This window comes from Mya arenaria, chromosome 10 (genome assembly GCF_026914265.1).
Source record: "Mya arenaria isolate MELC-2E11 chromosome 10, ASM2691426v1".
Classification (NCBI taxonomy): domain Eukaryota; kingdom Metazoa; phylum Mollusca; class Bivalvia; order Myida; family Myidae; genus Mya; species Mya arenaria.
The window spans coordinates 48024834-48086696 of record NC_069131.1 but is presented as its reverse complement, the minus strand read 5'-3'; the positions used below and the strand labels follow the sequence as shown (position 1 = coordinate 48086696).

General features: G+C 33.9%; 2 protein-coding genes across 4 annotated transcripts; one reads left to right on the top strand and one right to left on the bottom strand.

The window, feature by feature from the left end:
- Positions 1–4564: 4564 nt before the first annotated feature.
- Positions 4565–7444, bottom strand: LOC128206397 (chemerin-like receptor 2). Of its 3 annotated transcripts, none has more exons than XM_052908805.1 (2): positions 7290–7444; positions 4565–6286 (listed from the first exon to the last, which is right to left on the bottom strand). In XM_052908805.1, exon 2 carries the CDS (start codon positions 6254–6256, stop codon positions 5015–5017), a length of 1242 nt encoding a protein of 413 aa, XP_052764765.1. In that variant the 5' UTR covers positions 6257–6286; positions 7290–7444; the 3' UTR covers positions 4565–5014. The 3 variants fall into 3 exon arrangements, with proteins under 3 accessions (XP_052764765.1, XP_052764767.1, XP_052764766.1); XM_052908807.1 differs by having other exon boundaries at positions 4565–6280; XM_052908806.1 differs by having other exon boundaries at positions 7212–7303.
- A 25364-nt stretch (positions 7445–32808) lies between these two features.
- LOC128206288 (uncharacterized) lies at positions 32809–42120 on the top strand. The gene is made up of 6 exons (XM_052908654.1): positions 32809–32926; positions 35478–36053; positions 37640–37676; positions 38410–38496; positions 39877–39912; positions 41229–42120. Exons 1-6 carry the CDS (start codon positions 32858–32860, stop codon positions 41888–41890), a joined length of 1467 nt encoding a protein of 488 aa, XP_052764614.1. The 5' UTR covers positions 32809–32857; the 3' UTR covers positions 41891–42120.
- The last annotated feature ends 19743 nt before the right edge of the window (positions 42121–61863 follow it).

Here is a 61863-nt window from a genome sequence, read left to right as displayed (position 1 = left end):
GACACTCACAACAGAAAAATCCTATTAATAGTAACAAATGTCGCCAGCCGATTTACCACCAAACATTTAGTTGAGAAAGTGCAGACTATTTTAATTGCAAGCTATGTTTCAAATAACCGAGGTAGATTTGACAAAGCAAGAAGCAATCATAACGCAATATCTATTTAAATAATTTAATCTGTTGAACTTAAATAAAGATAACATTAAAGTAGTATCCCTGTACCAAAAGATGAATGAACATCGAAATGTAAACAAAGAATTACTATCCACTCTAAGCGCATCATTCAATCACGTGACACAATGATGAAGCCAAGTGAATTTACAGTCGAAGAGAGATAATCCTGTAATGAGATAATGCAGTAAGTTAATCAGATTTCTCTGCCTTGACTTTGTAAAGAAGAAGCGGGAAATCCAAGCTTGATTGATTGTCGTGCACATTTGAAGTCTACAGAGATGTTTGTTTTACTTTGGTTTAGAAAACTTGATTGTTTTACTTGGAATCTGATGTTCTGATGGTTAGTATTGATTTGCATTTGTAGTCTTTTGTGTTTTTCTTGGGTTAGCAATGGATTGGAATGATCATTATTTCATTCAGCTGCATTTATTTAGTTTTGTCATGTATTTTTACGACATCAGCAGATTTTGTATTTAAACCGAGAATGGCAGTTCCGTGATATTCTTTTAGCCTCTTTCCATATACTAATATATGTGGGTTTGGTTACTGATGATAACATGCATGGATAACAGAAGTCACCATGGGAGTACGAGGGAGTAGGAGGGTTTGATTCCATAAGTCAGTAAGTTGCATGTCAATGATTTGTTTTTATGATGAACTGTGTTGTTGTTGTTGTAACCGCTTGTATTATATGTGTGTTTTATATGCTTAGCCATTTAATTTAATCTGCCACTGCACACGATTAAATCATACCTGGTATAAGACATAAGACTGTTTACGATGTTAACTTATAAACATGTTATTATTCATTATCTTATGGTTGTTTATATTTATATTTTCATGACGCTCCGATATTATATCTACTTTCGATAATGTTGAATATAGAGATATTGAAGAACACTGTGTTTGTTGTTTGAATTTTAACTGCTACATATGGTAACCTGGACATAAGACCCACCCTCGCTTAGGAATTACAAATGTATTCTCATCTTAAAACCTGAAATTACCTAGAAAGCAACAATGGTCTCATTGATCTCAATTATCACACAGTTTCCCTGCTTAAAACATCACGTGATAGCCCACGTGGGAATAACAAACGTGCTAAAGTGCTGACGAGTAACCTGATGATATAGAAATAGAAGAGAGTCGCTGACCATATAGACAATGAAGGAAAAAAAGTTTTGAAATTAAAGATTTTATGCTAACTTTATATGATGTATATATATCTACAATTGTTTAAATCAATTATTTAATTTTTCATCATTTTAATTAAGAAACCATTTCTCTTATTCTGTTTTAAAGTTGTTTTGTTAATAACAAGGCAAACATAGGCAAACTCTTTCTAATGAGTAAAGTTTGATTAGTATATATATACTCATATGTAACACCATATGATGGAGTTCTGCTCGGATTGGTTACGTTCTCCATCATCATTGTTTGCCTTCTTACACAGCGACATTAATTTTATTGTCAATAAAATATTAATTTTTCATTTACCATTATGCTTCAATAAACCTGGGGTTGTTTTACACGCGGACTCTTAGATTCACTGTGCGACATATCAGCACCTTATTAATACACACATGATCGTAAATCATAATGGTGAAAACCCGTATAAAACCCTGTTCATATAGCGCTATCAGCGCTTTGATTATATATTATCACCATGACTATGTGTTTAATGGCCATAGGCATTTGTATGCCGATCTTTGCCAATAAACTTTGAACTTGAATTTTATTTTATATCATTAATAGAAGGAATAAATTTGGGACCGGAAAAAAGTCGACATAACCGGAAAGTCGACTTATCCGATGACGACATAGCGAGGTTCGACTATATAACACAGATTGTGTTTGTTCTTTTTTATTCCGGAAGTACTAATATATTATTATCAGTAGGTCATTTATTTTAAGTGAATGTAGTGATACTGCTCCCTTGCCTAGCGTTTGGCATAAATAGGATATTTATTGGAAAATTGTGTACTCAGTAGTGCTTAAACCTAGGAAATTTGTATCCCGTGTTTCGGCGCTTCACATGGTACACGTTAAAGAACCAAGAGGAATATCGCAAAAGCGCTAGGGTATCGCAACCGGAACTCTTTTATCTCAATCTGTTTCTTCAAGTCTTCTAACGTCTGGATTATACTGCGAATTGCAGTCACTTCTATCTCGTGACCTTATGACATTTAAACACAATTTAAGTCATGATGGCGTCACGGCGGGGGTCAAGCTAAAATGCAGCCAATACAACGTAGCTCTGTATCCCTTGTTTGGGAATTGTTTGACCATTATCCTTCTGCCTTTAAACATGACCTATCTTAAATTTCAAGCTACTGCTGCTTGTCCTCTTAGTTTTTAATGTTGAATCATTACAGTCGTGGACTTATTTACACTGGCATTGTAGATTATAGTAAAACAATATAGCTCAACATATAAATATTTTTTAACTCCGTTTTAATAAAGTAACGAAACAAGAGTCAATGTAACTTTAAAAGGCAGATAAAAGACATTCGGATATCTGATAAACGACAATTAAAGCCCTTAACAGCCATGCATCAACATCCTTCTTGGCTTTTGATTTTGTAACACAGCTGGCAGTTAAGTGAAATTCCTGCTGGAATACTGCCAGTTTCGGATTTCAACCAACATAATGTTTTATTCGTACGAATTGAATATGATGGTTTAACAATCTGTATCCGGTTTTAAATTAATCGATTAAGGTACTGGTCATTAATTTGAGAATACCTACATGTGGAGATGTACTCCTTGGAATTGTTTATAATTGTTTGAGAATTGTTAATAATGGTAGGATGGATAAACACAAGTAAATGTTTAATTGTGTTCGGCCACAGTACCCCGCTTTATTATTTGTTGATCGTCAAATATTTTGTGTTTGATATTTTCGTTGATCTACGTACAATTAATGATAGAACAATTGAAAAAATCTCGATTGTGATGGGTCCAAACAAATATGTTATCTATTCCTATCTATGTCAAGTGGTATTTTAATGAAGTGCCTCGATTTATGTTATGCCTTTCGGTGGTTCATCTCGCTTTTAGTGAGATATAATTGATATTGATGCAATGCGTCTGCCAATGCAATATCACATCTTGCAAAAATATAGACACCATTCAGTTTTTTTTAGCTATTTAAGTAGAATGTCTGGAAATTACCTCGAGTAACAGCACATAACGATTGGTGTTGCTTTCTTTGCAATTGAGATTATTGATGTTTCAGAATTATTCATATACAATACAAGGACAAAATAGGACGTCGCCATTTATTTAATGTGGCACTGTTATTCAAAATCAATACATACATATGTATAACAAACTTTTGACTGATAAACCTTTAACTACTTACTAAATAATGCTATTGTGGAAAATATTAACTACTGATTACAAGATTGTAACGGTGAATTTAATAGCAGAAGGGCCAAAATATTAAATGATTGGTGAATGCTAACAGATTTACTGTGTTCTACTATAGTGTCATAAGGTAGAGATACCGTGTTTTATGCTCATTTCTTTCAAATTTAACTCAATATACTTTAAAAGAATCATTGTTTATGATATGAATTCATCCTCTTTAGAATACTTAAACAATATTATCAGTTGGGGTAAATCTTATTTGGGAGTTAGAGTGCATCTTTTAAGATGCACTATTACTCCCAAAAACGATTTACCATATTTAATACACTTTTTTTAATTTACCAAAACGGTGAAGAAATGTCAAAAACAATGGTTCGTATGAAGGAAACTGCGTTTACTTTGATGGAAAGGTGCAGAAAACACGGTATTTCTACTTATGAGACGTAAGTAGATCACAGTAAATCTTTTAGCATTCACCAATCATTTAAATATTTTTGCGTTTTCAGCTAGTAAATACACGGTTATAAACTTGTTATCAGTAATTAATATTTTCCATAAATTCATGATTTGGTAAGTAGTTGAAGGTTTAGCACTCAATATGTATCGCTGATATACATGCTTTTTTCTGTCGCCTATTTCAATTTATTGAATTCAAAATAGTTTATTTGTTTATTATACTAGCACACTATGTATCATGATACAGCACTTCCTGTAACACAATTCAGATAATAGAGATATTCCAATACTTATTCTATGGTAACGTTTACGTGTGTACTATTTTGAGCTTTACGTTATCGAGATATATGTAGAGTGGACGCGTTTCAAATGACGCATGCAGGTGTTTTATGTAGATGAAGGTATGCCTTTACTAACAAGTTTGGAAATACATTCTTAAACTGCTTTCAAATTCAGCCGCGACGTTTGTATGTGCGTGAACGTGATTGTACAAGAACACGTACATGTCGTGTTCCACACCATTATTTTGTCAGTCTAAACAACACGAAGAATAATCATGACTAACTTTAACAAAATATTTACTGGAACAAACTATTACATTTCCATATGAAATATAATGTTGCATACTAACATTTGAATATATAGTATAGAACTCTAGAACAAAGTGTAAAACAAGCTGTTATAATTACAAACAACACAACTCATCATAAATTTTACGAAGCAATATCACTAGCGGATTCAGCAACCCCCCCCCCCCCCCTTAATTATCCAAGTTTACTTTTTGTCAATATCGGAGAAAAATATTATATACGCATTGTTGATAGGATCCGTCCTTTTCATGGATATCAAAACATACATACAGCATTGTGTAAATTATTGATATTGATCAGTTCATACTTGTATTATTTATTAAACCTATATGCACAGTCTGTTGTGTTTTCACGACGTTTTGCACATATTCTATTTGGCCTCTTTCTGTATTCTTGCTTTGTTTTCCAATATAAAGTATTGTTATTCATCTCTCGAGGTACATTTGCAGATGAACCTTTTACAATCGTGAAGCGGTCTAACGAACTGTTGTCGAAGTTTTGGCGAACCCAAGAGCATGTACAAAACAAAATTGATTGCACTGTTAATGTAGAGTAGCAGGTTAAGCACCAATCTTACAGTGATAAGCGTTGGAATTATATCTGGGTCGGGTTTAGCTGGGAACCAGTACGAACCACCGATCTGAAATACGACGAGTGGCATAACAAGGACAATGAACGTTAATCCAAGAATTGCACTCACTTTTGCCCAATGTTCAGCTGCTCTCGGAGAGGCCATCATCCCGCCACGGGCACTTCTAGATCTAAAGTTCTCACTAGACTTCATTTTTATGAGAACTAGTATGTTTCCGATTACTAAGATGACAAACGGTAATCCGAATGCAACGACAAAATCTATCCAACTCCAAACTTTAGTTATGAAATATTTAAAACTTTTCTTTGGAAGGCATCTCAGGCTCGGAGAATGAAAATTGGATGTGTTCGTTGAATTTTGATATGTCATTACTTCTTCAGATTGCAGATCAAGACCAAATAACATGTATAGATTAATTAGAGCCAAAATTAACATAGTCAATATGAACAAAATCTTCACATGTTTTCGTGTTAACTTTTTTCTCCGACTTAATGTTGGAAACACTATATTGTACACACGGTCCATTGTCACAAGAACTAATAGCCATGGAGACAGTTGCATAAGAAAATAATTGAAGAACGTTCCTATCTTGCATAGTGAAACCGATAGAAATAAAATAATTGAACCAGTGCTTAGGTATACAATCGAGTTGATAAAGCACGGCCAAAGTAGAATTAAAGAGTCAGCAATGGCCAGGGCCTTAAGAAGAAAACGAGTTGTCAATGGTGGAAGATATGTACCATCGTCTGGTGTTGAGGACGACCGTCGGGAGGCAATTGAGTAATGTCTGCCACTGGATGTAGCTGTGGATTGAGTTCGAGGCGAAGTATGACGCGATGCAGATTGAGTAGAAGACGGATAATACGGTAGTGAACACGGGTGATCTGTTGACGAAGACTCGCGACGCGGTATCGATGACCTGGAAAGCATGAGAGAGGCTGGAGGTGTCCATGTAGGGTGAGGAGGCTTTCGGGCAAGCACAATGAACGTGAGTATATTCCCAATCAGCCCAAACAGTGTAATAGCAGGAATAGATATAGCCTCCAACCACCATACCAGCGAGTTCTCCATCAACGTTGTGGGTTGTTTATCAACCTGAAACTAAAATGAATTGAAACGAAGTGGATTAATTAAGCCTTTGAGATCATCCGCAAATGTCGCCCATGCTACTAAACAACGAAGCATGTACGTCCAAGTACTTAAATTAAGTACTATATGTTTTGCTTCCAAGACCGATTTGATTCCGTATCACACAGTAGTCTCCTAATGTGCATGCTAAACTTTACTGAAAGCAACAGTTCGCGAACGAAGAAGATTGACATTATTAGAAAATTATTATATTTGTAAACATTTTTTAAAAGTTTAAAAAAAAATAAGTAATAATTAATTATGAATTTTACCCAAGTCACTCGAAGTTTTATAACCCCATCAACTTACTAAAAATAGGTTCTCTTAATGTCCTGCATGTCATACAAACTCCAAATATAGGATTGGATAAAGATAATTCATACAAAATCCTAAGCGGAGATTGAAACCAAAAATTAAATGGGGAGACAATCTATACAAATTCCAAACCAAACGTAGAAAATTCATTCAAAGTTCAAACCTAGGTGGAAATTATACGTACAAATTCCAAACCTAGCGGCGCATATTCATAAAAATTCCAATTTTAGTGGAGATTATTCATACAAATTCCAACCCAAGGGGCGAGTAACTCTGTATTATTTTGTTATCATTTAAAGGGGTTAAATGGGTAGATATATAATAGATATAAAATATATTTTTTCTGGCTTTTATGGTATAATCTATAATTATACATCAATAATTTATTCCTTATATTAGTATACAAAATTTTATCGAAACAAAAAGATGACATAAGCTGATAACGAATGAAAAAACACTGCTTTAATGTAGATAATACGAAGTTTAAAGTTAAATATGTTTCAATTCTTAAACTATAAATAAAAAATACTGCTGTTAAGATGTTAATACACATGTTATAATTACTAAATTAAAATATACGCACATTAATTCTATTTTGTGTTATTAATCCTTTTGTCAATTGATTTGTTACACAAAATACTTCTAAATATTTCAAACTTACATTTTATAACAGTGACTAGTCTTCCAACAGGCTTCTCTGATAATGAGCGCTGGTTAATACAACGCACACTAGATGCGCAGACCTGTTCGGCGACCTGTTATTAAAATACAATTGCACTTGATACAACATCGAAAGAAAATATTTATTCGAATGGCGTCTTGTTTCTGTTAAACCTTGCAGTTTTCTCAACAGTGATTTGATAACTATGAATATATAATCTTCCCTAATATTTCTGTGGGAGTACATCCTCGTTTTCCTTCCGACCAATTGATAAGCTCGCGTGAATATGAGTCAGAAACACCAAACTGATTTGTAAAATAAATCCGGTTTTAAAAATGTTCTTATGCAACTCATTGTGTGCTATATCCATTTGGATATCACTTGACATTATACTCTTGTTTTGAACGCAAAAAAATCATTGTCCAATTACCGATGTATTGCCCTCACTTGAAAACCTGTTCTATCAGATTGAATTTTCATAATACGCAGAATTTAGCAAATGTTTTTGGCATACAATTGAATCACTTGCCGTACTATTAAAAAATAAAAATTCTCCTATTTGAACATTTTGGGCATTTTCTTATAAGGAATGCGACCGACATATCAGCTTGTACTCTCAGCCCCGATTCCCCATGACTTGTTTTCGATGCATTATGACGAATCAGAGACATAAGTATAGCTCCAATTTGATATGTTTTGTACAAATCCTGACCATTACCAGAGACAAAGCGGTCGTGTTGTAATACGGGTTTTTTCTAATACTTACAGATGTATAAGGACAGTTCTAATAATAACAGCGCTATTTGTATGTATTAGGAATATTCCTCACAATTGCTAAAACGTATGTTACATTTACATAGCTTTAAATTTATTAATTAAAAAAGAAAAGCTGCCGTACATGATCGTCATAAAATTAAGGTCATGATAAACTACGATGATCCACGATTTTTTTGGCTTGCCCGAATTCCGTTTCGATTGTAATATAAATGTACTATGATCACGAAGGTTTTGAAACCGTCTTATTGGAGGTACAGTTTTGAAGTGTTCAATTCATTTTGGCTCTTTCCTTATTCACCATATTCACCCAACACTTATAAAATAATATCCATCTAAATAATGTTTTGTTGTCAAATAATTCTTTGGATTTGTACGCAGTTCTTTTTATCTCTAAGTATTATTTTTGTTGCTCTAAGTAATTTATGTGTAGTTGCATAAGCTATTTGTATCTATTTATAGCTCTCTGTAGCTCTTAATAGTTTGTTGTAGCTGTAAGGTGATATTTGCACGTAGTACTTATTTGTTGTTGTTAATAGTTCAATGTAGCTCTAGTACTTATTTGTTGTGTGAATAGTTCAATGTAGCTCTAAGTACTTATTTGTTGTTGTTAACAGTTCAATTTAGCTCTTAGTACTTATTTGTTGTTGTTAATAGTTCAATGTAGCTCTGAGTACTTATTTGTTGTTGTAATAGTTCAATGTAGCTCTTAGTACTTATTTGTTGTTGTGAATAGTTCAATGTAGCTCTAAGTACTTATTTGTTGTTGTTTATAGTTCAATGTAGCTCTTAGTACTTATTTGTTGTTGTTAATAGTTCAATGTAGCTCTAGTACTTATTTGTTGTTTTAATAGTTCAATGTAGCTCTAAGTACTTATTTTGTTGTTTATAGTTCAATGTAGCTCTAGTACTTATTTGTTGTTGTGAATAGTTCAATGTAGCTCTAAGTACTTATTTGTTGTTGTTTATAGTTCAATGTAGCTCTTAGTACTTATTGTTGTTGTGAATAGTTCAATGTAGCTCTAAGTACTTATTTGTTGTTGTTTATAGTTCAATGTAGCTCTTAGTACTTATTTGTTGTTGTGAATAGTTCAATGTAGCTCTAGTACTTATTTGTTGTTGTGAATAGTTCAATGTAGCTTAAGTACTTATTTGTTGTTGTGAATAGTTCAATGTAGCTCTTAGTACTTATTTGTTGTTGTGAATAGTTCAATGTAGCTCTTAGTACTTATTTGTTGTTGTGAATAGTTCAATGTAGCTTAAGTACTTATTTGTTGTTGTTAATAGTTCAATGTAGCTCTTAGTACTTATTTGTTGTTGTTAATAGTTCAATGTAGCTCTTAGTACTTATTTGTTGTTGTTAATAGTTCAATGTAGCTCTTAGTACTTATTTGTTGTTGTTAATAGTTCAATGTAGCTCTTAGTACTTATTTGTTGTTGTTAATAGTTCAATGTAGCTCTTAGTACTTATTTGTTGTTGTTAATAGTTCAATGTAGCTCTAAGTACTTATTTGTTGTTGTTTATAGTTCAATGTAGCTCTAGTACTTATTTGTTGTTGTGAATAGTTCAATGTAGCTCTAAGTACTTATTTGTTGTTGTTTATAGTTCAATGTAGCTCTTAGTACTTATTTGTTTTTGTTTATAGTTCAATGTAGCTCTAGTACTTATTTGTTGTTGTTTATAGTTCAATGTAGCTCTTAGTACTTATTTGTTGTTGTGAATAGTTCAATGTAGCTCTTAGTACTTATTTGTTGTTGTGAATAGTTCAATGTAGCTCTTAGTACTTATTTGTTGTTGTGAACAGTTCAATGTAGCTCTTAGTACTTATTTGTTGTTGTGAATAGTTCAATGTAGCTCTTAGTACTTATTTGTTGTTGTTTATAGTTCAATGTAGCTCTTAGTACTTATTTGTTGTTGTTAATAGTTCAATGTAGCTCTTAGTACTTATTTGTTGTTTATAGTTCAATGTAGCTCTTAGTACTTATTTGTTGTTGTTTATAGTTCAATGTAGCTCTTAGTACTTATTTGTTGTTGTGAATAGTTCAATGTAGCTCTAAGTACTTATTTGTTGTTGTTAATAGTTCAATGTAGCTCTAAGTACTTATTTGTTGTTGTTTATAGTTCAATGTAGCTCTAGTACTTATTTGTTGTTGTGAATAGTTCAATGTAGCTCTAGTACTTATTTGTTGTTGTTTATAGTTCAATGTAGCTCTAGTACTTATTTGTTGTTGTGAATAGTTCAATGTACCTCTAACTACTTATTTGTTGTTGTGAATAGTTCAATGTAGCTCTAAGTACTCATTTGTTGTTGTTTATAGTTCAATGTAGCTCTAGTACTTATTTGTTGTTGTGAATAGTTCAATGTAGCTCTTAGTACTTATTTGTTGTTGTTTATAGTTCAATGTAGCTCTAGTACTTATTTGTTGTTGTGAATAGTTCAATGTAGCTCTAAGTACTTATTTGTTGTTGTTTATAGTTCAATGTAGCTCTAAGTACTTATTTGTTGTTGTTTATAGTTCAATGTAGCTCTTAGTACTTATTTGTTGTTGTGAATAGTTCAATGTAGCTCTTAGTACTTATTTGTTGTTGTTTATAGTTCAATGTAGCTCTTAGTACTTATTTGTTGTTGTTTATAGTTCAATGTAGCTCTTAGTGCTTATTTGTTGTTGTGAATAGTTCAATGTAGCTCTTAGTACTTATTTGTTGTTGTGAATAGTTCAATATAGCTCTAAGTACTTATTTGTTGTTGTTTATAGTTCAATGTAGCTCTAAGTACTTATTTGTTGTTGTTAATAGTTCAATGTAGCTCTAACTACTTTTTTGTTGTTGTGAATAGTTCAATGTAGCTCTAAGTACTCATTTGTTGTTGTTTATAGTTCAATGTAGCTCTAACTACTTATTTGTTGTTGTGAATAGTTCAATGTAGCTCTAAGTACTCATTTGTTGTTGTTTATAGTTCAATGTAGCTCTAGTACTTATTTGTTGTTGTGAATAGTTCAATGTAGCTCTTAGTACTTATTTGTTGTTGTTTATAGTTCAATGTAGCTCTAGTACTTATTTGTTGTTGTGAATAGTTCAATGTAGCTCTAAGTACTTATTTGTTGTTGTTTATAGTTCAATGTAGCTCTTAGTACTTATTTGTTGTTGTTAATAGTTCAATGTAGCTCTTAGTACTTATTTGTTGTTGTTAATAGTTCAATGTAGCTCTTAGTACTTATTTGTTGTTGTTTATAGTTCAATGTAGCTCTTAGTACTTATTTGTTGTTGTGAATAGTTCAATGTAGCTCTTAGTACTTATTTGTTGTTGTGAATAGTTCAATGTAGCTCTAAGTACTTATTTGTTGTTGTTAATAGTTCAATGTAGCTCTAAGTACTTATTTGTTGTTGTGAATAGTTCAATGTAGCTCTTAGTACTTATTTGTTGTTGTGAATAGTTCAATGTAGCTCTTAGTACTTATTTGTTGTTGTGAATAGTTCAATGTAGCTCTTAGTACTTATTTGTTGTTGTGAATAGTTCAATGTAGCTCTAAGTACTTATATATTGTTGTTAATAGTTCAATGTAGCTCTAAGTACTTATTTGTTGTTGTTAATAGTTCAATGTAGCTCTTAGTACTTATTTGTTGTTGTGAATAGTTCAATGTAGCTCTAAGTACTTATTTGTTGTTGTGAATAGTTCAATGTAGCTCTAAGTACTTATTTGTTGTTGTTAATAGTTCAATGTAGCTCTTAGTACTTATTTGTTGTTGTGAATAGTTCAATGTAGCTCTTAGTACTTATTTGTTGTTGTGAATAGTTCAATGTAGCTCTAAGTACTTATTTGTTGTTGTGAATAGTTCAATGTAGCTCTAAGTACTTATTTGTTGTTGTGAATAGTTCAATGTAGCTCCAGTACTTATTTGTTGTTGTGAATAGTTCAATGTAGCTCTTAGTACTTATATGTTGTTGTTAATAGTTCAATGTAGCTCTTAGTACTTATTTGTTGTTGTGAATAGTTCAATGTAGCTCTAAGTACTTATTTGTTGTTGTTTATAGTTCAATGTAGCTCTAGTACTTATTTGTTGTTGTGAATAGTACAATGTAGCTCTAAGTACTTATTTGTTGTTGTTAATAGTTCAATGTAGCTCTTAGTACTTATTTGTTGTTGTTAATAGTTCAATGTAGCTCTTAGTACTTATTTGCTGTTGTGAATAGTTCAATGTAGCTCTTAGTACTTATTTGTTGTTGTGAATAGTTCAATGTAGCTCTTAGTACTTATTTGTTGTTGTGAATAGTTCAATGTAGCTCTTAGTACTTATTTGTTGTTGTGAATAGTTCAATGTAGCTCTTAGTACTTATTTGTTGTTGTGAATAGTTCAATGTAGCTCTTAGTACTTATTTGTTGTTGTTTATAGTTCAATGTAGCTCTAAGTACTTATTTGTTGTTGTTTATAGTTCAATGTAGCTCTTAGTACTTATTTGTTGTTGTGAATAGTTCAATGTAGCTCTTAGTACTTATTTGTTGTTGTGAATAGTTCAATGTAGCTCTTAGTACTTATTTGTTGTTGTGAATAGTTCAATGTAGCTCTTAGTACTTATTTGTTGTTGTTTATAGTTCAATGTAGCTCTTAGTACTTATTTGTTGTTGTTAATAGTTCAATGTAGCTCTAAGTACTTATTTGTTGTTGTGAATAGTTCAATGTAGCTCTTAGTACTTATTTGTTGTTGTGAATAGTTCAATGTAGCTCTTAGTACTTATTTGTTGTTGTGAATAGTTCAATGTAGCTCTTAGTACTTATTTGTTGTTGTTTATAGTTCAATGTAGCTCTTAGTACTTATTTGTTGTTGTGAATAGTTCAATGTAGCTCTAAGTACTTATTTGTTGTTGTTAATAGTTCAATGTAGCTCTAAGTACTTATTTGTTGTTGTTAATAGTTCAATGTAGCTCTTAGTACTTATTTGTTGTTGTGAATAGTTCAATGTAGCTCTAAGTACTTATTTGTTGTTGTTTTATAGTTCAATGTAGCTCTAAGTACTTATTTGTTGTTGTTTATAGTTCAATGTAGCTCTTAGTACTTATTTGTTGTTGTGAATAGTTCAATGTAGCTCTTAGTACTTATTTGTTGTGAATAGTTCAATGTAGCTCTAAGTACTTATTTGTTGTTGTTAATAGTTCAATGTAGCTCTTAGTACTTATTTGTTGTTGTGAATAGTTCAATGTAGCTCTTAGTACTTATTTGTTGTTGTGAATAGTTCAATGTAGCTCTTAGTACTTATTTGTTGTTGTGAATAGTTCAATGTAGCTCTTAGTACTTATTTGTTGTTGTTAATAGTTCAATGTAGCTCTTAGTACTTATTTGTTGTTGTGAATAGTTCAATGTAGCTCTTAGTACTTATTTGTTGTTGTGAATAGTTCAATGTAGCTCTTAGTACTTATTTGTTGTTGTGAATAGTTCAATGTAGCTCTAGTACTTATTTGTTGTTGTTAACAGTTCAATGTAGCTCTTAGTACTTATTTGTTGTTGTTAATAGTTCAATGTAGCTCTTAGTACTTATTTGTTGTTGTGAATAGTTCAATGTAGCTCTAAGTACTTATTTGTTGTTGTGAATAGTTCAATGTAGCTCTTAGTACTTATTTGTTGTTGTGAATAGTTCAATGTAGCTCTTAGTACTTATTTGTTGTTGTTAATAGTTCAATGTAGCTCTAAGTACTTATTTGTTGTTGTTAATAGTTCAATGTAGCTCTTAGTACTTATTTGTTGTTGTTAATAGTTCAATGTAGCTCTTAGTACTTATTTGTTGTTGTTAATAGTTCAATGTAGCTCTAAGTACTTATTTGTTGTTGTTTATAGTTCAATGTAGCTCTTAGTACTTATTTGTTGTTGTGAATAGTTCAATGTAGCTCTAAGTACTTATTTGTTGTTGTTAATAGTTCAATGTAGCTCTAAGTACTTATTTGTTGTTGTGAATAGTTCAATGTAGCTCTAAGTACTTATTTGTTGTTGTTAATAGTTCAATGTAGCTCTAAGTACTTATTTGTTGTTGTTAATAGTTCAATGTAGCTCTTAGTACTTATTTGTTGTTGTTAATAGTTCAATGTAGCTCTTAGTACTTATTTGTTGTTGTTAATAGTTCAATGTAGCTCTTAGTACTTATTTGTTGTTGTGAATAGTTCAATGTAGCTCTAAGTACTTATTTGTTGTTGTTAATAGTTCAATGTAGCTCTTAGTACTTATTTGTTGTTGTTAATAGTTCAATGTAGCTCTAAGTACTTATTTGTTGTTGTGAATAGTTCAATGTAGCTCTAAGTACTTATTTGTTGTTGTTAATAGTTCAATGTAGCTCTAAGTACTTATTTGTTGTTGTTAATAGTTCAATGTAGCTCTAAGTCATTATATATTGTTGTTAATAGTTCAATGTAGCTCTAAGTACTTATCTGTTGTTGTGAATAGTTCAATGTAGCTCTAGTACTTATTTGTTGTTGTGAATAGTTCAATGTAGCTCTAGTACTTATTTGTTGTTGTGAATAGTTCAATGTACCTCTAACTGCTTATTTGTTGTTGTGAATAGTTCAATGTAGCTCTTAGTACTTATTTGTTGTTGTGAATAGTTCAATGTAGCTCTTAGTACTTATTTGTTGTTGTGAATAGTTCAATGTAGCTCTAAGTACTTATTTGTTGTTGTTAATAGTTCAATGTAGCTCTAAGTACTTATTTGTTGTTGTTAATAGTTCAATGTAGCTCTAAGTACTTATATATTGTTGTTAATAGTTCAATGTAGCTCTAAGTACTTATTTGTTGTTGTGAATAGTTCAATGTAGCTCTAGTACTTATTTGTTGTTGTGAATAGTTCAATGTAGCTCTAGTACTTATTTGTTGTTGTGAATAGTTCAATGTACCTCTAACTGCTTATTTGTTGTTGTGAATAGTTCAATGTAGCTCTAAGTACTTATTTGTTGTTGTGAATAGTTCAATGTAGATCTAGTACTTATTTTTGTTGTGAATAGTTCAATGTAGCTCTTAGTACTTATTTGTTGTTGTTAATAGTTCAATGTAGCTCTAAGTACTTATTTGTTGTTGTTAACAGTTCAATGTAGCTCTAAGTACTTATTTGTTGTTGTTAACAGTTCAATGAAGCTTTATGTACTTATACATTGTTGTTGTTTATAATTCAATGTTGCTCTAAGTACTTATTTGTTGTTGTTAATAATTCAATGTAACTCTAAGTATTTCTTTCTTTTTGTTAATAGTTCAATGTAGCTCTACTACTTATTTGTTGTTGTGAATAGTTCAATGTAGCTCTAAGTACTTATTTGTTGTTGTTAATAGTTCAATGTAGCTCTAAGTACTTATTTGTTGTTGTTAATAGTTCAATGTAGCTCTAAGTACTTATTTGTTGTTGTTAATAGTTCAATGTAGCTCTTAGTACTTATTTGTTGTTGTGAATAGTTCAATGTAGCTCTAAGTACTTATTTGTTGTTGTTAATAGTTCAATGTAGCTCTTAGTACTTATTTGTTGTTGTGAATAGTTCAATGTAGCTCTAAGTACTTATTTGTTGTTGTTAATAGTTCAATGTAGCTCTAAGTACTTATTTGTTGTTGTTAATAGTTCAATGTAGCTCTTAGTACTTATTTGTTGTTGTTAATAGTTCAATGTAGCTCTTAGTACTTATTTGTTGTTGTTAACAGTTCAATGAAGCTTTATGTACTTATACATTGTTGTTGTTTATAATTCAATGTTGCTCTAAGTACTTATTTGTTGTTGTTAATAATTCAATGTAACTCTAAGTATTTCTTTCTTTTTGTTAATAGTTCAATATAGCTCTAGTACTTACTTTTTGTTTTTAATAATTCAATGTAGCTCTAAGTATTTCTTTTGCTCTTTGTAGTTTTTTGTTGCTTATTTAAACTTTGGTAGCTTTAGCGGGTCTTAATGTTGAAACTGTATTGCGAGTGATCACCATTAAAGCGCATTTTAATCTATATATAGTCCATAATGTATGGTTATTATCAGAAGCTGACTTTCCATACCAATATTGAAAAGACAAAAGTTGAATTGTTAGTTAATATTTATATTTTTAGATTAACACATCTTGCATAAGCTAGACCACATCATTCTCAATCAATCAATCAATTGGATTCCAAGGGGTTGGGTGTGATATCCTCATATATGATTTACTTGTACCATGGTAAAAATAACAAAGTACGTACGTTAATTAATTACACGGTTAAGAGTCATTAGTGCCTTTATAAAATGCAGTCGATCGAAGCCAATTCATTAATTTCTAATTACACTTTTCCAGGAACGAAATGTTTAAGTATTGTTTCTTCTCCTCATCTCTTAGAAACAGTTAAAATGAAAGGGGTAGAAACAACGTAACTGAAAGTCTGTTTGTAACGTTGCCAGCTGCAAATATTTTACCATCATGTTATCAACATAATATTGAGATAGCAATGATAAAACATTCTTTGGCTGGAATATTCAACTTCAAATTAAAAGCGATTTTATATTAGTCTGATAATTGTATTTGTTTCATAAAACACTCTACACTAATTGCAGTTATAGACATTATTATACTTTTATCATTAATGTATTGTATTAATGAATGTCTACATATTGATAGTAAAGTTTTTCTCGTTTCTATTGAATTATCAATATGAATTAATGTTTGAAAGTGGCATTAAACCAATAAATTAATAGTGAAGTCTGCAAAATACAACGTCTTCTTCGACGATATAAACCTTCGTGTTTACGTGCTGTTGTAGGGCTTCGAAGTCGTTTGCGAACTCTCTCTATATTTGTTCTTGTAGCTTAGCTCGCGCTCGTATCAATCACTATCAGCTTGCAGCTGTACATTTCATTTCAAACTTGTATAAAACTACATATCGTACTTTGTTGATGAAGCCCACAAAATGAAGTACACACGCACACGTTCCCGAGCATGAAGCGGTTTGAAAACGTTCTGTATTTTTTAATACAAACAAAAACAGTGAACATTTGTGAAAATATAACCAGCAGCGGCATGAGGAAAACAATCATGGATATAAAGTGTTATCTTAAGAAAACCAGTTAGGGGTACAGGTAGAACATATCGCATACATTCTAAGATAGATGGAGGTATTTAAAATAAATTAAAGCATTGAAGATTCTTGTTTAGAAATAAAAAGAAAGAGCGCTCAAACAACACAAAAACGTAATGTATAAAAAGAGGAGAAATCTTAGCCGAAATACGTTAAGTTGACTTTTCAGAATGCATTAGGGTTCAGGTAGAAAAAAATATCCGGTCTGGATGTATTGTCGACATATTAAACCTGATGATATTGGCATATCGAAGGACGTCTGCCCAACGGAGAATCTCAGTTTTGTTAATTGTGGGGCAACATCAACAGACAGAATTTAACCATGCTTAGATCTAACCTGTTTTTTTAACTTGCGCCAATGTAAAGCGATGACCCCCAATTCGACGGGTCCGACCCGAATATCATTCGTATCTTTTCAGTGACGCGAAAGATCGCACCTGCACCCCTTAATTAGGCAGTCAATCATTTACCACTAGAATAAGCGTTTGCATCAGCTAACACGGTGTTTCCCAAACAGTACATATATATATTCAACCGTGACATCATACTCAATTATCCACTATCCTGAGTTTAAACGATAGTGTATGAATTAAAACACTCGTGCAGTACGAATGTTAACAAAAATGTTCCATACAATATTTACTACAAAGGACGAACCAGCTTGCAGTTGCTTTCCTCTCAATAGGTTGTTTTGAAACTATTCTTCGAGGCTGAATCCCACCTTCCTTTGATACGCATCATTCAGACACTTTTGAGGGAGTACTCGGAAATAATTAAGGTCAAACGCGGTATGCTGAGGATACTGAATACTTACTTATTCGGTATGTAACGGATTCGAGGAAACTGAATTAGTATTCAATGCAATGAGAGAGTGGTTTCGAGGGATTCGAGGCTACTGAATTAGTTTTCGGTATGCAATGAGAGAGTGGTTTCGAGGGATTCAAGGATACTGAAATAGTATTCGGTATGCAATGAGAGAGTGGTTTCGAAGGATTCGAGGACACTGAATTAGTATTCGGTATGCAATGGGAGAGTGGTTCGAAATACTCGAGGACACTAAATTAGTTTTCGGTATGCAATGTGAGAGTGGTTTCGAGGGTTCAAGGATACTGAAATAGTATTCGGTATGCAATGGGAGAGTTGTTTCGAAAGATTTGAGGTTAATGAATACGTATTCGGTATGCAATGGGGGAGTGGGTTTGAGGGATTCGAGGATACTGAAATAGTATTCGGTATGCAATGGGAGAGAGGTTTCGAGGGATTCGAGGACACTGAAATAGTATTCGGTATGCAATGGGAGATTGGTTTTGAGGGATTCGAGGTAAATGAATGAGTATTTGGTGCGCTATCGGTGAGTGGTAACGAAGTTTTGAAGCAATTGAGCATTCGGTTGTATCCGTTATTGCAGAGTGAGCACAAAGGATTCGATGACATTCTAGTCACATTTGTAAGGAAAGTCGATATCAAATCAGACTTCGATGAATGAGTAGGGATGATCCAATGTATTTGTATATGGAGATTAAGACTGAACGACTTATCGTAAGACAAAAAAATGTCAAAATTGAAAGTTACGCTGTTTGAAATATTACTAGTTTAAATGTTAAGGAATTCATGAACGCAATCTAGACAATCTAGGACACGCCGTCATAAAAACAAAGCATAAAGAGACCCAGCCATAATACAAAGGACATATTTTTTTTGGTTGTGTCAGCTGGTATTATTGCGGTCGATTACAAAAGAGCATGAGGTATGGTAATGCGTTATTCAACATTTTGTATAATTCATTATTTGTCCTGTGTGTCAGCAGATATATGAATGGACAACAATGGTAATTCATTTCTCGTACTAAATGCTTGCTTTGTTGTTTATGTACAAGGTCTAAACATTTTGTTTTTATTCCCTTTGCTCAATCGGTTAACTGCTGTCTTGAAAGTAAATAACGGAGTCACATTCGTATCAGTCAGCCTTTAAGATATCAACACATTTTATACAACAAGTTGAGGATACACCATCCATCTTGCTTTCAACTACTGTGATTTTCGTCAGTTAATACATGAGTTCTAAAACCACAAAGTATTGTCTTTATCTGATCGGTTTGGCTCCATTAGCCTTTACATTTCAATCAACGGCTTTAACCTACAACCCGCAATCAAAGTTTGAAGAGAAAGAATTGGAGGCACCATACGGTCTATTAGCAAATATTTAAAGAGTGAACTGGAGATACAGATTTATAATTTACACATTTCCAGCACGTGTAATAGTGCCCAATGTAACTGAACTTCACCCATACCGTCTCCAGAGCTACACGCCGTTGACTATGTTTGGCTATATAGTATCCATGCAGTACATATAAAGTACATATAAACAGTACATATGAACAAACCGAAGCCTTTTAAAATAAGTTCCACTTCAAATCTACATTCACTAGGATGCAACGTTAATGCATCTTAGCTATAAACATCGAGATGGATTTCTATGTTTGATCTATATTTTTTAGCTATATAATTTTTGCATTGTGAATTACATTTTTGAATAGCACCATAATAACGCTACTAAACTGCTGGTAAATAAAGTGAGATAATATTACAAATGTTTAAAATGATTATATATCAATTTTATTATTCTGCATAATTTATTTAATTATTAATATCACCTTCGTCAGTTCTAAATACATCACATAAATAATCGCTTGTCGTAAAATATTGTGCCCAACAATCTCTGTTCTTGAAGAGCTCTGTCTGCAGCAAATCATAAACCGAGTTTATCTACCTGTTAATATTTTAAAAATAGAAACATACATAGTTAAAACAGCAGGTAGGTATCCAGATATCTAATTCCGAATAAATGTATCAAGGAGAATAGATACCTGATAAAGAAAGATGGACTGAGAACCATACAGAAAGGTAGGTCGTATCCGGGATTTATATGGAGACCATTATGTAGCTATAATGGAGGATAAATGTGGATACTTTTGGGAAACTGATAAGTTGTTATTAACACGATGTGAACAACGTGCAATGAATCAAATGCCTAAGGTATAGGTTGGTCGTAGACAGATTTTATTTCTGTGCGTACAGTGTCCATATAAGTCTGAATTCCGTGTGTTTTAGCGCAAAACATGAATATGAAACAAATGTCTACAAAATATGGATTAAATTTGCAAATGTATACTTCGTTGTAATTTTCAAGTGATAGTTCCTCAGACTTCAGATTTCAGACTTATACGGACAATGTATGCGCAGAAATAAAATCTGTATCGAGTTTTAGGCTTAAACTAAGCAAACCTCCGAAAAACAAAAAAAAAACACGCGAGTCAACTGTGTTACAATGCGGGTACTCTGCGCCTATTCTAAAGATCCTGCCTTAATATTCACCATCTGTAAAAGTCGAAATTATGGGTTGAAGCGGGCGAATTATTCGCCATCTTGTACGGCCGATGTACTATAGCGATCACGTGATACTCCCCTGTGTATAATATCGGTCGCCGTTATCTACTTTCTCCTCGACGTTATTTGAGTTGCCGTCATCGTAAACTGCCCCTCCCGTCGTTATTTGTTTCTTTTCCACCGGTGTTGTTAAGTATCCAAATGCCGTTTCTACCACTGCAATTGATGCTAGAAAAATGTTTTTCAATTTTTATTGGTTACTATTTTGGCAACATATTTTTCAGACAATCTGCGAAATGAATGAGCTGTGGCTTAAAGCATAACATTCGGACAATTCGCCATGCTAAAAGAAGGGTAACATGTAAAATTGATGCATGCAGCAAAATGTATAGGTTATAGTGCTTGTCATAAGATTGTGCACTAACTATTACTTTTTTAAATTCTCCGATTATCTTTAAGAGTTAGACTTACCAACATGATTTAAGGTTGCCTGACTGACTCTAAGATCCTTGGAGGTGTTTATCACAGTCAAACCGAGAGAAGGTGAACGGTTTTATATATTTTATAATAAAACCTTAACTATTGCCTTTAACAAGAAGATACCAGTCCTAGATCGACGAACATGGGTCCATGATACACTGGTAAATGTAACACATACCTCAGTATAATCATGAGCCCTAAAACCCAATATACCACATTTTGGGCCTATTTTTTTCTATTCCTGGCGGAAGGGTGCTTCCTCTTACGTTAATTCGTGCAGCCATCCCAGTTTATAGTCCGAAACATCTAAGGTTGGTAGACGTCTTTGAGTACAATTATTGATTTGCCATCAATGTGAATATATAATGCCCGCAAAATACTGAAGCCTTTTCTAATAAAAACAATCTAATGTATGTATTTTTTTCTCATTTGTCACTTTTCAAATTACCACTTGTATATAGAAATTCATCTAGAACGTAGTATAGGAATATCATTATAACGAATCTTCACCAAATTTACCGAGTTATTACTCCTTTGGTATCAAGGGGGAGGTCCGTTCTTGTTATAAAACATTTGCTCTAAAAACTTGGAGAAGTTATTCAGTGTATTGTTTATATCATTTAATTTGAGAAAAGGCAGGTATTAAGTAGTGGACAAACATTAATACTAGAATCTTTAATTAATTTATAAGGCATATATGCTTGATTTTATTCGGATATGAAATGAAATACCTGAGAACCGTAACGATCAATCTGAAAACAGCCGCCAAAATATGTTCCGAGTTGCGGATAGAATGTGCGTGTACGTAACAAAATACAGCAGCTAGTTTCGCCTCTTAAAAAAGCCAATCTTTTCCAATCGATTAGTAAAACCTTGGCAGTCCTCTACAAGTTTGCATTTCTGTAAAACCAAAGCAATCCTCATAAAACATCAATTAACCGTTAAATAATGAGAGAATGCGTTTTCCCCCCTAAAACTTTGGAACTATCCGATTTATAAGTATGTAGTGCGTAAATTAATTGACGCATTTAGTATTTTTAAACTCAATTAAATGGCTGTTTGAGTTATCAAGACGTCAAGACATATTTAATTTGCAAAATAATTTATTAAAAACATCTGACGAAGACAGAAACAGGTAATCGGCGGTTATATTTCAGCAGATTAAGTGCTGCTAAGTGGTTTTAAAACCCAGGTGATTCAATGGATATATTGATTATTTTTGTGTGAATATAAAGATACAACTCTTGTGCAATATGTTTGGTATTGTAGCGCTGTATCTCTTGTTAAGGGTTTGTTTTGCCATCATCCTTCTGCCTTTGAAGCTGCACTCTCTCAGATTTACCGTTTTGACAACTTTTCTTGTCTTTTTTCTTGAAATGAGCCCATTTTTGCGTTATTACATGGCAACCAGTGATATAAGACTGCTGACAAAAGATCAAATCGCAGATTTTCATATTTCCGTTCGAAAATTAATGTTTAATGGCTAAAAGCGTAACTTAAGGTTTTAGAAAAATGCATAAAAACGTCAATTTTTGAACTAAAATATGAAAATCACTAGTTTCCATGCATGTTCGCGTATTCCAGGACAAAAAATAAAACATGTTGTCAAAATTTTACAATCTTGCATTTATTTATAAATACAGGCATTATATTCTTAATGAAAACAACATATCCTTTACGTTCCGTTTTAAGTGTTTTTAAGATACCGTTGTTAAATGCAGACAGTAGACTTACGGAAAACTGATAAGCGAACTCATTAAAAGCTCATAACAGCCATGCAACAACATTTTACTTGACACAGAAAGAGTCTCTGGCTTTTGCAACACAGCTTGCGATTAAATGAAATGCGGAGTTCAGCCAATTTCTGACAGCATTTAATCAGCATAATGTGTTATTTGTAAGAACTGAATTTGAAATATTGCAATTCTGTATCCGGTTAAATCGATTAAGATATTAGTCATAAGAGAAAACCTAGGAATGATGATATTTTCCAGGAATTTGTAACCAAGTGTATGAGCCATATTATTATAAGTAGGATGGAGTAGCACAAGTTTATTTTTAAAGTATAATTTAATAAACGTAACAGAAACTCTAATCGAGTGCAATGTATATGTAAGTGTTTAATTTTGGCAAGCCGATGTTTCTCGCTATATATTTACAGATATTTAAGGTTGGAATCTTTCTTATATGTGACCAAGTCTGCGAAAATGGGTCCTAATGAGGAAAAATGACATTTTCAGGTTTTTACATTTTCTGAATGTGCTATGTTTCAGAAATAAAGTCCTGAAGTTTTAAGCTGATATCTTTAAAATTGATTGATTGAAGACAAATTTCGCGATACCACTATTTGTTATAAAATGGCGAAAACAATGAAGGAAATGGAAAGATAAGTAAATATAATTGCTCAGAAAACGTGTTTTTTTAATCTCGCTTTATCTCGGTAACGTGATTACCTCAACAGGACTCATTTTCGCTGACGACGTCACATATTGTGTTTAATGAATTCGTCGAAATCGGTCTACGTACAATTAATGAGAAGTATAATCTCTGCGTTTATATATTAACCGATAAAATAATAGAGTGCCAATAACTTTGTCCGGCGGTTTATCACACTTTATCAGTGAGATATAATTGATATCAATGCCATGCGTATGCCAATGTTACAGCACAACTTGCAAATATACAAGCACCATTCAGTTATTTGGGGAATCTCTTTGATCTATCTTTTTGATCTATAAGTGGTGACTATCTCAATAACAACACTTAACGAATTGTGTTTTTCTCTCAACAATTTTGGCAAGTTATGATTTGTGCCTCTCCTGGTAATTGCAATTTCGAACCATCAAAATACTTCGTATATAAATATAAGGAACATGTTTAGGACCTTCCCATTTATTTAAAATCGTGAATTCCATATGTTCACAGCTAAACTCGCGACTAAGCCACTCGTGAACGTTTAACTTTCGGTGGTCACTGAAACAAACATACCTTTATTGACGTCATGTGAAAAGTTTTGGAATAGGTTTCTATATTGTACCTTGGAAGTTCACGTCATCAAAATGGACCACCCAACATTATTATTGATTTTTTTTATTGAATATGTTTGGTGAAAAAAAATAGATATAAGAAACATCAAGATACAAAAAAATCGTATTTAAATACCGTAAATACAAACCTGTAGACACATGTGTTAATGGATATCTAATAACTTTTCCGCAAACTCATAGGCTACGGGTGTCTTATATATTGGTTTACAAACCTGAATACTAAATTCATCAAATCTCGAAAAAAGTTTCAGAGAAAAGATTTAATATATGGATAAATTTTAGAATTCAATGAGAATTCATTAAGTATAACTGTATGCATGAGGCTATGTAGGAACTTTACGTAACTGTATGAGTGAGGCTATGTAGGAACTTTACGTAACTGTATGAATGAGGCTATGTATGAACTTTACGTAACTGTATGAATGAGGCTATGTAGGAACTTTACGTAACTGTATGAATGAGGCTATGTATGAACTTTACGTAACTGTATGAATGAGGCTATGTAGGAACTTTACGTAACTGTATGAATGAGGCTATGTAGGAACTTTACGTAACTGTATGAATGAGGCTATGTAGGAACTTTACGTAACTGTATGAATGAGGCTATGTAGGAACTTTACGTAACTGTATGAATGAGGCTATGTATGAACTTTACGTAACTGTATGAATGAGGCTATGTATGAACTTTACGTAACTGTATGAATGAGGCTATGTAGGAACTTTACGTAACTGTATGAATGAGGCTATGTAGGAACTTTACGTAACTGTATGAATGAGGCTATGTAGGAACTTTTCGTAACTGTATGAATGAGGCTATGTAGAAACTTTACGTAACTGTATGAATGAGGCTATGTAGGAACTTTTCGTAACTGTATGAATGAGGCTATGTAGGAACTTTACGTAACTGTATGAATGAGGCTATGTAGGAACTTTACGTAACTGTATGAATGAGGCTATGTAGGAACTTTACGTAACTGTATGAATGAGGCTATGTAGGAACTTTACGTAACTGTATGAATGAGGCTATGAAGAAACTTTACGTAACTGTATGAATGAGGCTATGTAGGAACATTACGTAACTGTATGAATGAGGCTATGTATGAACTTTACGTAACTGTATGAATGAGGCTATGTAGGAACTTTACGTAACTGTATGAATGAGGCTATGTAGGAACTTTACGTAACCTTGTCTTATTACCTCCCTTACTTTAATTGAATATAATTTTGCTTTCATGAAAAAAAAACATGAAAAAAAACAGTGTAAGAATGATAATTTTGTTAATAAAGATATTTGATTCTATAATTTCTAAGGTTAAATTTAAAATTAATTGTATATAAAGCAATATAGTTCGTAACATTGTGTGTGCAATGTTAGAACTAGTCGTTCGGTAACATGTCTTTTATTTTTATCAATCTGAGGGCTAAAATGTCAAAACGGTTTAAAGATGTCATTTGGATATACAATCATTTAGATAGGTTTACATAACCGAAAGATTCTTGGACTGGGACTTTAAACATATACGTTGTTTGAGGTTAAATTTAGATAAAAAATGAATACAACTTTAATTTCTAAAATGATTTCACAAAGATATTTGATTTTTATAAGTTATTGAAAATACTTAAAATCTAATTAAGATGCTTCTCGAATACGGACCCTGTTGTACATCTCACATTCCTCTTCATGCAGTTCATTTAATTTATTCAGAGGGGTACATTCTTAAACGACTATCAACATCAGCGTCCATATGTGAGTGAACGTTATTGTACAGGAGCACATACATGTCGTGTTTCACATCATCGTATTGTCAATTTTAACAACACGAAACAACAAGAAGTCCAAATAATATAGACGGTTTTTTAACAACATTCGATAACTGGTACAGAAAAGCGTTTGTTCATACGGATATTTTTTATAGATACGCGTACGTGTGCAGGTTACCGTTGCATACCTTTGAAGTTGTTTGAGAAATTTAATTTTGTGTTTGTAGCTTCGCTGACACTCGCATGAGTCTATTTCCTGCAAACTTTGAACATGCCATTTTGAACTTGTACAAGGTTCACCTGGATGACGCAAAACATTGAAGTTATCTTTTTTATTTTGAATACAAAAACTACACTGTGATATTTTCTGAAAATATTACCAGCAGAGTTATGAATCAAAAAACGTTAAGTGTTATCTTCAGACACCAAAAAAGAGTACAGGTAAAACATATTGCACCAATCCTTAAAAATAGTGTCTGTTGGTATTACAAATGATTGAATACTTACTGAAGTGTCTACCTCTAAATAGTTTCAACAGTATATTTCGATTGTAAGTACAGACAAGACATGATAATGGAATGTATGAAACGAGGGTGAATATTCTGGGGCAAAATATTTTATGATATGTTTAATGGACTCTTCAAAATGCATTAGAACTACATGTGGAAATATTTAATCGGTAAATATAATGGAAGTGTCGACAGCTAAAATATGTTAAAATTCAGATAAAAGAACATATTAAACCTGCATAGTGATGTCAGCTAACTTAAAGTCGACACTGGCCTATCAATAGGCGTCAGCCCCAAAGTTTCAGTCTCACTTGTTAAATTAAGGGGCAAATTTTACACACAAAATCTAAACCCTACTTAGAACTAAGCTGGTTCTTTAACTTGCGTCAATGTATTGCAAAGTCACAGTGGATCCCCTTTTGAAGGTCCAATCCGGAGTACGTTTTGTATGTTTGTTGTATGGCGTTGGATTGAACCTGCGACCACTGGGTGGGCAGTTAATCGTCTAACCACTAGCCTAAAGGTCCACCACATATAGGACGGTGTCATACAGTACATATAGTTCATCCCTTCAAGCAATCAAATCAGATCGAAATACGTGTGTTCACCATCATGACTGAAACGATTCATATATTTGGCCTTGAAGTCATCCCGTATTATCTACTAACCTATGTTTAAACAATAGAGTTACCGAACTTACTCCTTCGGTCTTTGTCTATCTCTTGAAATGTAATCGTTTAAATGATACATAAACTATAACCTCAATTATCAAAGCACTGGAAGTACAGAGACTGGGGAAATGAAACAGTGGATGTCGAGACTGATATTGATGACGCAAAAATTGAAGTGGTGATTGCGAGATGATGTTCACATCAGTTAATATAACGTATATACCGAATATGACTTATAAGCTATAACTGTGGATGTTTGTTATGTGTAAGAACATGTGTGTTTTTTATTGAATATGTGTGTTTAAGTGTATTATACTGTTACAAAATATGTTGTAAAGACGATAGGTCTTTGAATTTTAAAAACAATTAGTGTTATTCACTTACATTCTGTCAAAATATGTTGCAAGTAGTAAGCTGTAAATGATACATGGTTTAAAAGCAGTAGTAAAAGATGAAAGAAGTTGTTACAACATATACCGAATTACAAAAATAATAATCTTAACATCATCCACTCGTTAAAAAATACTTACAATGACATCATTACAACATCTCCACCTGCATAGCACAAATTGCTAGTGCATAGCACACATTTCTTGCATTTTCCTCTTCATTACTTTAAGTCATTTAAATCAGTCTCGACAACAATTATTTTATTTCCCCAGTCTTTGAGCACATTAGGTGCTTCAATTTTGTTGCAAATATGTAAACAGGCAAGAAGACGACGCTGGGAACATCAACATTGATGGGCGATTTAATCCCTGTTAAACTGCTTATTAAGTGCCTTTATTTTGAAATCAAAGATCAAGAGGTATATTCCATTACAATTCAATGGCCAAGTCGAAAACAAGAAACTGCTGTCTTCATAGCATTTGCACACCTTCCTTCACTAAGTGTGACTGAGTTTTCATTACAGAAATCACTCAGAAACAATACATCATTTTCTTTTATCCTGTCCTCGGTACAACGTCATTCGACACCGTATACTCAACAATCTCCCCTTGTCCGGTCACTTTCAATAATCTTCGACGAGCACCCAAGTAAACCGCAAAATCAACTTGTTACTAGTATTCTGAAAGTGCAGGAGTATATAATCGCTCATGGTTTGAAGGTACAACAGGGCAGCAGGTATTCAGTCAGGGATAATAGACAACCAAAAGGAGCCATAACTTGCAACCAGTCCATACAAAGAAAACCACAAAGTCCTCTTCACAGCAATTTAATGAATTTAAGTTTTCCAACTCAATTATATTGCATATGCATTTATAAACACATATATTCAATTTTATATATGAGTTATACTAATGAAGCGGAGTTACACAAATCTTTCAAAGACGTAGGCGAAAGGACTTAGTTCTCAGCTATTTCATGTTTGATGTATAGGGCAGAAAGCATCCGAATTTTGATGTCTATTGTGTGACAAATATTACGTTATTTAAGTATACGTAAGACGGTTATATTTAAGCCTTTTGATAGATCTTTCAACATGAATGCGAACTGAAGCAATGCGTCTTGGTTCAACATCAATGACTGGATCGTAAGAGCGTACCTGTCCAGGGTTTTGAATTATTACTCTCTTCATTTTGTTGCAGACAATATCATGTTCCGGGTCCCACCGGAAAATACTGTCTTTCTTCAGCAACTGTCTTAACAAGTCATTTCTGAATACAGTAACTTCATGAAAACAAAAATAACACTTCATAACAATTGATTTCACTCGTTTCTTGAAATTCACATCCAAATTTCATGTAAACAAACATAGATTTATACTTTTAATAAATGAATAAATATCATTTGCAGTTATAAATAGTGGTCATACTTTTTCTAGAATGGATAAAACCACACAAATTGAACTAGTATTTTTTCAATAAATCAGGATTTATATAATTATAAGGCATATAACAAAGATGATCAACTTCAAGTACATATTGCTTTGTTATTTTATAAGTTTGTCAAAAATACTATTAAACGGAATGGATGCACTACAATTGTTACAACATATTTATCATGTTATCATTACGTGATAAAGGCATAATATTTTACTTAAAAATCAGATAAAATCCATACCAATTACAATGAATGTGAAATAACGAAATTACATTCAAATTCACTATCTATGCCATTATTCTTAAAATAAGTCATACATATATTTAAAGCACACAAATACTGATTTTCTTTAAATTGCATTGATGGAAGGTTGGGTAAATAACTGGCCACATTTTCTCGAAAACTCTCACGTTCTCACTCAACTAATAACTAATAACTCTCTAATTAGAAAGGAAATAAATTGTGGTTTGTTACATTTTTATTTTCTTAATAGTTTTAATAAATTGTGTGTTAAAGTCATGAAATATGCAAAAAAAACATAGATATAGTATTTACTTAAGGTAACTTCTAGCCCTTTAACAAATTTAATTGAACTCTTTTACCAAAACTCTTTATAAATGTTATGAGATAATAAATTCAAGAAAAAAGAATCAGGTGTAGGGCCAATTCCTGGTGGTCATCACAGTGGACCTCCAGCTTGTTGCCAGGTTGATTATAACTGTCCATGGAGGACCCTGCCCACTTCTGAAAATCGCCACATCATATACAGTTTTCTTCTTGAAAATCTCGCCGTGTAATTTTACACATTTGTCGCAAACAAGTGTTCACAATCTGGACAGAAATGCTGGGCTGTATTGTTTAGGTCATTTCCTCACATATGGTATATGTGAGTATTTGTTTTCAAATGGTCAAAGTTATTCCTTATGTCAGATCAGGACAATAACAAATGTTTACGAGTATGTAAGGTGCCTTATTTTCAAACATCTTTTGAATAAGGCAAACACATGGTACCTTCTATTAAAGATGCACTCTTATTACCAAATAAGATTTACCACAATTAATACAATTGTTTTGATATACCAAACAGGTTGAATAAATGTTGAAAACAATGGTTGTTATGAAGGATCCCGAGTTTAATTTGAAAGAAAGGTGCAAAAAACATGGTATTTCTACTTTGTGAGACTAAAGTAGATCACAGTAAATATTTTAGCACTCACCAATCATTTAATTCTTTTGCGTTTTCAGGTATTAAAAACACAATTAAAATCCTATTATCATCAAGTTTAATTGTCAATAAATGCATAATTTAGTCAGTAGTTAAACGTGTATCACTCCAAATTCATGGTTTGTTATACATGTGTATGTACTGATTTTGAATAAGAGTGTCACTGTAAACAAAATAAAATCCTACTTTAAGTCATCCGATTGTTTAATTGACAACCGTCGACTGGTTATTTTGATAAGTCGTTACAAAACGATTAGCCTTTCACGTTATGTCAACCCAACAGCCTACACAGGGTTTTACATCAACACTTGCAATAACAGGAAGTTAACAACTTCTGATAAAATCTAATCTAACTTATCAGATCAAGCACGACTCGGAAATATGATAATCACGTTAAACGTTAATTAACAACAACTTTGCTTCTTAAAGAAAATTTTTAATCTTAGACCATTGGATAACAGGACAAAACATATAAAGTTTCAACATGTAATAGTTTATCTTTTGAACAGGTGTATGTGTTTACGGTGTTTACGGTAAAATTTACGACGAAGATTTGGCTGAAAAACATTCGAATTTGTCTACAAAATTCATTTTAAAATTTTGTATCAAACTATTCAAAACTACCTCATAAACCATTCAATTCGGCTGTGTGGTGATTGCTTCTATTTTAAAGAAGGAATTTTCATTTTTGTTCCCAGGATGTTAATTTGTTTTCCAGTGTTCATAATTCTATTGATAAAAAATACTTATCTGTGAACATATATCAGTAAGAAACTACATACAATTGATAAATTGGTCTTTTCATATAAAAACACACATATATACACCAGGTATGTTCGGAAAGTTCCCGGACTGAACGCATTCCTTTTGAAAGGCTCATTGTATTATAATGAAACTAAGTACGGATTTACTACATCTATTATATCATATCACTCTAAAATTTCGATTCCATACATATATCAGTAAAAAAGTTACAATAAATTAAAAACATGTACCAACGATATGGTGGAGCAACCCGACGTTAAAATTTATAACGTCAACGTCAATTCAGTTTACTCTTTCTCGAAATAGCGGCCATGTGCTTGCATGCAACGTTCATGTCTCCTGACACATGATGTGTTAACAGTTTGAAACAATTGTTTATCAAATGAAGACATTATTGTCTGCACGTGACGACGTAGGGTCTCGAGATCGTCGAATCGGATTCCGCGTAGCTGGTCGTATGTTATCGGCAGATTTTTTCGAAAGTTATTGCAAACGCTCTCTTAGCCAAAATCTGCTCAACTCCTTTTTCTTTTTAAATCGAGACATGTAACAACGGATGAATAGTTTACTTTAGAATCACAATGTTTCTCAAAACGAAACAATAAATAAAAAAGGACATTCCAAACATTTAAAAACAATTGACCTTCGAATGTGAACCCTATGGGTCAAGACTGTTTCTTTCGAAACAAAAAAAGTATAACAGACTAGGGAAGTTTACTCAAATGAAAAAGTAAATTGAAATGAAGGCGAATGCGAATGTAAAGGTGAATGACGACAAGATTAAAAATAACGGAATGATTGATTGATGCTTCAGATACAAAGACACATGTTTAAAGACAGGTCAAAAGACTCTGTGACATCAGTATAAAACAAGCTGATTTGTCGGGTTGAAACATGCATTCTTACGCCTTACCAGATACACTTTCCCCATCAACGGCATTAACCTTAAAGCATACAAGTACAACAGAGCGTAATGGCCTGTATTCTATTAAATATTGACAAAAATTATTATTCTATTTAACAAAAGTGATGTATATAAAAAATGTACCGTTACGACCAACGCTCGCAACAATCGTAATATCTCGGCAATCTCCTGGAAACTTCGGATTCATAGGTGTTCCAATTGCGATTGCAATAGAGAAAGGAAAGCAGCAACACATATTGTTTACTAACTGCTTTAAAATACTAATCTCTAATTTTAAATGCTAAATCTTAAATACCTCGAATAAAGAATGATTTAAAAGTCCATAAGTTTACAATAATCTATATACATTAAATATGCCTGCTCCTGGTATTTTTCCTGCCCACATAATAAAGTTCACATGCAATTTTGAAAACACTCCATGGGCACTATTTAAATCCAACAAAACTCACTTTAATTTCAGCAAAAGAATGAGAATGAACTCCTCACAGTTTTAATCATTAAACCAAAGATATTGGAAATGCTTATGCGCTGATGGTACAGTCTTAAAAAATAATTTCACTAAAAGATCAATAATCAGAGAAATTTGTCCTTAAATATTAAGTTAGAATGTTCTAGAACATGCTTTAACAATGCTTAAGAAATTTCTCTCAAAATCAATACAAATATTGTTTATTTTAAAACTTCCATATATGGATTATATTATGGGAATAACTTTTAAGTTACTAAGCCAATGAGACTATATAATTTAATGATGTCCTGATTTATATTACATATGCTTGTAATCAATGTACATACACATATATGTTTTCACCTCCCTTTTCAGCTTTTGAAGCACATAAAGTTGTATTTGATATATCTTATAGTATTCCCAGTTTTATTGTGTTAGCGTGTCTATATTTCACATATTAATTAATAAATATACAAACCTATCCAAAATACTTCATAAACCCGGTCCGCATCGCTTTTCAGTTTAAATAATTGTCCAGTTTATATTGATATTAACTTAAAAATCACCATTTTTCGTACCAAACATAGTTGACACTGTCGTATTAACCATATCGTTTTACGCAGCATAACTTTATCGCGTCCGGTATGTTAAACTATTGCTCGTGATACCGCGCTTCGTACCAACTCACACCGATTATGTTTAAGCTATGGGGTTTGTGTATTTTGTTTTGTTCAATTGCATTTAAAATGGACGTTATTTCAGAGGTAAGGCTTCTTAAAATGGAGAATATTTTATTCATTAAAAATATATCAAATTGCGTTAAAACTGTATGTTTGTTTTTATACAAGATCAATTATATACTAACGCTATCTTTCTCTTCATAGAAATTACCCCAGTTGTCGGACATGTTACATATTTCATGAAAACGTTACGAAATAATAGTAAATGTGCAACGAATGGATATAATACAGAAGGTTTACCTTATCGTAATGAATACTTAACTTCATGCAGAGGCAAAATACACTTCATTCATATGAAACAAGTTTAAAATATTGACTTAAACCAAATATAGGTCACTGTAAATTGTACATAGCGTGAACGTGGTTTAAGCTGATGTAAACTAGCGTATAGGTATAACATTAATATGCGCTTACCCTAAAGAGACTGTCTATGCCTTCGTGCGCTGAGACGAATATTGCTATGCATGATTTCGCTGGTACGATATACGAATAAACCGATCAGCATAAAGAGTCAACAAAAGCTGAATATCGTTCGACATCATGAAAGTTGAAAAGGATGCATTACGCATTCATAGCAAATGTTGAATCATCGTATATGGAAATAGAGGAAGCAGAAAACCGCAACCTATATATATTATTCTATAATAAATATAAAAGTTTGGATAAACCTAGGTACAAAATAATTATGCAGAAAATAAATTTGTTGTACAAGTTAAAAATCTACCAACAACACAGTCAGCTTCAAACAAATCACTGTTCCAGAACATACTCTCAGAGATCAGCATTCCCCTGTACCCTGGAAATTGAACTGGTATCAATTCAATACATTTGTTTCAGTTAAATATGATTAATCCGCTGGTCGGTTTATCATGCGTCTATAGTAAATAACTGCAGTGAGCTTAATTCATACTTGGTTCATAATCACCTCAGAGACTCTCCGTTATGCGGTCACTGTAATGCCGAAGAAAATGCCAACACTATTTCTTTAACTACTAACTATTTACAATCGAAAGGCAGATACCCTTTTCAGAACAAGACAAGTTTAATATCTGAGCACTAACAAACTTGTTTTCGGATCTTTAAATCTCTGTAATGATGATAATGTTATAAAATTTACATATGTACATCATCATATAAAGTACAGTTTTTTCCCTACCACTCCACAGTAAGCACAACCAATCCCCCACTAACTTCTCTATTTCTCTCCCCAATTCGATTTCTTACACATATCCTAATTTCTAATTTCTCAAGTATTATTTATAATTGTATTACACCATATATAATTTTGAACATTTTTCTCATAATTATAGAATACATTATTCTTATTCGTATGTATATGGACACTACTTAGTTGCTTTAAATATTACATTACGTTTTAAAGCTGCATTCTAACAGATTTACCGTTTTTATAACTTTTTAATTTTTGTCTTTGAATGAGCAATATTTTTATATCCGTTCGAAAATTAATTTTTAATGGCTAAAAGCGTTACTAACGGTTAAAGAAAAATGCATAAAACATCAATTTTTAAACCTGATTATAAAAATCCGTGATCTTCTTTTTTGTCAGCAGTATTATATGACTAGTTTACATGCATTTTCGCATACATTGGCTTGTTCCAAGACAAAGAATAGAAAAGTAGTCAAAACGATAAATCTGTGACAGTGCAGCTTTGAAATGTATGTGACAATGAAATATTTTGCTGTTTCATGTGTCGCTTTGATGGTTGGAAGAATTCGTGGCCCAATCCCTTTGCATGTTCTTTTTATATGAACGTTAGCTTTGTTACATTGCACTGATTCTTTTTCCTTGCTGTTTTCTTTATCATATATTGTATAATGTAACGTCATGCAATAAACAATGCTTAGATCAATTATATTTTAACACCATTGTGTAATCGATGGGTGGGGAAATGACACTAACTGCATTGATTAAATGTTTTCTTGACTTTTTTCAGAAATATTAACCCTTATATCATTCTCAACTGTTGTTTTGGTGTCCCATTAATAAACTTTATATGTAGACCATTTCACACCCATTAAGTTGAATGCACTTAAAATGATAAAATTTCCTAAAGGCTATTTTGTTCCTACAACTAAACTCAGTGTTGCAAATTATGTTACTTCTACTTAATGAAGTAACACCGCACTTAGCTTGAATTGAAATATCTTGTTGCTGTAATGATTATTGAAATTGTGAATGAAAAATGTATTGACAGTTACAACTATCTTAATGTTATTATGTTATTATATAGAATGCTACCTCAAACTCCCCGTGTTTCGATACTAGTTTTGATGTGGATTTTCCCCGAAATTGATACACATTGTAGCACATCATGACACTTTAGCTAATGTTAATGTGTCATAACTTTGCTTTCGTAATTAAACAAATGCATTAAATATCTATCTGAAAATACTTTCATATCTTAAAGGTTTTAAGATATGTTAACCCTATTCAAACATAGAATTATTTGTGTTAGAAAAAGATGAAATAAAAATACGGTTTAGTATTACATGTATGATAAAATTACTAACGTATTACAAAAAATATTACATTTTTTTCGTTTTTGTACTTCAGGCTTTAAACAAATGCCGAACATTCGAGACTGACTTCCGGTGTTGCCCATGTCAAGTACATGACCACCGCTGTGATGATGAACTCCACGTATTTGACTGGGACGAACCCTGTCCGACTGATTACGTCATAGAGGAAGAGGGTGGATTTGAATGCGTCTGGTTTGATCGTGACTTTTACTATGACTATATCTTTTACGATAATGAAGAGGCTTCTATCACTGAGATCAATTGCAGGCGGAAGTGTACCAATGATGAATACTACGACAAAGATACAAGGTTATGTGCCAGATGTCACGAGTCTTGCCTGAATTGCAACTCCTCTGGCATTGACGGATGCATTTCATGCAAATATGAGATAAACGATACGTGTGTGACGAACTGCGCCGGTGTTGTCAAAGAATCTGATAATCTAAATTCCACTATCAAATGCGATCAAATAACTGCCAAAGGATCGACCACAAAACAGTTTGGCGTCTCTGTTGCTGTGATCTGGGTTATCATTATAACAATAGTTATTGCTGCAATGGTTGTGGCAGTCATCTGCATCCTTAGAAGGCGAAGGTCAAGTCTTCGAAGGGTAAGATACGTTAAATGATAAGGTATGTTGCAGGGTGAGATACGTTACAGGGTGAGGTAAGTTTGATTTAAAGGTGCGTTGCAGGGTGAGAAACGTTGCTGAGTGAGGTAAGTTGCAAGTAGATACCTTGTACGCTAAAATACGTTGCATAAGTTGCCGGGTAATACACGTTTCAAGCTGAGATACGTTGACGGGTAAAATACGTTACAGGATGGGTTACTTTCAGGGTAAAATAAATTGCAGGGCAAGATAAGTTGCATCTACATACGTTGCAGGGTAATTTACGTAGCAGGGTGAGATATGTTCCATGTAAAGATACATTGCGGGGTTATAAACCTTGCAGAAAGAGAGAAGTTGCCGAGTAATATGTGTCACAGAGTGCGATACGTTAATGAAAAATGTACGTTCCAGACACTTTGCAGGGTGGGATACGTTGCAGATAAAATATATTGAAGGGGAAGGACTCTGCAGGGTGGGGGATGAGATTCTTTGCAAGGTAAGATACTTACAGGGTGAGATATGTTGCAGGATAAGTTACAGGAAGATATGTTTTAGGGTGAGATAATTGCAGGGTAAGATAAGATGCAAAGGTCAGATACGTCGCAGGGTGAGGTAAGTTGTAAGGCGAAAAGGCTGTAAGGTGGTATACGGTACAGGGTTAGATACACTAGGTAAGAAACGCTGCAATGTGGTTCAAGTTGCAAAGTGTTTTACGTTACTGGGTTAGAAACATTGCAATGTGATATACGTGACAGGGTTAGATACATTAGGTGATAAAACGTGCAAGGTCGTTTACGTTGCAGGGAAAGCAACGTCGGGTGAGATTAATGCCAAGGTGATTACCGTCACTGATTGATAAACGTTACAGGGTAAGATACGTTGGAGGGCATGGTACAGTGTGTGTATACCACGTGATAAATTGCGTCATAAATGCTACGTCGGAAGGCAATATTTTGGTTCGAGTGAAGACTTTAAGCAAAGATAATTTCACTAATTGTTCACCATTTTAAATGAAACATAGTACTGTCTACGCCGCTAACGGGGCCCCGTATTCTGTCTTTTCCCAGAGCTTGATTTAGAGTTTAGTTTCTTAAAACACTTCGACAAACCTTTTCACGATAAAAATCGTCTGCCGGAGCACTGTCAAAACATTATTTTGGAACAGGTTTGTAGAAGTCTTTGATGCAGCTGATCACATAATCAAACTCGGGTAATAAAACGAAGGCGGGGCTCTTTGTTAAAAGTCTTCATTTTGAGCAAAAGGTTGCCTTCCGACGTAGCATATATGACGTAATATATACCACGTGGTATACACACACTGTGGTACTTCGAATTGAAGGCAAAGTTTAAACCTGAAATACCTATTCTAGAAAAGGGCACTCAACTTAAGTTAATGAAACAATTTGTATGGAAAACGATTGCGAAACATGTAGTTTCGCTAATTAAAATGTTCTGTCGGTTCTTCTAAATGATGTGGCGGTCAATAAATAATCGCTCCAAAATTAGTGAATTATAAATGAATAAATTCTAAGCATATAAAATAGATCAACAAAAAACGTTTTTTGGCAATAAACTTTTCTTTTCAGAAAACAATCAAACAACCACAGCCGGAGCAGGAATTAGGTAGGTGTTCTTAAAGTGGCAATGGTTGTTTGAATATTTGTAAAAATGACACTCCTATTCAAAATTAATACATACACATGTATAACAAACATCAAGTTTGACAGATAAACCTATAACTACTTACTAACTGATGCATTTATCGAAAATATTTATTACTGATGAAAAGTTTGTAACCGTGTATCTAATAACAAAAACACGCAAAAATATTAGATGATTGGTGAGTGTTAAAATATTTTCTGTGATGTACTATATTTACATAAGGTAGAAATACCAAGTTTTATGCACATATCTTTCAAATTAAACTCGGTCTCCTTGAAAAGAACAATTGTTTTCGACATTTATTCATCCTTTTTGGAATATTAAAACAGTAGTATTAATTGTAGTAAATCTTATTTTGGAGTTAGAATGCATCTTTAAATAAGAAAACATTTGCACATTATGTTGATAAAATGGAATATAATTAGTTGTATGTAGCCTTTGCTGTCCGAATAGTCCTTAGTTGGTTCACATGAATGCGCTTAAAGGTTCTTCCTTGTCAATACCGTACCACTGAGTGAGTTAATATTAGATGGGTAAAATAAAACCATATTTATCTAGTCAAAATTAAGTAATACATTGCCATATTTGAACATCTTGTAACGCTTTAACGTTTCTATCGATTACTAAAAGAAAAAAAGATAGCTGATAAGCCCTTCGGCATTCAATGAACTTCATGCCTTATTTCATTTTAAAGGATACACAGCTCTGTCCCAGGATGAACATACTACAGTGGGCACACGAGAGCCGTACAGACAGCTGGAAGTGGACTGCACACACACGAGTACGTATATTGAGTGTTAATCTTAACGGGGCTTGTTCACGTTTTATAGGTCCTCCACCACAATGCATGGCGTATGTAACGCGATCTACGTCAATATAAGTGTTGCGTCCTTTGAAAAAATTTTTTACTCTTGTTTACACTTTATTGAAGATTTTTTGACGCGAACTTCAGCCTATGTTTTAGAGCTAAAAGTATGATTCTTGTTACACTGTTTAACCATGATGAATAGTGGTGCCTAGTGTCACTTTCGTGACCCCGATGTCGTCTCGTCTTAAAAATGTGTGTTCTCTTGATTATGAGTTTTACCCTTCGGGCTAGTTTGAAGTTTTGGAGCTTACTTCTCCCACATATTTACAGGTATCCCTCTCATTTTAGTGTCTGGCGTATTTTTCCAAAGGCCATCCTCTCTTAGACTTATTTGCCATTGAATATATTATTTTACGATTTGGCTATATCTGGATTTTTCCAACGAACTGCTCCAACAGTTGATAAATATCCATCCATGTGGTTATAGTACGAGGTATTTTGTCCGTGAGAAACGGCCTAATCGTCACAAAGCTTAAGATGATGTATGAAGAATTTAATGCATTTTGCAGAGCTACCTGTCCACAAATTCCCCTGTTAAAAGCGCCAAATTATCTCTAATAAATGTCTTATCTATACAAAAGTTATTAGTTTTGCTTTTGTTTTTATCATTAAAATCAAAGGCGAATGAGTTTTACCTTTTGGGCTGGTTCGAAGTATTTGGAGCTACGTGTAATCTCTTTCATAGATTTACAAGAATCATTCGCATACTAGTGCCTCGCGTATGTTTTATGAACCAAGACCATTCTGCCGAAGAGTAATGTGTCTTTGAATATGTTTATTTTGGCTATTTGTCTATTTCTGGGATTGTGGACCAACAATAGCACTCTGATTCTTGGTTCAAATTATCACTGTGTTAGGAGATGATAATATACTAGTGCAATAAATTGTGAGAAATAGCATACTCGTCACAAATAACGTTCCCTTGAAGATGGTCTATTTTGGATTTTGAGGAGCAAGCTACTGTTTTTTTTAAGAAATATCACGCTACCACGATAATTGGTACAACTGATCACCAATATGTATAGTAGTTCCTGAGATATGGTTAATTTGTCAAACATAACTGACCTGAGAGTTGTATTCTGTATCTGACTTCTGGTCAATTAGAGTGACTTCAATATCTCTATTAAGATTTTAATTTTAAAAGTTGCCTGATTCATTCGATCACATATTATGTGAAAGCGGGATGCGGAGGTAGTTATCATTTCTGTGATATAGAATACTATAAGTTTTATTTAACATAAATCCTTCACCTCCAATTCAATATTTACTTTTATATTAGTTTGTCTTTTTCAGCTAAAGTGAATGAACGAGTGGAATACCTAACTCCAAGTAAGATTTAACAAGGACATATATTAACTAAAGCAAAGTGATACAAGTTATCGTTTTTATCACTGAATAACTTGTTGATGTATGTTTCCGCTTCGTAGCTTTACAGCTAAATAGGGATTACAATGTCTGCGGCGTAGTCCTCGTCGCCACCCTCGTCATTGTCCGCGGCATGGCATTTGCATTTTCACAATTGAGTGTTTGCATGTGTTTTCCAATGTTGACCAAACTTGGTAGCCATGATTTATTGGCATCTGATTTATTAACCAGATCTTACTATTGACACTAGGGTTATGGAACTTGAATCGTCAAATTTGCAACAAATTCACTTTGTCTAATGTCAAACTTGAACGTGTGTTATCCAATCTTTACTGTATTTGGTTACAATGTGTAAGGGCAACAGCCAGATCACATTATTCATTCTGCAGTTATGACCATTTAATTGTCAAAATTTGGCCAATTTCAATTTCACTGTCCTGTCGTAATCAACCATTTCCTTTTTTTACCCATAACGAAATGTGGTGGCAATTTATTTTTGGTAACAGCACAGATCGCTGTATTTGTTTTCAAGTTACGGACTTAGAAAACTTCACCGAATTCACTTTGTTTATTTTATAAGGCAACGCCAGGTAATTTGGACCATGATCCAAGTATATCTCTTTGCCAAGCATTGCACAATTTGCGCGAATAACCTCGCCAAACTGTAACAAACATATTTGAAATCTTTTACTTTCATTTATTAAAGCTTTTCTCGAAAAAAGCGAGGGAAAGATGCAATCGTTGATTTAAAAGTGCTATTTTGCGATGTGCCCTTCTGACAGGCGATTCATGGAATTCTAGTTCTAACTTTAATAATAACAAATGCAATAATGAATCATGCTGACCTTAACTAAATATATACTTCATATAATTATGATGGTTATCTGAATTAAGAAATCTACCAATACGCTAGCAGTAAGCCTTTATGTTAACTTGCTATACAAAGTGACCACACATAAGCTTGGTATCATTGAAATGTTATTTGATCATTAATCTGTAAAAGAAACAAACGAAGGTACAGTATAAATACATACAGTTATAAGAGTTTTTATATTAACTCCTTATATCAAGTGGAATCGAACATTAATTGACTAGTGTTTGTGTACTTTAACAATTGATACAAAAAAATACATTTTTTTCGATAAAGATTTTTTTTCTTCACAAATAGAACTTACTCAAGTAACCTTTTTGATACCAGAATAATATGGGGTCACTAAGAATCTAAAGTAGTTGTGTATCCGACCCCGATCCTAAATAAGAATGTTTCTTTTCCGTAACAGTATACAAGAGAAGTCCACCTGAAGACACGCATTTTGATGCTGACCATATCGAAAGAGAATATGATGAAATTGAAGACGATAACGATCATCAAAGTATAGCAACAGACTATTCTTCAGACCACTATGAACCTGTTGAGGACCCGAAAGAAATAGCTGAGAAAAATAGAACAGACCTTAAGAAAGGTTGTACCGACATGGCTAACATGATGCAAAAAGAATCTACGATTGTTGACAAAAAATCAAACTTTGTAAGTGATTTCAAAATTACAGAGGAATCACAAAGTAAAAATGCAGATTCAATTGAAAAGGATGAAACAGAACATTCAGTCAATATCCCCCAAAATGCGGAAGGACGTAACAATCGACCTGAAGCTGCAAAAGGAGAGGACAAACATGTACATACAATAACAGAGGCAAAATGTAACAAGGAAGGAACGATTGAAAACAAATGCAACTATTCGGCATTCGTTGAAATAGGTTTAATTGATGGAAACACAACAAATGCGACCGAAAAGGATGTCATAAAACCAAAGATAGACGATATTGATCGTCTCAATACTTCCAATAAAGAGGGCAACCGGCCTAAGCCAACTGCCAGAAGCAGAACTAAACCAGAAGTGCCGGCAAAACCTAAAAAGATTAGCAGAGACGACAAGATATGACATGAAGAAATTGACACCTAAAATTAAATTTTAATTTTCTTGTTTGGTTTGGAATCTAGTTTTCAAACAATAATTGTCTGCTATAATTAATGTCATTTGTTATTCAGAGTTCACATAGTGTGTATACCACAAGTTTTGGGGTAGCAAACGCACATGCAGCAAATATAAAATATAAATTAACTATAATAAACTTACTAACATGGGCATTTATTAAAACGGTTATATTTAGATGTGATATTCTTGTCGTATCTTTTACTTGAGACTTATAAAAGTAAGATAGTAATGAATGTTTTATTTAAACTGATATGTCATCACCAACCACATGTGCTGTCTCATATCGTGTTTATTTTTAAGTTTGTGTTTATTTTCTACTCATTCTTCTCCAATTGAATAGGGACATAGGGACATTATGAAACAATTGATACTTCCGGACAGCACAGTACCCTTAACTCAACCAGAATCCAATTTAAAGGCACATGGGTCAAAACTGATCAACCAGCAAACAGAGACAAAGAACGCTACAAAACGACCAAACATCGCAACCATAAAACTATCGTAATTGGCAAAATGTTGGGGTGACCTGACCGCCTTGGCACGATAAGTTGTTGGCGCCGCTTATTAAGGGTATCCGAAATGATACGGTCAGTAAGTGTGATCGGGTGTGTTTGGGTTACAGTATTGCCAAGGTTGGTTTAGGTGACTGGGTGTGTTGTGGTAACATTCTCGTCACGGTCAGTTAGGATGACAGGGTGTGATGGGGTTACAGTCTTGTTACGGTCAGTAAGGGTGAACGGGTGTGTTGGGGTAAAATTCTTGGCACGGTCAGTAAGGGTGACCGGGTGTGTTGGGGTTACACTATTGGCACGGTCAGTTAGGGTGACAGGGTGTGGGGGTAATATTCTTAGCACGGCCAATAAGGGTGACCGGCTGTGTTTGGGTAAAAGACTTCGCACGGTCAGTTAGGGTGACCGGTATCTTGGGAAAACAGTCTTATAACGGTCAGTTAAGGTGACAGGGTTTGTTGGGGACTCATTCATGGTGCGGTCAGTCAGGGAGATCTGATGTTTTGGTAAAAGTTTTGGCACGGTCAGTTAGGGTGACCGGGTGTCTTTGGGAAACAGTCTTATAACGGTCAGTTGGGGTGACAGGGTGTGTTGGGAACACTGTCTTGGTACGGTCAGTAAGGGAGATCGGATGTTTTTGGTAACAGTCTTGGCACGGTCAGTAAAGGTGACAGGGTGTATTGGGGAAACAGTCTTGGCACGGTCAGTTAGGGTGACAGGATGTGTTTGGGACACAGTCTTGGTATAGTCAGTAAGGGAGATTTGATGTTTTTGCTACATTCTTGGCATGGTCAGTTAAGGCGACAGGGTGAGTTGGTGTAACAGTCTTGGCACGGTCGGTTTGGGTGACCTGGTGAGTGGGGGTAACAGTATGTGCACGGTCAGTTAGGGTGACCGGGTGTGTGGGGGCTACAATCTTGGCACGGTCAGTGAGGACATCAGGTGTGTTTGGGTAACAGTCTTAGCACGGTCAGTCAGTGTGACTAAGTGTGCTGAGGTAACAGTCTTGGCACGGTCAGATAGGGTGACCTGGTGTGTTGGGGTAACAGTATAGGCACGGTCGGTTAGGGTGGCCTGGTGTGTGGGGGAAACAGTCTTGGCACGGTCGTTTAGGGTGACCGGGTGTGTGGGGGTAACAGTCTTGGCACGGTCAGTTAGGGTGAACTGGTGTGTGGGGGTAACAGTATTGGTACGGTCAGTTAGGGTGACCTGGTGTGTGGGGGAAACAGTCTTGGCACGGTCGTTTAGGGTGAACTGGTGTGTGGAGGTAACAGTCTTGGCACGGTCGAATAGGGTGACCGGGTGTGTGGGGGTAACAGTCTTTGCACGGTCGGTTAGGGTGACCGGGTGTGTGGGGGTTACAGTCTTTGCACGGTCAGTAAGGGTGACCTGGTGTGTTGGGGAAACTGACTTGGCACGGCCAGTAAGGGTGACAGGGTGTGTTGGGGAAACAGACTTGGCACGGCCAGTAAGGGTGACAGGGTGTGGTGCGGTTACATGCTTGGCACGGCCAGTAAAGGTGACCGGTTGTGTTGAGGTTACATTCTTGGCACGGTCGGTATTGGTGATCGTTTGTGTTGGGGAAACATTTTTTTTCAAATTACGTTTACTATTACACTATTTATCACCGGTGGTAATTTGTTTCCATTGGCTTTACCCGTGCGCGATTTGCGCGAAATTTGTGTTATTTATACACCTGTTGATATATTTGCGCAATGTCTAGAGATTAGGTTGATTTGGCCCCGTTGATATAATATCATATAAATGCAGAACTGTTTTCGAGTATTTCGAACTTTGCGAGGCTTTTTTAATTTTTATGCGACATATTATAGAAAAAAACTATATTTAAAACACGTTATATTTTATTTGTGGTCTACATTACTCGCTTAGACTGAACAAATTTCCATTGTGCTTACCTTTCAATATACAATTCGTAAACTCTACCGCAACCCACTCAGTGTATATACTGAAATGTTTTAAAGTTATGACATTTACAAATAATACTTGATTATATTTGTTTAAATCATTCAGTTAAACATTTTTTTTAAATGGTAAGGTTTTCCAACAGTCGTCCAATATTCAAACAAACTGACACAGGGCTCTTAAAGCTGCAATCCCACAGATTGAACGTTTTCACAACTTTTTTTTTAGTTTTTTGTCTTGGAACGAGGCAATTCATGCGAAAATGCTTGGAAACTAGTAATATAAGACTGCTGACAAAAAATCAGATCGTAGATTCCATATGAAAGTTCAAAAAATAATGTTTTATGCATTGTTCTTAAACTGTGAGTAAAGGTTTTAGCCATAAAACATTAATTTTCTAACGGAAATAAGAAGGGCAGCTTTAAATAAGCTTCTTTAACATTTCCTATGGATAAGGATTTACTTATCAATGCGAAACAATATCGTGTGACCAACAGTAATAAACTAGCACGTACACGCTGCGATAGGTTGCGATTAATGCAACACTTCTTCTATAAATGATGTTTTGATCAGACAGAGGTAATGTGGTAACCGCATTTCCAATGAAAGCTAATCAGGGGAGTGGCTATGTCTATTGCATTTTTAGTCAAAAGGTTGAATTACGCCCCTTTGACCTCAAGTTGTTTTAACCAATTTCTATTTTTAGCAAACAGGTTTTTTTGGTTAGACGCGGCCTGTGGGGATACATGTTTGCAATTGTTAATGGGGAAGTGTATACGGATAAATTTTAGTTATGAAAAAATAGAAAGAAGATTTGTTAATGATATCAGCTCTTATTCAACTTTACTTAAAATTTGTCGTCAATAACCGTTTTGATGCGTGTAACACTTCCAAAACGTCATATAAAACGAATAAGCCTAATGTTTAAAACATGAAAATAAAAAAAAATATTCTAGTGTTTTTGTATTGACTGGTCGCCGGTCATACGAGTTCGTTATTTTAGAAATTTACTTTCTGTGAAAACGATTTATATATACGCTGTGGTAGTAAATAAGCATGTGAGAATTTACGGGCATATTGTGAATAATAGTTTAAATTATGCATTTGATATCAACTATAAGTGCTTTAACACGACATTAATTGACTATTTTAAATTTAAAATGCTATAAAATGGAAGTACAAAGCTTAATTCACACGATTTTACTAACAGATATAAGTTGCAATAACGAAATTAACACAATTTAAATTTAACTGATATAAAATGAAAGTTCAAAGCGTAATTCACACGATTTAAAACAAACATTAATGAATAAAAGTAGGCCGAAAAGGATCAGGCCGAAATGATATCTCGGCCGAATCGACCCGACACCAATAATTTTATCGGTGATAATGCAAGGTATCAGTCTAAATAATTTACGCATGCCGGAGACGACCGAGTAACTACGATATAGAAAGTTGATTAAACCGTCATAGTTCGGCTATGTCCGTATTTGCCGGAGACGACCGAGTAACTACGATCTAGAAAGTTGATTAAACCGTCATAGTTCGGCTATGTCCGTATTTATTCGGAATGTTAACAATTGTTAGAATATTTAAACGTGTGTTTACTGTCATTATGATAACAAACATATATATTAACGCTTAAACATATTCAGCCGCGTCTTTGATGTCTTGCATCAAAATTCGTCTTGTTGCGGCTGGTATTACGCGAAGGCGTATTTTTGAACGGTAACCTTCTACAGGTGATTAAACTGCTGTTCAAATGTTTTACCTGAAATATTTTCCAAGATCTCTCAACCAATACTATGATAGACATAACACTGACCAGCCCAGAAGCCAACCTTTAACGAATATCCTGTTTAGTGGCACAATGTTAATGCATGAATGACACTCAAAAAGAGGCATATAGCATAGAGACGCATGACGTCACTTAAAACAAAGACACTGTTTAGAGGTTCAAAGTTGATTTCTGAACCGTTTAAAGCTTAAACCGTTACTTACGGTTTAAAAAAATGCATAAAACATCATTTTTCTAACTTAAATATAAAAATCTGCGATCTAAATCTTTGTCAGCAGTCTTATATAACTGATTTCAATTGATGTTCGCAAAAATTTGCTGGTTCCAAGACAAAAAACGTTCAATCTGTGATAGTGCAGCTTTAACGAGAGACGCATGACGTCACTAAAACAAACAAACTGTTAAGAGGAAAAAAGGTTAATGCATGCAAGACAGTCAAAGAGAGACAAATGACGTCATTAAACAACGGCGACCCTGTTTAGAGGCACACCGTTAATGCATGCAAGACAGTCAAAGAGAGACAAATGACGTCATTAAACAACGGCGACCCTGTTTAGAGGCACACCGTTAATGCATGCAAGACAGTCAAAGAGAGACAAATGACGTCATTAAACAACGGCGACCCTGTTTTGAGGCACAGCGTTAATGCATGCAAGACAGTCAAAGAGAGACAAATGACGTCATTAAACAACGGCGACCCTGTTTAGAGGCACACCGTTAATGCATGCAAGACAGTCAAAGAGAGACAAATGACGTCATTAAACAACGGCGACCCTGTTAAGAGGCACACCGTTAATGCAAGCAAGACAGTCAAAGAGAGACAAATGACGTCATTAAACAACGGCGACCCTGTTTAGAGGCACACCGTTAATGCCTGAAAGACAGTCAAAGAGAGACAAATGACGTCATTTAACAACGGCGACCCTGTTTAGAGGCACACCGTTAATGCATGCAAGACAGTCAAAGAGAGACAAATGACGTCATTAAACAACGGCGACCCTGTTTTGAGGCACACCGTTAATGCATGCAAGACAGTCAAAGAGAGACATATGACACATACTTTACCGAGCGATCACACGAGTGAAATAATGTTTTCATTTTTAACTGAAATTCAACATATTTTATGTTTCTTTTAAACTAAAATTAAGGAAAATGGCAATTTTATATGCGTTTTTTTTTTGGGGGGGGGGGATTTTCGTAAGAAACATTATGTCGTGATGTCATTTTAAAAACAATCATTGTTCCATACGAGGTAAATTTTATTGCGATCTTAAACTGAAACAAACAAACTTTCTTTTTATCTTATGCCTAAAATGGATAGAATGACCTTCAATATTAGATTTCAGCAAAGTGAGCCATATTACCACGGGTTATTGCACGGGGTTCACATGGCATATCACACGGGTTTAACATATTATAATGGATGTTCAATCTAAATACTTATCAACTATAGCACTATTAAGACTTTAGCCATCATCGGGGCAGCTTTAACTTGAAGATAATGAAAAAAAAATCGTATAGACTGATGAACTAGTTTTAAGTAAAACCAAAATCGCAAAAACTTGAAGGAACTAGCAACGCGGCAAATAGAAATAAAAACACAAGTTGATAACAAACAAGATTATTTCTGGAGTTCGGTATAAGTTCAAAATGTATTCCACTGACTTATCACATAAGTGTCATTATAATGTTCATCTTACATCGAAATTCAATACCTTTAATATTTCTTTCATTTTAATATTTAAAAAAATATTATTTTTTTTTATTTTGTTCTGCCTCAAAAGAATATTACCATTTATTTAGTTTTTCAAAAAAGCGCCCAAAATAAAAGCAAACGTTATGACTTCGATGATTATAAGTATAGGTTCATTCCGACCCGAGCGTAGGGTGTTTTTCGGAAACGAGGTTTACCGAGTTTCAGCAAAACACTCTGCGCGAGGTTCGGAATGAATCTATCTTACACGAGCGGCTATGGCAGAGGCATTTTCTCCCACCTCAGTTAAACAAAATTAAGTAAAAATGTATTTTTTGCTGGAACTCTTTTGTGCTTAGTAAATATAATTGCGTATGGATATGCGATCATTCGTGGTTGTCATGGATATGCGCGCAGTGATTCAGATTATGTTAATAGTCAAATCGGTCTTTAAATAGTTCTAATGAGAGTGAAGCATTATTTCTTGAAAGGTGCCTGAAAACGTTTTTATGGTGACATTTGAAGCGATAAATAATTAATTAGCGTTCTAAATATTGCCACAAGACAAAGTTTCCATGATGCTACAGACGACAGTCTTCAACAAGGGAGGTAATTACAATGTGGTGACCATTAAAAAGGAGTTCCATACGGGCATTTTATCTTCGCCCGTGGGCAAGATAAGAATTTCTAGCATGGTTAAATTATTGGATCTACTTATCTGAGGTGGGAGAAATTGTTTACAAGCCTTTTGCGTTTTCACGTTTGATTTAGGCATGAGAGCGGGCTAAAATTCAAATTACAATTGAAAAAAAGCAAATTTATTGTTCGAAACAGTGAAATATCATCTGTATGCCACTGATAAAGCTCTATAAAACACTGGAGAGAATATCGAATTAATAATATTGGAGAAATAATCTGACGCATTCTTGTTTACATTTCACTTGACAAAGATCCGTCTTTTGGAAAACTATCTACAGCTGGATGTAGATAACCGTAATCCAAGCAAATATTTGTTATCGAAGAGTAGTACGAAAAAAGTGTTGATTATCTTAGTATTATGGCTCTTTACAGAACCATCGTTATATTTCTGTAACTGGGATTTCAATTGCATATAATAAGACACGGTATACGGTATTAAATCATTTGCTTAAGTCATGGGTTAATTGATAAATGACGTAAAAGTCAGAATCATGTCCAATCCTAAATTTCCAACGCGTGTTTTTCTACACTCTTGAAAACAGCTCGCGCTTTATATTGAATTATTTGATGAATACAGAGAAAATAATGAGTAGTTATAAATCCCCTGGATGGTTGTAATTGTTTAGGTGTTCTGTTTTACTTTCATTCCTACATTTTATAACAGGTTTGTATTAAAACAAGCAGGTATAGTAAATAATACTTATTTTATGTATATTTAATGTTATAAAATGATAAATGTTCAAACAGAGCAACGTTAATTTCTGTACGTTATAAATTTAACGCTAAATGGACGAGTTTTTAGGAAAACTCTGTTTTGCATTATTATGTATCTGTGAAAAAAACTTAATAACAGATAAATAACGAAGACAGGACTATAATTATTTTGTTTTTATTTATATATGTTTTTTTATTTATCTTATGTTCAAATGTACGTGTTGCTGAGATTTTTGTTAATTTGAGACACATTTCTTCCTTTTTATCCGTAGTTAAACATGACAAAAGCAATATTAATTTTTATACAATAAGAGACCCATTTCTTTTGTCAGTCGACGATTATTCACATATGGTTTTGCATTTAATAATAAGGATAAAAAACAACAACAAAATGTCGAAAACTTGCATAAAATTGATATCGTTGTGTACAACACATTGGATTTTGATAACTGATGTTTCACATCGCTTACGACACTTGTATCATTCGATTTTTTGCATATTTTTCCAAATCAATGTTTGTCTACCAGGTAGATCCGAGTTAATTTAAAAATAGCGTTGGTATATCCATCTGTACTAATCACATGCCTTCCCCATGCTGAATACACACACTTTAGACTGGGAATCATTAATGCCCCTTTTTAAACAAGTAAACTCAGCTAATTAAAGGGACAAACTATTATCTTAATCATGTATTATAATGTATTATCGGTATCATACTAGCTCGTACTAACAGTTCTTGTCTTGTTTATAGGAAATACTGTATTTACCGATATTGGGGCCATTTGGTGTCTAGTCCCTTTAATAAATATTGCGGTACCTCCTCTGAACAGTCCATGAATAAACTGAGGGATGAAATCTGTTAAACGGTGCTCAACCTCACTCTTTCTTCATCATGCATTAATTGGAACAAAAATAAAGCTTCATCGCTTTACCTTGGACTGAATAATGCATGAACATGCTTCATCATAAACATTCATTTTATATCAAGTAAGCAACTGACATACTCACCTTTATAACTCTGTCATCTGAATTAGCTCGCCTTCGTAAAGCACCATCTGACTCATCCCTCAAATTTGTGACATAGATCGCCATCGTTACACTGACATCTGAAATAGCTAACCTTTGTAAATGAGTCATTTAACATAGCTTGTCTTCATAAGTTAGGCATCTGACTTAGCTTGCCCCCGTAAATCCGCCATCAATGTTATCTAGCCTTCGTTACTCAACAATCTCGCATGGCTCGCCTTCGTTCATTTGTCATCTGACACAGCTCGCCTTCGTTCATAAGCCATTTGTGATAGCGCGCCTTCGTTACTCTGCAATATGACAAAGCTCGCCTTGGTTACTCAGCCATATGACAAAGATCGCCTTCGTTACTCAGCCATATGACAAAGCTCACCTTCGTTACTCAGCCATATGCCAAAGATCGCATTCGTTACTCAGACATATGACAAAGATCGCCTTCGTTACTCAGCCATATGACAAAGCTCGCCTTCGTTACTCAGCCATATGACAAAGCTCGCCTTCGTAACCCTGCCATATGACAAAGATCGCCTTCGTTACTCAGCCATATGACAAAGCTCGCCTTCGTCACTCAGCCATGTGACAAAGCTCGCCTTTGTTACTCAGCCATATGACAAAGCTCGCCTTCGTCACTCAGCAATATGACAAAGCTCACCTTCTTTACTCAGCCATATGACAAAGCTCACCTTTGTCAATCAGCCATATGAAAAAAGCTGGCCTTCGTTACTCAGCCATATGACAAAACTCGCCTTCGTTACTCAGCCATATGACAAAGCTCGCCTTTGTTACTGAGCCATATGACAAAGCTCACTTTCGTTACTCAGTCATATGACAAAGCTCGCCTTCGTTACTCAGCCATATGAAAAAGCTCGCCTTTGTTACTCTGTCATATGAAAAAGCTTGCCTTCGTTACTCAGCCATATGACAAAGCTCGCATTCGTTACTCAGCCATATGACAAAGGTCGCCTTCGTTACTCAGCAAGCCAACCAAAATTGTTGCATTAACTCAAGTATCTGGCATAGTCTGCCTTCATAACTCTGCCATCTGACAGTGTTCGCTTTCGTTACTAAGCCAATTGGCATCGATTGCCTTCTAAGCCCACCTGAGTAAGCTCGATATCGTTACTCAGCCAACTGGCATAGTTCGCCTTCGTTAAACTGCAATATGACAAGGCTGTTCGTCTAAGCTCAGCCATCCGACATTGTAGGCCTTGGTAACATAGCTATCTGATATAGTTCACCTTGCTCGCCTTCGTCACTAGACCATCTGACAAAGTTTTCCTTCGATACTAAGCCATATGACATAGCGCGCCTTCTTAACACAGCCATCGGCCTTCGCCTTCGTAACATTGTTATCTGCCAAGATGGCGTTCGTAAGTCAGTCATCTAACATAGCTCGCCTTCGGTAATCAGCCAATAAGGGTAATATAGAACGACTATTCGATATAGCTGGCCCTCGTATCTCTTTCGTCTGACATGGCTCGTATTTGTTACTTTACCGTTTGAACTAGCTCCGCCTCGTTACTCACGCAAAAAGGCTTTATTGGAAGATTAATTTGTAAAAAATCAAATAAACAATTAAAGAAGGGACAAAATATTAGATTTTTGCATATCCTATCAGTGGTATTCACAAACCGCATGGCCTGCGTGATGTTGTTGTTTTCCATGAATATACATATTTGGCTATCGTAAATTTAAATTGTTTGTGATCATTGTATGTTACTTCACGCACGTAGTGTTTCAGTGGCTATGGTAAACAACTCACAAATATGTTGTTATATTTTACATGCACTACGTACATGTCACCCAGGGTTTATATTCGTATAGGTTATATTTAGTCTGTTTGCGTTAAATTATTTGAAAAAATACCGGTGATTGCTAAATGTAATGATATTGAGGCTGATATTTAAAAACAATGTATGTATTTGTTTATGCATTTCACGATTTGATTTCAAAACAATATTGTGTTTTGCATTGACAAATAGAGATTAAGTCCAAGATTAAGACCGCATCGGGAATAATTAAAGCCTTTCCTTGAATTTAAATTCTAATATTAGATTGATTGAGTTAAATAGAATGTATGCATTTGTTTACGCATTTCACGATTTTATTTCAAAACAATATTGTGTTTTGCATTAACAATTTGATATCAACTCCAAGATTAAGACCGCATCGTGAATAATTAATGCCTTTCCTTGAATTGAATTGAATTGAATTGTATAAAATCACTAGTTGGCAGTCTGCTGTGTTTTGTATAAATACGTCTTAATGTTTCAAAAGATAAAGTTTAAGTTTAAGCGTCTTGGTAAACATATCTAAAAATGGTAGAAATGAAGCTGATGCTAAGTTTGTTACTGTTGTCAGTATGGAGTTCCGTATTACTGTTTATAAATCATAATTTTATTTCTATTCATAAATATTCAGGTAGACTTTTCTAAAGCCATAATTTCCTATATTTTAATGGTTTGTGTTTTGGCAAAAACAGCAAAACGGCACGATTTTGATGATATTGCAATTAAAAGATTATAACTGGACTCGAAAGCTTATTCTATTTCATGGAAAACTTGACTAGCAGTTTAGTTCTTTTTATAAAGTATATATGTACTGTGTTGTTTGTCGATTTGTGTGCTGTTGTTTCATGTTTGGTTTTGTGTTCCATGTCTTGGGTCCTGTGTCGTTAAGTGGGGGTTTATGTTTAAACTTTCGGCTACTGAGCAAGTTTCTGTACTTTTTCATATAAATATCGTACGGAAACATGTTTGCCTCTGTTGAACCATTAATGCGTTTCAGCAACAATTTTATGTGATTGAGGTTGTATCTTTCCTATATTTTGAAATATGTTTGTCAATACAAAAGGACACTTTGCCTCTATGTATTTGTACATTAACAGTTGACTCTATCAACAATATGACAAACATGCATTAATTCATTCATGCTTAAAATACATTTATGCATTGTAGACAATACAACTTGTTAATAAATTTGAATTAATACAGTATCTGGAGGTATCATACCATAATATATATAAAATGATAATGAATAAAGGAAAAAGTTTTAAAATGCACTTCACAATGATATACAAGAAAAGGAAATTCAAAAACAAGGTCAAAATGATTTCCAAATGCATGTTTAACCAATACCGGTATAGTGATGTATATAAAAACAATATAATTCTTCTTTAAGATAGGATAGAAAAAAGGCGACTTTATTTCTAACCCCGGCTTACGTAGTCTCAATACCATATTTCCTTAAAGGTGCCGGATTCTATGTAAATATGAATTAATTAACATGTTGAGTACTTAAGAATGTAGAGAATATGATTAATTAACAACTTCCGTCCAGCCATAGTCTATATCGCGTTCAAATGGCTTTGTGTATTTTGTTTGAACAGAATCGCTTCACTTTTTGACAAATAACCATTATCCGTGAAGTTTAAACTTTGGTTATCAAACCACTGGATGAATCCACATTTCTATTACTAAAAAGAAACAATAACAATCAAGTTCGTGAATAATTTCATGTTACATGTTATTTGGCGGCGATTTTACCAGCAGTTTGTTTGACGGGGATTTCACCTGGGATTGGCTTGACCAAAAGTCGGAGTCACCGCTATTCCCGGGACTTGGTGAGGGTGGTGGGGGGGGGGGGTAAATTGCGCGTGTTTACACTTGATTGCTGGTGCAATACCTTCTTAGGAAGCGCTTTTTTATCATACATCTGTACATTGACCATTAGCTTAGGTTAGTTATAATAAGCAGTGCTAGCTCCTTTTTGTTTTCTTTCGTATGAGGCAGCCATTTCAACTGGTAAACTACAGAACATTTATATTTAGAACCGCGTGATATGTAACGAATCTCAGAGTGGTTCCAAGAGAGAATAAGACATATCTTTCATTATAAGGTCACCTTTTAAATCTAATGCCGAATTTAAGATTTCAAATTAAGTTAACATAAAACAAGGGAACGTCTCAGATAGATATTGAATACGTCCCCGTATAGTATTTTCGTTTTTCGTTGTTGTTTTCAGCCTAAATGCACGTTAGTCGACAGAAGAGCAACCAGAAATTGTCGATGGGAAGCAGGACTAGATATGCCAGATCTGACAGTAGAGAAGGGTCGAATCGTTGCCTTTCGGATCCGTTGGTTTAGTAGGAAATGATCTGATTGATATGTCCCGGGGCTTAACGACATCGACTGGAAATTCAACCCAAGGACAAAGACATGTCCTTCGTCACTCAAAGCAAACAGTTTGAGAAGAGTATGGGCCTACTTCTCCGACCATTCACACCAGTACATCATTTGTAAACCCAACAAAATTACACTTGATATTACCAGCGACGTATGACTTGGATATGATATATAATACATAAATAAGACCTGTCATTATATTACATTAGCATTGTACTTTGAAACTCAATCCTAATGGATAATTTTGGGCATTGTGTTTGTTATATGTGTATTCTTAAACAGTTTTCCTTTATCATCTCCAAAGTTAAATGTTTTGTAGTCTTTCAAGAAAGTGATTGGAAACATAAAAATTTCAAGCCCTAAATTATTTTATATTTCACTAAATTCAATAAAACTTTAGAACTATGTTATGTTATTATTTATTTCGTAAGATTAATCCATACCTTTTAACATTCCTGCCGTTTAAAATCAATCGAACACTATACTCACAATTATTGACGTAACATGGAAGGTTTAGGATAGGTCTCAATGTTGTACCATGGTGGATCACGTGACCAAAATGCTCCAGCGAACATTATTATTGTAAAATTAGAATATAAAATATGTTTGATAAAAAATACAACCTTTATAAACATACAATTTTATGAACTCATTCTATGTCCACTAACTCGAAAGCTACGGTATTTTACAGCTTGGTTAACGCACTTTAGGACGTTCACAAGGATTCTTTGCTTATTTAAAAAAAACGGATGTATAATAAATGGGTAAACTTTAAACGTCAATAACAATTCATTACACATAACAGTTTCAATGATAAAATGTAGAAAATGTACCTTACCAAATAATAACATGTATATAGACTCAAACGATGACCCGTCAGCCAATCAAATCGCAGTCAAGATACTTCCGGTATGAGTTTACCCACAAGCTAAACGTGTGGTGCTATGCAGAATACTGCCATATTCCTTAATATAAATTGTATTTCGAACAATGGTGTTAATGTGTGCTTGGGGAACACGCAATACAGTTGAACGGTACCCGGAAAGACTGAAAAATTGAAATATGATTCGTTTCCCAACACCTAAATAGAACATTGAGTGTAAACGTTGGATCAAATCATGCGGAAGATTCGTGTACTCCACGAACAGCTGAATATTGGTCGGATTTATCAAAATAAAGCTGTGTGTACGAATGTTACCCATGTCTTTGGTTATTGTGTGTTAAATTTTCGTATTTTGTGTTAATGTTTCATTTGTTTTCGATGCTGCAATTGGTCAGACACCACCCCAATTTACCTGTTAAAGGTACTCGCTCATGTTTTAGGACCAAGTATTAGCTTTCCCGGTAATGTATCTGAATTCTTTCTTTTCATTACTTCACTCTATGATATCGAAATTGCAGAAAATAATAGAGTTATATTATAGAACAAATATTTTGATTTCATTGAGGTGCGAACCCACGCCAGTCAAGTCACGAAAAAAATAGAAAACGGCCGCCTAGACCACAAGACCATCGGGACTTTTTCAAAGAAAAGTTCATTTTTTTGACCTGTTAACAAGACATAGATAACATCGCGTCAATCATTGCCAATCAACCAATCATGCAACAAAAAAGCTGTTATTCAGTGATTATTAGAGTTGTTAACGCTAATGGAACATGTGGTTTCAAATACGATATTTAAGCAAATATCAACATTTGCTATAGGGTTCCAGCTTTTTCTTTCTTAGTTTTAACACCCCTTATGATTTGCAACACTTTATTTCGTCATAGTTGTTATCCGGAACATCGCTTAACTGTTTTTTTTAATACCGTGTCACGTGATGTAGGTACAAACAAAAGGCTGCACCATAAACAAAGGATATATACCCGCTAAAATTTTGATTTGATGTTATTAAATTACCCCACCGATTTTAGAAATAAATAATATAGACGCATGTGCAAAAAACTTGTAAGTTTTATACAAATTCGAATAGTATGTCTTTATTATACATAAATTATGCTGTCATTATAATGGATTTCATTTATATTGCAGCATTTTATAGATTATCACAAGAATCATGTCCCAGCAAGCTCCTTTGATATGACAACACCCGGTAGAAAGAGGCCTGGTGATGGAAGTACTATTACAGACAGCACTGATGGGTAGAAATGCCTGCAGATGTATAAGTATATGCTGATGATTGATCACATCCTGATATTCTGAGCCCTGTCAGTGTTCTCAGTCTTCTGAGAAAAGTGATTCTGGAGAAAATAGGCAGTAATTGTGCTCAATCCACTCAGACTTGCAGTTACAATGCTTTAGTTGATTCTATTATAGGAAGTGCCAAACTTTGTTTTTACACTGGTTTGCCTAATGTTGTCGTTTTCAGATATTTATTTGAAAGGATTGAGCCAGCTGCTAAAAACACAAAATAACACATTCCTGACAGAAAAGGTGGTAAGAAGGGAAATAAACATTTTGAGGAGTACATTCTATGTTTAGTGAAAATCCGACAGGATTATGGATCACAGCACTAAGCATATCTTTATAAATTATCCATAACCCAAGTTGGCCATCAAAAAATGTTGTGAAAGAATATTTACCACCTTCCATGCCTAATTACCCAAATACTTCCCTGAATATTGTATATAATCTTTTTTAAACCTGTGGCTCAAAGACCTACCTGGTCTAATTACTAACAGGCAATCCCATTTAAACAATCGGTTGCAATTTCTCCAACAGAAACTATTATTTTTGTTTCTAATCTTTACTGTGGATCCATTTCTGATGTGTCAATTGTAAAATAATATAAGTGTACTGACCGAGTTGAGCTAGTTCAAATATTAGACACTTGTTACTGCCTGAAAGGGCCACACTGAATATTCCTGCCTTCCCTCATGGAAAAACATTTACAAGAAAAGCTCTAAGCAAATCAATAAAAATTGCTAGTGTGCGTATACATGTTGCACGAGCAAACAGGTTTATGAAGACATTCAAAATTATTTTAGGAACAATTCCTATAAAACTGAGATATCTACTGACTCAAGTTACCAGAAATGTTGCTGTACTATGTAATTTTCAGCCTAGGTTAGCATAAATCCATAAGTACTTGTGTTAAAGAACAATTTTTTACTTATTAAATGTTTACAGTGTTTGTTATTAACTTGATTCGAAAGCTATAAACTGGCCCCAATTTCTCGAAACTTCTTTAGCCTCTTATGACAGGATTTAGCTAAACCCTCTATTTCTGTCTTTCAATATTTTGCGTTTTATATGTTCCTTTAAATGTTTTAATATTTAAGATAGGAGTTATCGTTATGATTATCATAATAACCCATTTTCATTTATAAAAATACACTTTAAGTTTTATTTTGGCTACTTGAAATAAGCAACTTAAGCCTGTTAAGCTTAAGAAGTTTCGAGAAATTGGGGCCAGATGACCAAAATAGAACAAAATGAAAATTAAGCAAACAAAATTGAATTTCAGCATATCTTATTATTCAAGCTGTTTCACCAAAAGTATATAAGGTATATATTTTTAGAAGATTTATTGTAATAATAGTCTACATCTGGCACTGTAAAGATGATGCTCAACCAAATAGTTGATCAAGTATTAAATTAATGAGATATGACAACAATTCCATCTTGTATTCAAAATGAAGTTCTGTAAAAGTGTCAACGTCTTATTTTTATAGTTGACAATAAAAATAAATAAATAAAATTTAAGTTGTGACAATTCTAATGCAAATTAATATGATGTCAATACTGATCAAGTTTTTGTTAATCTTATTCAACACTATAATTTTTCTATTCATAGAGACATTCCTCGTCTTTTTTAATATTTTCAATATCAATAGCAAACACTAATTTCAATATTTAGTCATACAAATGAACAATAAGGCATAAGTAAAACTCAGTGCTAGTGATACAGTGTTTTCCAAAAATAGATTTATAATTAATTCATTATGTAGATAGTATACTCTTAAGCTGAAAAAAATCGATATATAATCAATTTCTGAAGAATAAGGCCCAGTGACCCCATAATTGTATAGGCAGGTTGGTCATCAGATGAACCCTTTTGCTTTTGAGGTTAGTTGGCGAAAGGCCACCACCAACTTGACCTTTGCTCCAATGACCTAAAAATTAATATGGTACAGCTCTCATAATTAAAATGCACACCATTGACACAAAGACATTCCAAACGTACCAACAGTATCGACTGCACTGGGTGGTGATCAAATTGGATCGATATTGTCATACCAAGTTATAAGTCTAGTTTAGGTCAATCATATTGAATATTTTGCTGTTATCTTTAAGTTACTATTCACTTTAATGAATAAATTGAAAAAAAAAAGTATGCTAAAGAAATGTTCATTCTTTTCTAATTCAAGAATAATGATCAAATAGTGTTTAGCTATTTGAATTAACTTTTTTCCTATATTTACTATTTGAATAAGTTTGTCCTTTTCAAAAAAAACATCCTTAAAAAGTGTCAGGTAACAAAAAACAGACCCAACTTTATTAATGTTTTGAAACAGAGATGTTGGTATAACAATTATTTAACATCTTGAATATTTTAACTTTACAAATTAAAAGTTGAATATGAACTCTGTGTTTGGCAATGTTATTTGTTAATAAAGTATCTGATGCAGGCATTTGACTGTTAGCTGAGCCAAAAGATGGACTGTTTAGTTTTAAACCAATACAAGAAATTGCTCTATCAAGAGTAAACCCTTTATCAGCCATTAGCCATCTCCATTTTTAACCAAATCATGATTTTTTTAATATTTCAATACATCATGCAAACGGGATTATTATGTCAATGCTCTATCTGAAATTGAGCCTGTTAATAATTCTGAAACAAACATTGAACCATCATTACTATCAAATCCAATTAAAGCATTTAAAGTTGTATTTGACTTATTGTAACCGTATAGTTGACTTTGGAAACCTAGAGCACATGGATTTTGTGTTTTTACTTCTGTTCCATTCATAATTTTCAAAGATGTGTGGAATTATTTTGTGTACTCTGATGGCATGTATTTTATTATATTGTCTCTATGAGGCCAAATGGTAAGTTGGCACAATTGAATGTTCATAGAATCCATACGTTTAAAACAACTGTTGACTTTAGGCCTAATCCATTTCTTACTGAAATTCCTTAATTCCAAATTCATGTCTTTGTTGATAACTAGTAAGAAAATGACTATTTTTGGAGTTTCAATAATTTCAAATCCGTTCGTCCAGCTTAATAAGGCACTTTATATTTTTTTAGAACTGAAACTTTGAGGAGGGTATGTTATCTTAGTGTGATATTTGAACAAGTTTTTCATTTTGCTCTTCTTATTAATGAAAAGGTAAACATTAAAAGCCTGCTTTCATGAATGTGAGTTCGGCTGCTTTATTTCATTGTCTTTAGATAAAACATCTCTCCTTAGGCGTGTCAGTTGTTCATCTTGGATGGTCACTTCTGTTTCAGCTGAACGTTCTCTACTGTCGACCCTTCTGTCCATATCAGCAAAGAAATATGACAATAGTTGAGGCATATCAAGTAATTCCAGAGTTCTACTGTTCAAAGTGGTATTTAACAAAAACACACCTGTACTACGTATGCACAAATTCAAGATCATCGATGATTACAGGATGCAATTTCTGCTAATTCAATGTGTAAACAAGTAAAGACACACGTGTTTGAAGAATTCTGCCAGACATTTCATTTATGTCTGATATGTGAGTAGATAAGCAGAATTCTACATGTATGTTAACCATGTTGTGCCTTACTTGTGTTCTCAAAAGTAAAAACTGTTCAAAATTCATCTTAATTTTCAATCTGTGTGGAAACCCGAGATTCCTCTCCGCCTTTCTCTGAAGGGATATCTAGGATGAAATAAAGTACAAAATGTTTCAAACAAGTATCTCTTTTATGACATATAAAATGATACGAATGTAATAAACTTATAAAATTCTCCATTTATGTTGAGATTAAATTTATGATCCCATAGTAATCTAATCTTTGATTTATTAAATGATTAATTTTTATGAATTTAATGATGCATGTGAATCCTCAGTTAAGTTATTGAATTTAAAAATCGTTTCACATACATACTTGTGTATCTATTACTATAAGAGACAGTAAGAAAGATAATCAGTTTTATTAGGTGAACTATCAAGTATTTCTAAATGGTTCTATATAGTAATATTATACAAATTCTTTGATTAATCTAAACGATTTTATAGCACTTAAAACAAATAAATTGAAAATAACAAAACATAACCAGTTGGATATTTTTGAAGGTTACTCCTTTTCGGCTGAACACCAGAAATGATTGATCGCTCCACCAACAGCCCCCAAGCAGGTGTGGTATGGGATCACCCTGGGATCCATTAGTCCAAATTATTGTACGTGGATATATAGTTTTACGTTTGTTATATGGCAAATCTTTAGCAGAATCCCATTTCGGACGCCTATTATTTTCGACTAGGGACCAATCTGCTCGAACCGGGCCCGGATGGCCGTTTGTTTGGCCATTACCACCAACAAAATGCTTCAAACTAAATTAAATCTTCAAAATTAAGCTGTACATATCGATTTCAGGATTCACTATTATAAGCGTCAAAATCCAGTCATGCATAGATGGAACTGATTTTCCAAAGGAACTGAATAATTATAGATATCTAGCTACTGAATAAATTTGGCAAACATCGGATTATAAATGAACATTTTATCGTGTTCACAAGGTCAAATATTGCTTTAAAGGTGATTTCAAAGGGCCATTTTCAAGTCATTCATTGAAGAATCTGGCTGATTTCCGAAACTGAACCCTCATGATTCTCTAGCATCGTTATAAATTTGGTAGAAATCGTGTAATAAATGACTTAATCTTATTCAAAAGTTCACTTATAGCAATTTCGCCCATCTTAGAGGAGCATAATGCAGTCACAGTTTCTAAAGAAATTATGGACCTTGGTTCTTCAAAATAATAAACACACAGTGTTCCAGATATTAATGTGTACAGCAATGATCACAGAAAGCAAAATGTGCACGGGTGGCGCAGCTACGAGAGAACATAGGGTGGCGCAGCTACGAGAGAACATAGAGTGGTGCAGCTACGAGATAACTTAGGGTGGCGCAGCTACGAGAGAACATAGGGTGGCGCAGCTACGACAGAACATAGAGTGGCGCAGCTACGAGAGAACATAGGGTGGCGCAGCTACGAGAGAACATAGGGTGGCGCAGCTACAAGAGAACATAGGGTGGCGCAGCTACGAGAGAACATAGGGTGGCGCAGCTACGAGATAACATAGGGTGGCGCAGCTACGAGAGAACATAGGGTGGCGCAGCTACGAGAGAACATAGGGTGGCGCAGCTACGAGAGAACATAGGGTTGCGTAG

Excerpts from the sequence above, each read along its gene's own strand:
- LOC128206397 (XM_052908805.1), bottom strand. The coding sequence starts at position 6,256 with ATGGAGAACTCGCTGGTATGGTGGTTGGAGGCTATATCTATTCCTGCT.
- LOC128206288 (XM_052908654.1), top strand. The coding sequence starts at position 32,858 with ATGTTTAAGCTATGGGGTTTGTGTATTTTGTTTTGTTCAATTGCATTT. Across the intron at positions 32,927-35,477 it reads AAATGGACGTTATTTCAGAG|GCTTTAAACAAATGCCGAAC; the intron begins GTAAGGCTTCTT and ends TTTGTACTTCAG. Across the intron at positions 36,054-37,639 it reads GAAGGTCAAGTCTTCGAAGG|AAAACAATCAAACAACCACA; the intron begins GTAAGATACGTT and ends TTTTCTTTTCAG.